The sequence below is a fragment of the Triticum dicoccoides genome, chromosome 6A (genome assembly GCF_002162155.2).
Source record: "Triticum dicoccoides isolate Atlit2015 ecotype Zavitan chromosome 6A, WEW_v2.0, whole genome shotgun sequence".
In the NCBI taxonomy this organism is placed as follows: Eukaryota; Viridiplantae; Streptophyta; class Magnoliopsida; order Poales; family Poaceae; genus Triticum; species Triticum dicoccoides.
Window position 1 is genome coordinate 382,418,606 of NC_041390.1, and position 72,089 is coordinate 382,490,694.

Consider the following 72,089-nt stretch of genomic DNA (forward strand, 5'->3'; position numbering starts at 1 on the left):
AAGGATCAATGTTATTCGCAACCTCTTCAACCACTTCAAGATAAATGACAATGAGAATGTTCAGCTGACGTTTGATCGCCTCACTGACATCACAAATGAGCTTCATGCACTCAGCACCAGTGAGATCACGAAGCATGAAATCGTCAAGACACTCTTGAGATCACTTGACAGCTCATTTGACACCCTGGCCCTGATGATTCAAGAACGCCCTGACTTTAAGACTCTAGATCCGTCTGACATACTTGAGTGGCTCAACACACATGAGTTCCAGTTATCTGAGAAAAGAGATATCTATGGTCCCAACTATGGCCGAACTCGTGCTTTGAAGGCAAAGGTTGTTTCCTCATCTAAAGAAGAATCTGTCTGAAGTTTTGATGATCCTGAAGACATTGGAAAGGAACTTGCCATGCTAGTAAAGAAGTTCTAGAGGTTCACCAAGAAGAAAGGCTTCAGACAGTCTTCGATATCCAGCTCAAGAAATGATGAAGCCTCCTCCCGTGACTACAAGAAGAGAACGTGCCACAAGTGCAAGAAACCTGGTCACTACATCTCTAAATGTCCTCAATGGGACAATGAGAAGAAGAAGAAGTAGAAGAATAAGAAGAGCAAGGAATATGATTCCGATGACAAGAAAAAGAAGAAATCCTCAAAGTCTTCTTCCATGTCTTCGTCGAAGTACTCATCACACAAGAAGAGCTCATCCAGCAAGGCTCGTGCGTTTGTTGGCAAGGAGATGGATTCAGAGGAGGAGTCTGCATCTGAGGAGGCGGAGGTGGAGTCTGAAGGGGAATCTGATTCAGGCATGTAAAGCCTGGCTCTAGCTTCAGCATATCTTGCCAAGTCCATCTTCAACGCTGAAGACAATGGCCACGACACCAACGTCGATGCTAATGATGAGGATGACTCTACTCCCACCTACTGGTTCATGGCACGTGGTGCCAAGGTAAACTCACGTGATGCTTACTTTCAAACATCAAGTGAAGATGACTCTGAATGTGAATCTAAACCTGGCTACAGAACACTTGCTAAAATTGCAACTGAGCAACAGAATGCTATGGAACATATTCAAAAGTTGTTAGACAAAAGCGATGACCTACTGGACGCAGAAATGACTCAAACTCAGTCCTTAGTTGAAGACATTAAAAGTCTTCATGTTATGTATGAGGAACTTGAAAGTCGTCATGAAACGCTCTCAACTACTCATGAAAAGCTCTCTTGTGATTATCTTCAAAGGAAGCAAGAGCTTGAGAACTTGAGATCGGCTCATGAAGATCTTCAAAAGGAGAAGGAGTCACTCCACGCTCAACAGACCAATTACGCTCTGGAAGGATTTGTACCACCATGTCTAAAATGTCTTGAGCGTGATAATGCTACTTATGTTGCTGGATGTTCTACTGCTACTACTGTTGCAATATCTTCAACTGCTGATGTGGTAACTAATCCCTCTGCTGAGGATACCACTACTATTGCTGATGAGAATGCCAGGTTGAAGACATTGCTTGAGACAGGAATGTACAAAAGTATCAAAGGGCATCAGACACTATGTGATGTCCTCAAGAAAAAGATTCTGAACTGAAAACCTAGGAAAGAGGGTGTAGGGTTTGAGAGGAAAATGAATGTTGATGGTTCTTACTCGAAGCCTGAGCAGTACCCAAAACCACATGGGTTACTGCAAAGGGGCCATCAGAAGGGCGAAGTGTTTGCTAGGTACATTGGTACTAACTGCAGGAATGGACCCCCTTTCAAGAAGATCTAGGTACCCAAAAGTTGTCTTGAAAATCTTCAGGTCAATGTCATCATGACACCAGCTGGGAACAAGACAAACCCTAGACCAAAGGCTTCATATGGTCCAAAGGCTTCATACAGACAAATGACTCACCAGAGTCACCCTAACACCAATGTTTAGTAGGGAAACCATACTCAGGCCTATGAATATGAGTGTGTTTCATCAAACCACGATGTTCATAAGACCAAGAACTACTCTACTTATTCTTATGAGTGTTATTCACCTCCTGCAAGGCTATTTGCCAGGGCTCCAAAGCCGAAGTTCTCAGATGCATCACTTAGACTCATTGCTTTGAAGCCACCCCTTAAAATGTGGGTGGCTAAGAAAAATTAACTCTCTTTTGTAGGGAAAGGTCTCCAGCCTAAAATCAAAGGCATCTGATGCTTATGCTGGGGACCTTAAACGTCTTGTAGAGCGCAAGATAAAATGCCCAAATGGTCTTACTATGTATTTAGTTCTTGGTTTTCTTGACATACATCCTACTTATCCTAACCATGATCTGAACTTTGATAATATGCTCGTTCGACAAATGTTTATGCTTCACACTTCCCTTGGTGAAGCCTATCCCCCTAACTGCACTGTGGGGTACAATACCAAAGGCTTCTGAATGGATTATGGACAGTGGATGCATTAACCACATGACTAGTGATCGAAGTCTTCTCATGGACTCAACCCTATGACCATCTGACAAGAGTCACATCACATTTTCTGACACTAGTAAGAGCAAGGTATTGGATCTAGGTAGAGTTGCAATCCCAAAGGATCAGCACATGGATAAAGTGATGCTTGTTGAATCCCTTGGTTTCAACTTAATGTCTGTCTCAATGCTTTGTGATTTGAATATGGTAGTGATATTTGGCAAATATCGTTGCCTTGTGCTTATGGAGTCTGACAAATCTCTAGTCTTTGAAGGATATCGAAAGGACGATTTGTACATGGTAGATTTCTTAGTAGGACCACAGTTGGTCGTATATCTTCTAGCAAAGGCGTCAGAATACCAATAACCCAGTTCAGCATTCGAAGACAAAGCACATTCAGATCCGTCATCACTTTCTTAGAGATCATGCCATGAAGGAAGACATTGATATCATTCACGTCAACATTGAAGAGCAATTGGCAGATATCTTCACAAAGCCCTTGGATGAGAAAAGGTTTTGCAAGTTGCGGTGTGTGATAAATATCCTAGAATCCTCAAATGTCCTGTAAATGGACACACTTCCTAATGCTTATGCATGTTGATGACTTAGATGTGCAACACACAAAGTATTGTATATCTTCAATCACTGAAGACATACATTCTAAGTGTGAATACATTAACGTGGAATTTGACTTCAGAGTGCCACAATAATTGTACGTCATGTCTGGGTCTAATACTTCCTATACGGTGGGTAGCGCCACCACGAAATTCTTGTTTGGTGTGTTTCAATGGCGTCCGCATTGCATAGTCTTAGCATTTGGTTTGTCTTCAACACTAATTTGGTTTCATGTTTATCTTCACAAGGTTGAGTTGGTCTAATATTCACTTATAGCTATGTCTTCAATTTTGCATTTTCTTGATCTAAGTGAATGTGATCAGACCCTAACCTCTTCTGTGCTTGAAAGTGCTAGTTATCGACTAGAGGGGGGTGAATAGGCGATTTTTATGAAAGTCTTCAAAACAGGGTAGTTTCGAAGACAAACGATAGAAATGAACCTATAACCATGCAGCGGAAGGTAGACTACACTAGACAAGCCATAGACAAGTATCCAATGAAGAGAGAGCATGAAGACTAATAGCAGCTAGGCAGTACGGATCATGATGGAAGATAGTATGAAACCAATCTGAACAAACAGTCACAAGTGAAGACAAATGGACAATGCAAACAGGCAATGACTTCACAAGGACCATCTATAAATAAAGAGATGGGAAGGATAGAACCAGTGGCCTGTTGAAGACAATGATTTGTTGGACCAGTTCCAGTTGCTGTGACAACTATACGTCTGGTTAGGGAGGCTGAGATTTAACTCAGAGGACCGTGTCTTCACCTTATTCCCCTTGAGCTAAGGAGACCCAGTCCTCGCCCAATCACTCTAGTAAGTCTTCAAGGTAGACTTCCAAACCTTCACAGACCTCATTCACCGGCGATCCACAATGAATCTTGGATGCTCAGAACGCGACACCTAACCGGTTGGAGGATTCACAGTCAACTACCTGATGAAGAAGTCTTGAGCATTGAAGCTGATGCCATTAAAGATATAGAAAACCAAAGTCTTCATTGCTCCTTCAAGCTTCGCTGCAGATGAATGTCCTTTGACAGGCCATAGAGTTTTCCTGATGATATGGTAAATGGTGCGGGGTAGATACTCTAGGTCTTCGACAAAGAACTCCATTGGGTATTCAGCGTCGCGTGGCAGAGGCTTCATCATGCTCAGCATTTGGCTCATTTTAGGCTCTGGCTTCTGGAAAATGCTCTCCAAAGCATTCTGGTGTTGCTGAAAACCTGGTTCATAATATTCGCCAGGAGTGGGCAGGGCTGTAAGCTCAATGATGTCTTGGGCTTTAGCTTCATGATGGACATCGCCCGTCATCCACTCAAGGATCCAAGTCTTCGGATTCTGTTGTATCCACGAATGTGGAGGGTAACATAGAATTGAAGCAGAAGTTCTTCATTCCAGTGTTCCTTGGCAGTCACAAAGTTGAGCATACCTGCATCATGGAAGCATTCAAGAGCTTCTTCAAGGCAAGGCAATCCAGCAATGGCTTCGCAGTCTAGACGCATGTGAGGGAAAATGCGCCCCTAATTGTATAAGATGCAAGAATAGTAGCTGCGTTGCTATAACTCTAGAATCAATCCGAGGAGATTCTTGTGTGAAGGGGTTCTTGTCACTGTTAAAGAATGTGTTGTGTGCCTTGAATGCATTCAGATTAAACGATCGTGGTGACATTGTAGTACCTGGAAACCGTGGTAGCCTTGGCTTTGGCTTCTGGACCTGAGGCATGTGCTCCACATGATAGTCAAATTGAGGTCCGGGAGCAGGCGGAGGAACCAGAATTGGCCAGCGGGTGGTAACAAGTTGTCCATGATCATATGCTTGCTTGATGGTGTGTGGCCTGGGAGGTGGTCCAGGAGCAGAGACATTGACTTCAAGCTGCAGATTTGCATCAGGTGCAACATTAGCTTCAGGTGCAGTGACATCTGGCACCACATTAGCTTCAGGCGCCACATTAGCTTCAGCCATGACAACGTCATTGGCTTCAGTGTTGGTGGCAGCCTCAGTATTGGTAACCTCCACTTCAGGAGCTAGAGGGTCAAACACGTTCTCCTTGAGAACAACTTCAGGATTGGACGGGGGTGTAGCAACTCTTTCTTCATCTCTTGGTTCTTCTTCTTGGTCATCGACTGATGCAGCCGGAATATCTTCAGCCGTTTTGGCTTCAGATTCAGGGATGTTCGCAGTAGGAGAGGCTTCAGGAAAGACTTCACATGAAACGGATTGGCGCTCTTCTCCTTCTGGAACACTTGACAATGTGACATGTTGCCTTGGTCCTTTGTGAAGCCTGTGAAACGCTGGCAACGCCTATGGAGATGGAGTTGGTTGGGCCTCAAGGTCTTCACTGTCAATCACTGGAGTGGTGACCTAGGTTGGGGGAGTAACTGGTGTTTGTTTGTCACGAGGGGATTCTTGAGGGTGATCAGCCCATGAGTCATGCTGAGAAATTGGCATCAATGGACGACAAATGCTGATGAGTTCACTGTTCGTGAGAATAGGCGATGATACCAAATTGTGCTCGATCTGAGGAAGGACTTCATCATCTTCAACAATGTCGTGATGACCAATGTCTTCAGCTGTGGTGGGGTCAATAGCTGGAATCTTTTCAGCTTCAGGAGCCTCTGTGGAAGTAGGCTAATGAACTACCAAACGTCATTCTTGGTGTGCAGAGGGAGGACGAGCAACAGAAATTGGTTCGACGAAAAGGGGCTCTGTGGAAGCAGCCCGGTCTCTCTTCTTTGTCTTTCTTTTCTTGGTTGGTGGAGGGTCGTCAGTGGTGTGCTTGGTCTTGCGCTTGCGAGCTTCGGCTTCAGCTGCCCTCGTTTTCTTGAGTTCCGAAGCCACTGTGGGGACCTTAGGCTTCAAGCCTGTCATACTGGCCGGGAAGACAATGCGAGGTTCTTCCTGCCTTGATGCTTCTGGTTGGGCCACAGCTGGCTTCTTCTTCTTCATCTTCGTAGCCATTCTGGGGTCGATGCCTAGTCGCCCCAAGGCCTTGCACTTTTCGGCTTCATTGTAGCCTTGAACACATTTGGCAGCAAGATTCTTCATGCGCTCACGAGAACCTTTTGCTTCTTCGCGTTTCTTGTGGAACGCCTCCTTAAGCTCATGCATCACGACCTTGATGTTTTGAATGTCTTCAACATTGAGCTTGTCCATGTGCTTCTTGAACTGAGCCTTTTCATAATCAATCTTGTGCTTCAGCTCAACAATCTTCTGAGCAAGAGCTAGCTCAGGAGCAATGGGTCGGTGGAAGGAGACGCTGAGGCCAATTGGGAGCTGAAGATCATCAAAACTGAGATCTGGGCTGTCAAACCACTCATGAATAAACTTTTACAGAATCTCCACATCAAAGAGGGGAAGATCATAGAAGATTCCCGCCTCTTTCTTGCTCTTTATCAATTGCTCAAGAGCATCATCACTCACTCTGTGCATTTAAAAACCAAACTGAAAAACCATACCGAGAATAAACCGAACTGAACCAATTTTATGGTTTTTATGGTTTCTGGTTTCGGTATGGTATGAACTTTTCATACCGATTTGAACTTGGTTTTTATGGTATATACCGAAAAACTGAACGGTTAACCGAATAAACCAAAGTAAAAAATAAATTTATATTTCTTGAGATGAACAACCATACAAGTTGTCATTTTTCTTGTACATGAGTCAAATGCACTACTAAGCACGTAATTTTTTTCTTGTAACATAGTCATTTTTCTATTTTTAAAATGCTAAGCACGTCCATAACCATCAACAGATGAATCAATGCATGCATATATACTTATATATATAGTCAAATACTATTTGTGTAGAATAGTATGTGTTTTGAGTCATAAATTTGCTAATTATTATTACGTCATTTCCAAATTCGCGTCAACTTTGGTTTTTATGGTATATACCGAAACCATACCGAAATAATTTGGTATATACCGAAACCGAACCGTATTTTAATTTCATACCATATTTACCGAATTATTAATACCATACAAACTGAAAAACCGTATAAATCAAACCATGTAAACCGAATAAACCAAATACACAGGGTGAATCATCACCAAGATTGTCGTCGCTAGACAGATCAATGGCGTCATTCTCGTTTCTCAAAACAGCAGCAGGGGTCAATGTTTGACTAGTTGGTTGCATGGGCTATTTCAACTTGTCTGACTTGGAGATGCGAGAGAGATCTTCTTTAGACTGCACACTGGTTTCAGGAGGTGCAGTGGCCAGAGGCTTTGCCCATGAGAGCTTTGGTGCAGAGGAGGGCTTTGAAGCCTTTGGTTACTTTTGCTTCACAGGCTTCGGTGGTGCAGGTGCTTCGTCAGAATCAGCGTCATCTGCAGAATGATCCATGGCTACCCCTTGAACTTGAATGTGAGTGATGAGTCCTTCTAAGTTGTAGAAGGGCCCTACAAGATTGGGTTCAGCATCGCGTGTGCCGTCGGCACGAGGAGCAGAGGGACCGGGGTTGAAGTCCAACCCTAGTGACTTCTTGTTCTCTTTGGCAGAAGTTTTGGCAAACTGGAAGTTGTGCTTAAAGAGAGTATATTCACGACACCATAGCAGAGAGGATGGGTCGGCATTAGTAGGCTAAGGTCCATGAATCATGCAGGGGTAGAAGCCTTGAGCAATAGCTTTGGACTTTGACTTGGGCTGAAGACCTTTGTATATAATATCTCCCCAGAGGCCCTTGATGGCATTCTTTTCAGCATATTCGTCGGTGACAAATCTGTACTTGAACCATTCCTCTGCCCCATGTCTTCGAATCAATTGGATTTGGTTCTTGCGTTCTCCATAGGTCTCTTCTGGATCTGACTTGTATAACTCATAGAGATCCGGTGGCAGGTCCTTAGCAGTGTTTTCACAGCCGGTCTGCCGCCCTTCCTGACTAATTTTTCTGTTGCCATGAAGTTTAGACTGAAAGGCTTCAACACTGTAAAAGTCTTTCGTCTATTGGTCAGACAGGAACTGGCTTCAGGAGAATTTATGTGATGCTGTAAGAACTCTGCAAATGAATGCAGACTATGAGAACCAAGGGATTCTCCCACGGACATGTAGCCGTGACAGCATTATAGATGCGAGGGAAGGGGAAGATGTCATATGCATTCTTAGAAGATTTTGAATATAAATCACTTTAGAAGACATTGACCTCATAGTACGAAGACATTCACTCATATGTAGAGAGTTGGTTCCAGATTTGTACGAATCCACGAATAAGTACAAGTGAGGAATCTAACTACTTTGTGAAGCATAAGTGAACATACTAGGCATGCTCTGAGATGCAGAACAAGATAGATCCAACTTTGTAGCAATAGAAACCACTTGTGGTTGAAAAGGATGAATCTATCGGATCAAAAAGACTGGAAAAAGAGTTTCTATTTACCACTCGAGGAACTGCTAGATAGAGTAGGAGATGAGTCCGAGCAGTTTGATCTTCCGTGCCCTAACTTGGCGACGGAGGACACCTACGGCGACGGCGGAAAAGACGATGTCCGCGGCCGGCGTGATGACGGTGTCGGTGAGGTCGCGGCATCTAAGCGCTTCGTCGCCGGCATCGTCGAGAGCTAGCGGTGGCGCTAGGGGTTGTGCGAGGAAGAGAAGTGGAAGAAGAGATAATGACTGTGGTGTGGTGAGTATTTATAAGGACAGGGACGGTGCAGCGTTATTACGCAGGTGCCCCTGGCGGTTCACATCTGAAGGACATGTGGCAATCATGCAACTTATTGGAGGTTGTTCCACGTTCCCACGTACGCCTGGATTGTCGGGTGGTCGTTCCCGCTTCTCCGGGTTTCAAGCAAAAAGGATTGAGCATTTAAAATAGATTTAATGATTGTCTCTGTATCTTCTGCTGACAAGGACACAGCAAAGACATTCAACAGTTTCAATAGAATGCATATCATTTGGATAGATAGATTTGAGATGGGAGCATAGAAAGGTTAGGGTCCGATCACATTCACTTAGTTCAAAAGATTCAACGAGAAGACATAGCTATAAGTGAATGATGTAGAGGACAGAACGCAATCATATGAATATATGCGAATAGGGCCAAATCAATATATTGAAGATAAACATGAAACCGTGTTAATATTGAAAACAAACCAAATGCAAAGAATTTGCAAATGTAACGCCAACAGAAAATACTCGAAACAAAAGTTTGGTGGTGGCGTTACCCACCGTATAGGAAGTATTCGACCCAGACACGGCGCACAATTATCATGGCGCTCCGAAGTCAAATTCCGCATTAATGTATTCACACATAGAGTGTAAGTCTTCATTAGTTGAAGATATACGTTACTTCATGTGTTGCACATCTAAGACATCAACATGCATAAGTGTTTGGATCTGTGCATGATCACAGGACATTTGAGGATTCCAAGATATTTAGCTCACACCGCAACTTGGAAAACCTTTTCTCATCCAAGGGCTTTGTGAAGATATCTGCCAGTTTCTCTTCATTGTTGACGTGAATGATATCAATGTCTTCCTTCATGACATGATCTCTGAGAAAGTGATGATGGATCTGAATGTGCTTTGTCTTCGAGTGCTGAACTGGGTTGTTGGCAATCTTGATGGCGCTTTCATTGTCGGAGTAGAGTGGCACTTGCTTCAGATGAATGCCATAGTGTTTGAGTGTTTGCTTCATCCATAGAAGCTAAGCGTAGCAAGATCCAGCAGCAATGTATTCAGATTCAGCAGTGGAGAGAGATACACAGTTCTGCTTCTTTGAAGACCAACATACAAGTGATCGTCCCAGAAATTGACATGTGCATGATGTAGACTTGCGATCCACCTTGTCACCAGCATAATCAGCATCCGAGAATCCAACTAGATCAAACTTTGAGCCCTTTGGATACCATAATCCTAGTGTTGGGGTGTAAGCCAAATATCGAAGAATTCGCTTCACAGCTAAGTGATGCGATTCCTTTGGTGCCGCTTGGAATCGGGCACACATGCAAACACTAAGCATGATATCCGGCCTAGATGCACATAAATAAAGCAAAGAACCAATGATGGAGCGGTATACCTTTGGTGCAGCCGAAGATAATGTCATCCACATATATTTGACACACAAACAGTTCACCATCATATGTCTTCGTGAAGAGTGTGGGATCCAGGGAACCAGGTTTGAAGCCTTTGCTCTTCAGGAAGTTTTTGAGTGTGTCATACCAAGCACGTGGGGCTTGTTTGAGGCCATACAGTTCCTTGTTGAGCTTATAAACCATGTCAGGATGTTTTGGATCTTCAAAGCCAGGCGGTTGTGCTACATACACTTCTTCTTCAATCTTGCCATTGAGAAAGGCGCTCTTCACATCCATTTGATACAGAAGGATGTTATGATGATTTGCATAGGCTAGCAGTATGCGTATAGCTTCAAGCCTAGCCACAGGAGCAAATGTTTCATCAAAGGCAATTCCTTCAATTTGAGTGTATCCTTGAGCAATGAGACGAGCCTTGTTTCTGACAACTTGACCATGCTCATCTTGCTTGTTGCGATATATCCATTTAGTGCCTATGATATTGTGTTTATGAGGATCAGGACGCTTGACCAGTTCCCATACATTATTCAGCTCTTATTTCATAGCTTGAATCCACTCTGGTTCCATGAAGGCTTCATCAACTTTCTTGGGTTCAGATATTGAGACGAATGCAAAGTGCCCACAGAAATTTGCTAGTTGTGTTGCCCTTGAATGAGTGAGTGGACCAAGTGCATTGATGCTATCAATTATATTCTCAATATGTACTTCATTTGCAACACGAGGATGAACTGGACGAATATTTTGCTCTTGCTGATCATTTTCATCGTTTGAAGGATTGTCTTCAGGCTGAGCATTGTCTTCAGGTTGATTAGGTGCAGAGATGATAAGTTCCTCTTTAGGCTGTACTTCAGACGGAATGATTTCTCCAGTTCCCGTAAGCTTGATGGATCCACTGGGTGGAATTTCATCTAGCACATTTGGCAGGTGCTCTCTTTGCGAGCCGTTAGTCTCATCGAACCGCACATCCACAGTTTCAACCACTTTATAGTGAAATAGGTTGAAGACTCTATAGGAGTGCGAATCCTTTTCGTAACCAAGCATAAAACCTTCATGTGCTTTCGGTGCAAATTTTGAAGTGTGATGTGGATCCTTGATCCAGCACCTAGCACCAAATACTCTAAAGTAACTGACATTTGGCTTCTTACTAGTGAGGAGTTCATAGGATGTTTTCTTCATAAGCTTGTGAAGATAAACACGGTTGATGACATGGCATGCAATATCAACAGCTTCAGGCCAGAACTTTCTTGGTGTCTTGTATTCATCGAGCATCGTACGAGCCGTCTCAATGAGTGTTCTGTTCTTGTGTTCCACGATGCCATTCTATTGCGGCATGTACGGAGCTGAGAACTCATGAGTTATGCCCAATGTATCGAGATAAGTGTCGATGCCGGTGTTCTTGAATTTAGTGCCATTGTCTCTTATGATGTGCTTGATCTCGACGCCATAGTTATTCATGGCTCGATTTGCGAAGCGTCTGAAGTCATCCTGCACATCAGTCTTGTAGAGGATTATATGCACCCATGTATATCTTGAATAATCATCAACAATGATGAAGCCATAGAGACAAGCAGTAGTAGTAAGAGTAGAGTAGTGAGTAGGGCCGAAGAGGTCCATGTGTAGCAGTTTGAGGGGTTGAGTCGTTGTCATGATTGTCTTCGAGGGATGCTTGGCCCTCGTCATCTTTCCAACTTCGCAGGCACCGCATAAGTGATCCTTCTTGAACTTGACGCATTCGATGCCTATGACGTGCTTCTTCTTTGCAAGAGTATGCAAGTTCCTCATGCCAGCATGCCCTAGCCTCCGATGCCAGAGCCAGCACTCTAAAGCTTTTGCAAGAAGACATACAGCAAGCTGTGGTCCTGCTGAAAAATCTACCATGTACAAATCATCTTTCCAATACCCTTCCATGACTAGAGACTTGTCAGATTCCATTAGAACAAAGCAACGATATTTTCCAAATATCACAATCCTGTTCAAATCGCAAAGCATTGAGACAGACATTAAGTTGAAACCAAGGGATTCAACAAGAAGCACTTTATCCATGTGCTGATCCTTTGAGATTGCAACTCTACCTAGACCCAATATCTTGTTTTTACTAGTATCAGCAAATGTGATGTGACTTTTGTTAGATGGACGTAAGGTTGAGTCCATGAGAAGACTTCATTCGCTAGTCATGTGACTAGTACATCCACTATCAATAATCCATTCTGAAGCAGCTGGTGTCATACCCTACAGTGCAGTTAGGGGGATAGGCTTCACGAAGAGTATTGTGAAGCATAAACATTTGACGAGCAAGTGGATTATGAAAGCTTAGATCGAGGTTAGGACTGATAGGACAAATAGCAAGCGACTTAGGAACAAAATACATAATAAGACCATTTGGGCATTTAATCGTGCGCCCTACAAGATGTTTTAGGTCCCTAGCAATAGCTTCAGACGCATTCGATTTTCAGCTGGAGACCTTTCCCTGCAAAAGAGAGTTAAGCTTTCTTAGCCACCCACATCTTCAAGGGTGGCTTCGCAGCAATGAGTCTAAGTGCAGCATCTGAGAACTTTGGCTTTGGAGCCCTAGCAAATAGTCTTGCAGGTAGAGAATAGTACTCATAAGATTAAGCAGAGTAGTTCTGGGTCTTATGAACATGGCGGTTTGATGAAACACGCTCATATTCATAGGCCTGAGTATAGTTTCCCTGCAAAACATTTGTGTTAGTGCGACTCAGGTGAGTGTTCTGTCTGTATGAAGCATTTGGACCATATGAAGCATGTGGTCTAGGGTTTGTCTTCTTCCCTTGTGCTGCCATGACAACATTCACAGGAAGATTCTCCCGACACTTTTTGGGCACCAAGACTTTCTTCTTAAGTGGCCCATTCCTGCAGTTAGTACCAATATACCTGGCAAACACTTCACCATTCTGATTCTTAAACAATTTATAGTTTGCATCAAAGGATTCATAAATGACAATAGGATTAACACAAGTGAAGCCAGATAGAGTAGATGGATCCACCGAAGGTTCCTTTGCAGCAACCCATGTGGTTTTGGAGTACTGTTCAGGCTTCCAGTAAGAGCCATCAGCATTCATTTTCCTTTCGAAACCAACACCCTTTTTCCTAGGGTATCGGTTCAGAATCTGCCTTTTGAGGACATCACATAGTGTCTGATGCCCTTTGAGACTTTTGTACATCCCTGTTTCAAGCAATGTCTTCAACCTAGCATTTTCATTAGCAATAGTAGTTGCATCCTCAGCAGAGGGGTTAGTTACCACATCAACAGTTGAAGATATTGCAAAAGTAGCAACAGTAGAACATCCAGCAACAGAAGTAGTGTTATCGCGCTCAAGGCATTTAAGACATGGTGGTTCAAATCCTTCCTAAGCGGGACTGATCTGTTCGGCGCGAAGTGACTTGTTTTCCTTTTGAAGATCTTCATGAGCCGCTCTCAATTTCTCAAGTTCTTGCTTCCTTTGAAGATAATCATAGGAAAGCTTTTCATGAGTTGTTGAGAGCGTTTCATGACGACTTTCAAGTTCCTCATACTTAACATGAAGATTTTTTATGTCTTCAATTAAGGACTGAGATCAAGTCATTTCAGCGTCCAACAGGTCATCGCTTTTGTCTAACAGTTTTTGAATATGTTCCATAGCTTTCTGTTGTTCAGTTCCAATTTTAGCAAGCGTTTTGTAGCTGGGTTTGGAATTACAATCAGCTTCATCTTCACTAGATGTTTGATAGTGAGTATTGCGTGAGTTTACCTTGGCACCGCGTGCCATGAAGCAATAGGTGGGACCGGAGTTGTCCTTGTCATTAGCATTGGCGTCGGTGACGAAGTCATTGTCTTCAGTGTTGAAGATGGACTTGGCAACGTAGGCTGTAGCCAGACTTGCAACGCCAGAATCGGACTCCTCCTCAGACTCCACCTCTGCCTCCTCAAAAGCAGACTCGTCCTCTGATTCCATTTCCTTGCCAACAAATGCACGAGCCTTGCTAGAAGATCTCTTCTTGTGTGACGAAGACTTTGAGGAAGACTTGGAAGAAGACTTTGAGTACTTCTTCTTCTTCTTGTCATTAGAATCATATTCCTTGCTCTTCTTCTTGTTGTTCTAATTGTCCCACTACAGACACTCAGAAGCTTCATCATTCTTTGAGCTGGATCGTGAAGACTTTCTGAAGCCTTTCTTCCTGGTGAATTTTTGGAACTTCTTCACAAGCATAGCAAGCTCTCTTCCAATGTCTTCAGGATCATCAGAACTGCAGTCAGATTCTTCTTCAGATGAGGAAACAACTTTTGCCTTCAAGGCACAAGTTCGGCCATAGTTGGGACCGTAGATATCTCTTTTCTCAAAAAGCTGAAACTCATGTGTGTTGAGCCTTTCAAGTATGTCAGACGGATCGAGTCTCTTGAAGTCAGGGCGTTCTTGAATCATCAGGGCTAGGGTGTCAAATGAGCTGTCAAGTGATCTCATGAGTGTCTTGACGATTTCATGCTTGGTGATCTCACTAGCGCCGAGAGCTTGGAGCTCATTTGTGATGTCAGTAAGGCGATCAAACGTGAGCTGAACATTCTCATTGTCGTTTCTCTTGAAGCAGTTGAAGAGGTTGCGAAGGCCACTGGTCCTTTGATCTCTCTCGGTTGAGACACCCTCGTTGACCTTGGAGAGCCAGTCCCAGACTAGCTTAGATGTTTCCAGAGCACTCACACGACCATACTGCCCTTTGGTCAGATGAGCATAGATGATGTTCTTGGCAGTGGAGTCCAATTGAATGAACTTCTTGACATCAGCAGCGGTGACACCTTCGCCAGCCTTGGGGACGCCACTCTTGACGACATACCAGAGGTCGACATCAATGGCTTCAAGATGCATGCGCATCTTATTCTTCCAGTAGGGATATTCAGTTCCATCGAAGATGGGGCACGCAGTGGAGACTTTGATTATCCCTGCAGTCGACATAGCTAAAATTCCAGGTGGTTAAACTGAATCACTCATAACAAGGGAGTACCTTGCTCTTATACCAATTGAAAGTGCTAGTTATCGACTAAGGGGGGTGAATAGGCGATTTTTATGAAAGTCTTCAAAACATGGTAGTTTCGAAGACAAACGATAGAAATGAACCTATAACCATGCAGCAGAAGGTAGACTACACTAGACAAGCCATAGTCAAGTATTGAATGAAGTGAGAGCATGAAGACTAATAGCAGCTAGGCAGTACGGATCAGGATGGAAGATAGTATGAAACCGATCTGAACAAACAGTCACACAGTGAAGACAAATGGACAATGCAAACAGGCAATGACTTCACAAGGACCAACTGTAAATAAAGAGATGGGAAGGATAGAACCAGTGGCCTGTTGAAGACAATGATTTGTTGGACCAGTTCTAGTTGCTGTGACAATTGTACGTCTGATTAGGGAGGCTGAGATTTAACTCAGAAGACCGTGTCTTCACCTTTTTCCCCTTGAGCTAAGGACACCCAGTCCTCGCCCAATCACTCTGGTAAGTCTTCAAGGTAGACTTCCAAACCATCACAGACTTTGTTCACCGGCGATCCACAATGACTCTTGGATGCTCAGAACATGACGCCTAACCGGCTGGAGGATTCACAGTCCTCAAGTGTAACAAGTCTTCAGATCACACAGACAGGAAGACTTCAGTGATGCCTAACACTCTATAGGTCTGGGTGTTTAGGGCTTTGTCTTCGCAAGGATTTCTCTCTCAAAGCCTTCGAGGTGGGTTGCTCTCAAACGACAAAAGTCGTGCACTAACTCTGAGCAGCCAACCAATTTATGGTGCAGGGGGTGGGCTATTTATAGCCACTTGGCCACCCGACCTGATTTGTCCGAAATGACCCTAGGTCACTAAGGAACTGACACGTGTTCCAACAGTCAGATTTCAAACACATGCGACAACTTTACTTGGGCTACAAGTAAAGCTGACTCATCCATCTCTGGATAAGATTTGCTCTCATTGTCTTCGCTCGAAGACATAGGATTTTGGTTAAGCATCACATCAGTCACTCTGACTTTGTTCACTGGGACCCCACTTAATAGTACGGTGGTTCCTATGAATCTACAAAGAAGAAAAGGAAACAATGAAACAACTAAGTCTTCGTGCTCCATAGTCTTCACTCAATGTCTTCTCTTGTCATAGTCTTGAATATGAATATCTTCACATACCACCTTTGTCTTCAATGTCTTCATACATTTTTAGGGGTCATCTCCCGTAGGAAAACCGAATCAATGAGGGAAAACTACCTGTGTTATCCTGCAATTCTCACAAACACATTAGTCCCTCATCCAGGTTTGCCGTCAATACTCCAAAACCAACTAGGGGTGGCACTAGATGCACTTACAGTGCTTCTACCTCAACTTCTATCTATCCAAATCATATGCATTCTATTGAAACTGTCGATTGTCTTCTCTAAGTCCTTATCAGCAGAAGACATAGAGATAAAAGTTAAATTTGTTTTAATGCTATATCCTTATTGCTTGAAAACCGGAGAAGCCGGAACGACCACCCGACGATCCAGGCATGCGTGGGAACTTGGAACACCTTTCAATGAGTTGCATGCATGCCACGTGTCCTTTAGATGTGAACCGCCAGGGGCACCTGCGTAATAATGTTGTGCCGTCCCTGTCCTTATAAATACACACCTCACTGCGGTCATTATCTCTTCTTCCACCTCTTCTCCTCGCACCAAAACCCTAGCGCCTCCGCTAGCTCGCGTCGACGCCGGAGACGAAGCGCTTAGCTGCCGCGACATCTTTGACGCCGTCCTCACGCCGGCCGCGGACCTCGTCCTCTCCGCTGCCGCCACAGGTGTCTTCCATCGCCAAGTTAGGCACGAGAGATTGAACTGCTCGGCCTCCCTCTTCGCCTTGTCTAGCAGCTCGTCAAGCGATAATTAAAACTTACTTTTCACTGCCTTTTTGATCTGTCAGGTCCAACCACTTCAACCAAAAGTGGTTTCTAAACTTCCAAATCTGGATCTATCTTGTTCTGTATCTCATATCATGCCAAGTATATTCACTTATGCTTCATAAATAGTTAGATTCCTCACTTGTACTTATTCATGGATTCGTACAAATCAGGAATCGACTCTCTTCAAGTAAGTGAATGTCTTCGCACTATGAGGTCAATGTCTCAAACTAAATTATCTTCAGACTCTTCTAAGAATGCATATGACCTCTTCCCCTTCCCTTGCACCTTAATGCTGTCACAGGTACTTGTCCGTGGGAGAACTTGGTTCTCATAGTCTGCATTCACTTGCAGAGTTCTTGCAGCGTCACATCCACTCTCTTGAAGCCAGTTCATGTCTGACCAGCAAGAGGAAGCCATCCACAATCTTGAAGCCGTTCAGTATGAATCCAATGGCCACTGACAAGTCTGTAAGGAAGGGCGGCATGCAGCACAGTGGGGATACAGCTAAGTATCTACCTCTAGATCTATTTGAAATGTACAAGACATATCGTGAAGAAACCTATGGCGAGCGCAAGACCCGAATCCAATGGATTCGAACATATTGGGTAGAACAGTGGTTCAAGTATAACTTTGTCACTGCCGAATATGCTGAATAGAATGCCATAAAGCGTCCGTGGGGAGACATTCTGTACAAGAACCTGCAACCCAAGTCAAAGCCTGAAGCCATAGCTCAAGGTTTCTATCCATGCATGGTCCGAGGGCCACAACCCAAAAATGGCGACCCATCATCCTTGTTATGGTGTCGTGATGACAATCTCTTCAAGCACAACTATCAGTTTGCAAAAGAGTCAGCTAAGAAGAACAAGAAGGACATTGTACTCAATTTCAACCCTAGTCCGTCTGCTCCAAGGGTTGATGGCACCTGCGATGCCAATCCCAGTGAAATCGGCCCTTTTTACAACCTCGAAGGCCTCATCACTCACATAGCTGTATAGGGGCTACGGTGGATCACCCAGCTGACGACGCAGATTCTGATGAAGCGCCAGCTCCACCTAAGTTGCAGAAGCAAAAGACATCAAAGGCTTCAAAGCCCTCTACCACACCGAAAGTTTCACGTGCGAAGCCATTGGCCACTGCACCTCCTGAACCCAGTGTGCAATCTAAGGATCTATGCCGTGTCTCCAAGAAGGTCGAAAAAACAAGAAAGCGAAGAAGCCCATGAAGATTTCTAGGCATGAACTTACTCCAACTGCCGTTCTACGGAATGGATACAAAACCATTGATTTGTTAAGCGATGAAGATCTTGGTGATGATGCCCTTGAGCTGCTGATCAAGAGCAAGCAAGAGGCGGAGATGTTCAATGATCTGCCCCTCTTTGATGTGCATATTCTGAACAACTTCATCGATGAATGGTTTGATGACCAGAGCATCAGCATTGATGATCTTCAACTGCCAGTGGACATTAGCGTCACGTTTCATGGAGCCATTGTAAATGAACTGGCCATGGCTCAAAAAATCGTTGAGTTGAAGAACAAGATTGGTTTTGAGAAGGTGCAGTTCAAGAAGAACATGGCAAAGCACAGTGTGGCAGAAGTTCAAAGCTTCAAGGTGATGATGAATGAGCTCAAGGAATAGTTTAACAAGAAGCGTGAAGAAGCTAAAGGCTCAAGAGAGCACATGAAGTAATTTGCGCACAAATGCGTTCAAGCTCATAATGAGGCTGAGAAGCGCAAGGCTCTGGGGCGTCCTGGTATCGACCCCAGAATGGCTGGCAAATAGAAGAAGAAGTTTGTTGTGGCCTGAACTAAAGCACCAAGGCAGGAAGAAGCTCATATTGTCTTCCCTGCCAACATGATAGGCTCGAAGCCTAAGCTACCCTCGACAGCCTTAGAGCTAAAGAAGACAAGGGCAGCTGAAGCCGAAGCCAAGAAGCTCAAGCACAAGGATGCTTCTGATGATGCCCCATCCAAGAAGAAGAAGACTAAGTCCTCAAAGAAAGAGCGTACTGCTGCTGCCTCTGAGCCTCTTGTTGTCGAGCCTATTTTTGTTGCTCGTCCTGCCTCCACCAACCAAAAGCGTTGTCTAGTGATTCACGAGCCTGCTGCCATAGAGGATCCTAAAGATGAAGAAGTACCAGTTGTTGACCCCACCAGAGCTGAAGACATTGATCATGAAGACAATGTTGAAGATGATGAAGTCCTTCCTCAAATTGAGCACCACATGGTATCATCGCCTATTCTTACGAACAACGAACTCATCAGTATTGGTCGTCCATTGACGCCAATCACTCAGGATGATTCGCGGGCTGATCTCCCCCAACAAGACACCCCCATTCATGATGAAACTCCTAGAACTCCAACACCTCAAGTCACCACTCCGGTGTTTAACGACGACTACATGGTGTAGACCACTCCATCACCACAGGCGTCGCCCGCATTCTGCAGGCTTTGCAAAGGTCCTAGGCCACAGGTCACCATGTCGAGCATTCTACAAGGAGAAGTGCAACAGAGCTCTGTAGCATGCGAAGTGTTTCTTAATGCCACTCCCACTGCGAAGTCTTCGAGTCTGATGCTAAAGCTGCTGAAGACATTCCGGCTGCATCAGCCTAAGAAAATCAAGAACCACGACAAGAAGAAGAAAGAGTTGCCACACCCCCTGCCACTGAAGAAGTCATTCTCGAGGAGAATGTGTCTGTGTCGACCCTCCTGTAATTGAAGACACGGAGGTTGCAAACATTGAGGTTGCCACCAACAATGATACTGAAGCCAATGACGTTGTCATGGATGAAGATAATGTGGAGCCTGAAGCTAGTGCTGTGCCTAGAGCTCATGTGCACCCTGAAGCCCGTGTGAATGCCGATGCCACTGCTCCAGCCCCAAGGCCTCACACGATTGAACATGCCTTTGATCATGGACAGCTGGTCATGTTGAAATGGCCCGTCATGGTGCCTCCCACTGCTCCTGGACCTCAATATGATTATCATGTGGAGCAAAGGCCACAAGATCAGAAGCCAAAGCCTAGGCTGCCAAGGTTTCCAGGTGTTGTAACCTCCCTAGGACCGTTCAATGTGAACAGCTTCAGAGCCCACAACACCTTCTTTGACAGTGCCAAGAATCCATATTCGAAACCCAAGATCTCTTCTGATCGCTTCTGGAGCCATCAGTAGCACAACAACTACTCTTGCATCCTATATAATCAAGAGCGAATCTTGCAACACATGCGTCTTGATTGTGAAGCTATTGTTGGGCTACCCTTTCTGGAAGAAGCTCTTGACTGCTTCAGGGAGGTTGGTCTTCTACAGTACGTCACTGACAAAGAACTCTGGAATGAAGAGCTCCTGTGGCGGTTCTATGCCACAGTTCACATTCGTGGCTACAACAGGGATCCGAAGACATTGGTACTTGAGTGGATGTCAGGAGATGTGCACTGAGGGGAGTCCTGGATTAGGGGGTCTCCGGACAGCCAGATTATATCCTTTGGCCAGACTGTTAGACTATGAAGATACAAGATTGAAGACTTCGTCTCGTGTCCGGATATGACTCTACTTGGCGTGGAAGGAAAGCTAGGCAATACGGATATGGATATCTCCTCCTTTGTAACCGACCTTGTGTAACCCTAACCCTCTTCGGTGTCTATATAAACCGGAAGGTTTTAGTCCGTAGGACAACATACAATCATACCATAGGCTAGCTTCTAGGGTTTAGCCTCTCTGATCTCGTGGTAGATCTAGTATTGTACTACCCATATCATCAATATTAATCAAGAAGGACGTAGGGTTTTACCTCCATCAAGAGGCCCCGAACCCGGGTAAAACATTGTGTCCCCTGCCTCCTGTTACCATCCGACCTAGACGCACAGTTTGGGACCCCCTACCCGAGATCCGCCGGTTTTGACACCGACATTGGTGCTTTCATTGAGAGTTCCTCTGTGTCGCCACCGTTAGGCTTGATGGCTCCTACTATCATCGATAGCGATGCGGTCCAGGGTGAGACTTTTCTCCCCGGACAGATCTTCGTGTTCGGTGGCTTTGCACTGCGGGCCAATTCGCTTGGCCATCTGAAGCAGATGGAAAGTTACGCCCCTGGCCACCAGGTCAGGTTTTGAAGCTTAAATTACACGGCCGATATCCGTGGAGATTTGATCTTCGACGGATTCGAGCCTCTGCCTTTTACGCCACACGGTCACGATGAGCATGACTTAGCTCTCCCATCGGACAGTGTTAAGGAGATCGCATCGGCAGCCGCTCCGACCCTCAATTCGGAGCCAGTTGCACCTTCCGCGGATGGGTGGATGGACCCCTCCACGGAGGCCTTACCCTCAGCGGCGATCGAGACGAACATTGACCTTGCCTTGCACGAGAGCCGTGTTGTTAAACTGCCGGATCCTTCTCCGGCCACGGACTTCGAACCGCCTGCGCCCGTTCCTATCGAATCCGATTGGGCTCCGATCAAGGAGTTTACCTCCGCGGATATTTTTCAGCACTCGCCCTTTGGCGACATACTGAACTCATTAAGGTCTCTCTCCTTGTCAGGAGAATCCCGGCTGAACTATGTCCGGCATGACTGGGATGCGGACGACAAAGAAATTCGAGGACCACCCACCACCCACTTGGTAGCCACTGTCGATGACTCAACTGACATGCTCGACTTCAACTCCGAAGACATCAATGGTATGGACGACGATGCGGGAGGCGAAGTGGAACCACCGCCCACAGGGCGCTGGATGTCCACCTCATCATATGATGTATACATGGTGGACACACCAAAAGAAGACGACGACGAGGAACGGAAGGACGCAAAGAAGGCTTGTCCCCTCGAGAAGCAGTCAAAGCGGCAGCGTAAGCGCCACCCCAAATCCCACCTCGGCAGAAATAACGATCATACAGACCCAGCGTTGGAGCAGGGCGAACCACTCTCGGACCACGACAATACGGAGAATCAAACCGAACAAACCAATTCTGTCAAAGATAATAGTCCGGATGACATAATGCCGGACAGTCACCCAGAGCAGCAGAATGCCTGTCAAAGGCTTGTTGCCACCGCGAGGAGTCTGAAAAAGCAGAAGCAAAGGCTCAAGGCAGCGCAGGACACACTCCAAATCAGATGGAGTAAAGTACTCAACACAGCAGCGGAGTATGGTGGTAATCGCCCCACCAAGAGCTACCCGAAGCGGAAGTTGCTACCCGAATTCGATGAGGAGGCCCTAGATCCCCCACAACCAAAAATCAAAATGGCCACCTGGCCGGATAGACGACCTCACGACCAACATGGAGTGGGAAACAACACCACTCACAAGCCAATACGCGATCCACACGAGGGCTCGCACCAAAAGGACGGCGCAACCAGATCCATCTATGGACCACGCAAGCGCGCCCCAGCATATGATGTAACAAAACAAACATCAGAACAACGCGGTACACCCAGATACAGGGGTGCCACACACCCCCTATGTTTCACCGATGAGGTACTGGACCATGAATTTCTAGAGGGATTCAAACTCGTAAACATAGAGGCATACGACGGAACAACAGGCCCTGGGGTCTGGATTGAGGACTATATCCTCCATATCCATATGGCTCGAGGAGATGATCTCCACGCCATCAAGTACTTATCCCTCAAGCTCAAAGTGCCAGCTCGGCACTGGCTTAAAAGCCTCCCCGAAAACTCCATTGGAAGCTGGGAAGAGCTCGAAGACGCTTTTCGGGCAAATTTTCAAGGGACTTATGTCCGACCCCCAGATGCGGACAATTTGAGTCATATAACTCAACAGCCCGGAGAGTCAGCCCAAAAGCTTTGGAACAGGTTTCTTACTAAGAAGAACCAAATAGTTGACTGCCCGGACGCCGAAGCCTTGGCAGCTTTTAAGCATAGTGTCCGCGATGAATGGCTTGCCAGCCACCTCGGCCAAGAAAAGTCGAGAACAATGGCAACATTAACAAGCCTCATGACCCGCTTTTGCGCATGTGAGGACAGCTGGCTAGCCAGATGCAGCACCAGTGACCCAAGCACATCCGAAGTTAGAGATGAAAATGGGAAATCACGACGTAGCAAAAATAATAAGCGTCGGAATAAAGAAGACAGCCCGAAGAGTGAAAGTGCGTTATATCGACTAGAGGGGGGGTGAATAGGCGATTTTTATGAAAGTCTTCAAAACGTGGAAGTTTCGAAGACAAACGATAGAAATAAACCTATTACCATGCAGCGGAAGGTAGACTACACTAGGCAAACCATAGTCAATTATTCAATGGAGTGAGAGCACAATGACTAATAGCAGCAATGTAGTAAGGATCAGGTAGGAAGATGTTTTGAAGCCAAACAAAACACGCAGTCACTCAGTGAAGACAAAAGATAGTGCAAACATACAATGACTTCACAAGGAGTAACAGTAAGTAAAGGGAAGGGAAGGATGAAACCAGTGACTCGTTGAAGACGATGATTGGTTGAACCAGTTCCAGTTGCTGTGACAACTGTACGTCTGGTTAGGGCGGCTAGGTATTTAAACCTGAGGACACACAGTCCCGGACACGCAGTCCTGAACACGCAGCTTAGGACACCCAGTCCTCACCGTATTCCCCTTGAGCTAAGGTCACACAGACCTCGCCCAACCACTCTGGTAAGTCTTCAAGGTAGACTCCCAAACCTTCACAGACTTCGTTCACCGGCGATCCACAATGTCTCTTGGATGCTCAGAATGCGACGCCTAACCGGCTGGAGGATTCACAGTCCTCAAGTGTAATAAGTCTTCAGATCACACAAACAAGAAGAATTAAGTGATGCCTAATTCTCTTTGGCTCTGGGTGGTTAGGGCTTTATCCTCGCAAGGAATTCTCTCTCAAAGGCTTCGAGGTGGGTTGCTCTCAAACGACAAAAGCCTTACTCTAACTCTAAGCAGCAAACCGTTTATGGTTGTAGGAGGTGGGCTATTTATAGCCACTAGGCAACCTGACCTGATTTGTCCGAAATGACCCTGGGTCACTAAGGAACTGACACCTGTTCCAACGGTCAGATTTCAAACTCACACGGCAACTTTACTTGGGCTACAAGCAAAGCTGACTTGTCCGACTCTGGACAAGATTCGCTCTCATAGTCCTCACTCGAAGACATATGTTTTGGTTAAGCATCACTTAAGTCATTCTGACTGGTTCTCTTGGACCCCACTTCACAATACGGTGGTTCCTACGACTCAACAAAGAAGAAAAAGAACTACGAAAGATCTAAGTCTTCGAGCTCCATAGGCTTCATGCGATGTCTTCTCTTGTCATAGTCTTCAATGTTAATATCTTCATATACCACCTTTGACATCAATTTCTTCATACATTTTTAGGGGTCATCTCTGGTAGGAAAACCGAATCAATGAGGGACTTCTACCTGTGTTATCCTGCAATTCTCACAAACACATTAGTCCCTCAACTAGGTTTGTCGTCAATTCTCCAAAACCAACTAGGGGTGGCACTAGATGCACTTACAGTCTCCCCCTTTTTGGTGATTGATGACAAACTAGTTGAAGTTTTCAACGGGGAATATAATATGTGAAATTGTAAAGGATAAGGAATTGTCTTCATAAGTTGCAAGGGCTCCCCCTGAAGATGTGCATATAAGTAATTTGCTTTTGGAATGCAAATGCACATGGCAGGTTGTGCTTGTGGAGATCCTCTTCAACTTATGATGACAATCCACTATGCATGTGATGGTATGTGAAGATAATGACATGCATAATGGAAAATGGACGTCTGCAAAATGATCTAAGTGCGGAATTTATCGTCGCACATGCGGAATTTATCATCGCATCACGAGGTGGCAAATAAGTAGCAGACGACCATCGAGTTTAAGTGTTATAACTCAAAGAACCAACTGTATCAAAGAAAACGAGAGTTTTAAACACAAAGCAAAAAGTATAAAGCACCTGCCCTTATGGACCTGCTTGAAGACTATCAAACTCATATGCTTCTCCCCCTTTTGTCAGTAAGGACCAAAAAGGTTTGAAGACATAGAGCATCTACTCGTTCCCATGAAGAATAGGTGAAGCAGCAGGGTCGTCGGTGGTGTTCGGCGGTGCAGAAGAACTTGGAGCTGTGTCAAAGCGTGCTGAAGGAGGTGGCGGTGAAGTAGCATCGTCTTCATCCTCGATCACTCTGGCATTCACAGTTGTAGCAGAGGAAGAAAATTCAGAGTCTTCAAGAGATGGAGTTCATCGCAGCACTGCCCTTCGAGGAGGTGTGGAGTCAAACTTGAAGCGTTCAGAGAAGCCATCCTCTTGAAGATCATCTTCAGAACACATCAGCGTTAGCCCTTTCCATGTGCGTCGAGAGGTTTCATGGGCAACAAAGGCATTCTTGGTGGCAAGATTGCGAATGTGATTAACATCCACCAAGAGGCTTTGCATTTGATGCTTCAGTCAGTCATGATGCCTATCCTATTTCTGATGAAGAGCCATAAGAAGCTCTCGGTCATTGAGAACACGAGTGCGCTTCTTGGGTTGTTGGGCAATTGTTCTATTAGTGGCTTTAGTGAGAGCAGGATGCGGTGCATGTGTAGTGCCAGCCAAAGGATACACACGAGTGACTGCTTCATCTCCTTCAATGTTCTGAGAAAAACTTTGATGCTCTGCATTCTGAAGACTTAGAGGTTCCTTGGCAGGCTCAGGATAGATGGCTTCAATAGACATATCCACATCAGGCAGAAAGATCCGATGATTGCGAGCAGATGGCTGATATGAGATAGCGGAGTGAAGTTTGATCAGCCGCATTACCCATGGGGCGTAGAACTTCAAGCCAAAAAGATCAGAGCTTGATGCAGCAAGTTGGCGAATGAAGAAGTCCTGTGCATTGAAGCATTTGCCGTGAAGAATATAGAAGACCAAAGTCTTCATTGCACCTTCCAGCTTGGCATGTGGAGAGTGTCCTTTGATGGGCCAGAGAGTTCGCCTTATGATGTGATAAATAGTCCTTGGCAGATACTCAAGGTCTTCAACAAAGAACTCTTTGGGATATGCAGCATCTTGGGGCAATGGCTTCATCATACTGAGCATCTGACTCATGTTAGGTTCAGGCTTCTGAAAGATGCTATCCACAGCTTCACTATGAAATTGACAGCCAGATTCGTAGAGATCGCCAGGAGTGGGTAGACCAGTGAGCTCAATGATGTCAAAGGCTTTGGCTTCGTGATGAACATTTCCTGGCATCCACTCCAGGACCCAAGTCTTCGGATCTCTGTTATACCCGCGGATGTTAAGTGTGGCATAGAATTGGAGCAGCAACTCTTCATTCCAATGCTCTTGATCGGTGACGAATGGCAACAATCCAACCTCTTTGAAGCAATCCAGAGCTTCTTCCAGATAGGGCAGACCAGCTATTGCTTCAATGTCAAGACGCTTGTGTGGGAAGATGCGACCTTGATTGTAAAGAATGCAGGAGTAATAGCTTCGCTGCGGATAACTCCAGAACCGATCAGATGATATTCTTTCCCTTGAGTAGGGGTTCCTGGAGCTATTGAAGAAAGTGTTGTCTGCTTTGAAGCCATTGATATTGAAGGATCTAGGTGCTGATGCAGGACCTAGGAACCTGGGCAATCTTGGGATTGGCTTCTGTACCTGAGGCCTGTGCTCAACATGATAGTCGAACTAAGGACCGGCAGCAGGTGCAGGAACAGAAGCAGTGGGATCAGTGGCTTCGCTGACTTCTGGTGCTTTTGTTGGTGAAGGCTCCACATTAGCCTCAGCCATGACAACGTCAGTGGCTTAATTGGTGTTGGTGGTGGCAGCCTCAAGATTTTCAACCTCCACTTGACGAGGTGGAGGGTCGGTCACAGTCACGTTCTCCCCGAGAACTGCTTCTTGGTGGGACAGGGGAGTAGCAGCTTGTGGGGCTTCTTCTTCATTGGCTGATGCAGCCGGAATGTCTTCAACAGCTTTAGCTTCAGACGCAGAGACTGGAGGCCTTGGTCCTTTGCGAAGCCTGCGCAACGCTGGCGACGCCTGTGGAGTTGGTGTTGGCTGGGCCTCAAAGTCTTCTTCCTCTTGTGGGCGATCAGCCCATGAAGCATCCTGAGCAATTGGCGTCAGAGGACGACCAATGCTGATGAGTTTGCTGTGCGTTAGCACAGGCGATGATACCTGTTGGTGCTCGAGCTGAGGAAGGACTGCATCATCTTCAACATGGTCATGGTGACCAATGTCTTCAGCAGCGATGGGATCAGCTGCTGGAAAGTCTTCAGCTTCATGAGCCTCTGTGAAAGCAGGCTCATGGATAGTCAGTTGACGTTCTTGTGGTTCAGCGTCAGGGTGAACCATGGAGATGGGTTCAACAATCAAGGGCTTTGTGGGAGCAGCCCGTTCCTTCTTGGTCTTCCTCTTCTTCTTGGAGGGGGCAGTAGGAGAGGCTTCAGGATGTTTTCTCTTCCTGGCTTCAGCCTCAGCAGTCCTCGTCTTCTTCAGCTCTGAAGCGGTTGACCGGGCCTTTGGCTTCGAGCCAGTCATGCTAGTTTGGAAGACAATGGGATCTGCTTCCTGCCTTGGTGCGAGAGGTTCGGCCACAATGGCCTTCTTCTTCTGCTTAGCAGCCATCCTGGGATCAATGCCCGAACGCCCAAGGGCCTTGCGCTTCTCAGCTTCGTTGTAGCCTTGCACACACTTGTCAGCCAGGCTCTTCATGCGCTCCCGAGAACCCTGAGCTTCTGCGCGTTTCTTGAGAAAGGCTTCTTTGAGCTCGTGCAACATAATCTTGAAGTTTTTCACCTCTTGCACGCTGAGCTTGGCCATATGCTTCTTGAACTGAGCCTTTTCATAGTCAATCTTTTGCTTCAGTTCGACGATGCGCTGAGCAAGAGCTAGCTCTGAAGCAATGGCGCCATGGAAGGCGACACTGAGGCCAATGGGTAGTTGCAGATCTTCGAAGCTGATGTTTGGCGTGTCAAACCACTCATCAATGAAGTTGTGGATGATTGTCACGTCAAAGAGAGGCATATCATTGAAGATTTCTGCTTCTTCTTTGCTCTTGATGAGTTGCTCAAGAGCGTCATCTGCAAGATCTTCATCACTGGACAGATCAATGGCATCATTGCGCAGAATGGCAGCAGCTGTCAGCTCTTGGCCGGTGTGTGGCAGAGGCATCTTGACCTTCTGGGGCTTGGAGATGCGTGTCAAATCTTCAGACTGCACACTGTCTTCAGGAGGTGCAGTTGCCAATGGCTTCGCTCGTGAGATTTTTGGTGCAGAGGCAGGCTTGGAAGCTTTTGGCAGCTTCAGTTTCTTTGAATTCGGCGCTGTAGGCGCTTCATCTGAGTCAGCGTCATCTGCAGGCTCATTTACGGCAGTCCCTTGAATCACTATGTGGGTGATGAGACCTTCAAGGTTGTAGAAGGGCCCAAGAAGATTGGGTTCAGCTTCGCGAGTTCCATCGGCACGGGGAGTAGAGGGACCAGGGTTGAAATCTAATCCCAAAGACTTCTTGTTCTGCTTCGCTGAGTTCTGGGCAAACTGGAAGTTGCGCTTAAACAGATTGTCGTCACGACACCATAGCAGTGACGATGGGTCAGCATCTGCAGGCTGTGGTCCATGGACCATGCAGGGATAGAAGCCTTATTCAATGGCTTCATCTCTAGTCCTGGGTTGAAGATTTTTGTAGAGGATGTCTCCCCATGGTCGCTTGATGGCATTCTTTTCAGCATATTCCTTTGTCACCAATCTGTACTTGAACCACTATTCTGCCCAATAGCGTCGAATCCATTGGATTCGTGTCTTGGGCTGATTGTAATCGTCTTCAGGATCTGTCTTGTACAGCTCTGAGAGGTCATCGGGCAGATCTCTTGATGTTTCTCCTCGACGCTTTCTGCCACCCTTCCTTGCTGATTTCTCTGAAGCCATGAACTTTAAACTGAAAGGCTTCAATACGTTCAAAGGCTTCAAAGGCTTTCGCTTGCTGGACAGACAGGAACTGGCTTCGGGAGAATCTATGTGATACTATAAGAATTCTGCAAATGAATGCAGACTATGAGAACCAAGGGATTCTCCCACGGACATGTACCTGTGACAGCATTAAGGTGCGAGGGAAGGGGAAAAGGTCATATGCATTCTCAGAAGATTTTGAAGATAAATCAGTTTAGAAGACATTGACCTCATCGTGCGAAGACATTCACTCATAGATAAGGAGTTGGTTCCAGATTTGTACGAATCCACGGATCAGTACAAGTGAGGAATCTAACTACTTTGTGAAGCATAAGTGAATATACTAGGCATTTTATGAGATGCAGTATGAAAGAGATCCAACTTGTGTGAATAGAAACTGCTTGTGGTAGAAAGTGATAAAGCTATAGGATCAAAGAGGCTGTAAAAAGGAAGTTTTATTTACCACACGAAGAACTGCTAGACGGAGTGGAAGAGGAGGCCGAGCAGTTCGATCGTCCGTGCCCTAACTTGGCAACGAAGGACACCTACGGCGACGGCGGAGAAGACGATGTCCGTGGTCGGCGTGAAGACGGCGTCAGAGAGGTTGCGGCAGCGAAGCGCTTCGTTGCCGGCGTCGTTGAGGGCTAGCAGTGGCGCTAGGGTTCGTGCGAGAGTGGAAGAAGAGATAATGACTGATGTGAGGTGTGTATTTATAGGTACAGGGGCCGCACTGCGTTATTACACAAGTGCCCCTGGCGATTCACATCTGAGGAACACGTGGCCATCATGCAGCATATCGGGGGTTGTTCCACGTCCCACGCACGCCTGGATTGTCGGGTGGTCGTTCCCACTTCTCCGTGTTTCAGGTGAAGGAATGAGCATTGAAAACAGACTTAATGTTTGTCTCTATATCTTCTGCTGACAAGGACGCAGAGAAGACATTCGACAGTTTCAATAGAATGCATATGATTTGGAGAGATAGAGTTTGAGATAGAAAGCATAGAGAGGTTAGGGTCTGATCACATTCACTTAGTTCAAAAGATTCAACAAGAATACATAGCTATAAGTGAATGTTGTAGAGGACAGAACACTACTATATATATATATAATCAACATAGTGAAGATAATCATGAAGACATGTTGAGATTGAAGCCAAACCAAATGTGAAGACATAGCAAATGTAACGCCATGAGTGAAACACTTCAAACAGAACATTTGGTGGTGGCTTTACCCACCGTATAGGAAGTATTAGACCCAGACACGGCGCACAATTATCGTGGCACTCCGAAGTCAAATTCCACATTAATGTATTCACACTTAGAATGTATGTCTTCATTGATTGAAGATATACTTTACTTCGTGTTTTGCACATCTAAGTCATCAATATGCATAAGTGTTAGGATGTGTGCCTAATCACAGGACATTTGAGGATTCCAAGATATTTAGCTCACACCGTAACTTGCAAAATCTCTTTTCATCCAAGTGCTTGGTGAAGATATCTTCCAATTGCTCTTTAGTGTTGACGTGTATGATATCAATATCTTCCTTCACAACATTATCTCTGAGAAAGTGATGACGAATTTCAATGTGTTTTGTCTTCGCGTGCTGAACTGGGTTGTTGGCAATATTGATGGCGCTTTTGTTGTCACAGTAGAGTGGCACTTGCTTCAGATGAATGCCATAGTCCTTGAGTGTTTGCTTCATCCACAGAAGCTGAGCGCAGCAAGATCCAACAGCAATGTATTCAGATTCAGTAGTGGAGAGAGATACACAGTTCTGCTTCTTTGAAGACCAACATACAAGTGATCGTCCCAGAAAATGACATGTGCCTGATGTAGACTTGCGATCCACTTTGTCACCAGCATAATCAGCATCCGAGAATCCAACCAGATCAAACTCTGAGCCCTTTGGATACCATAATCATAGAGTTGGGGTGTGAGCCAAATATCGAAGAATTCGCTTCACAGCTAAGTGATGCGACTCCTTTGGTGCCGCTTGAAATCGAGCACACATGCAAACACTAAGCATAATATCTGGCCTAGATGCACATAGATAAAGCAAAGAACCAATCATGGAGCGGTATACCTTTTCGTCGAACTCTTTACCATTGTCGTCAGGACCCAGATGATGCTTGGCTGGCATTGGCGTCGTGAAGCCTTTGCAGTCTTGCATACCGAACTTCTTCAGGCAATCTTTGAGATACTTCTCTTGAGATATGAAGATGCCGTTGTGTTGCTGTCGTATTTGAAGACCGAGGAAGAACTTCAGCCCTCCCATCATGGACATCTGACATCATATATCCAAACTCTTCACTGTACTTCTGATTGGTGTAGCCGAAGATAATGTCATCCACATATATTTGGCACACAAATAGTTCAACATCATATGTCTTCGTGAAGAGAGTGGGGTCGAGGGAACTAGGTATGAAGCCTTTGCTCTTCAGGAAGTATTTGAGTGTGTCATACCAGGCCCGAGTGGCTTGTTTGAGGCCATACAGTGCCTTGTTGAGCTTGTATACCATGTCAGGATGTTTTGGATCTTCAAAGCCAGGCGGTTGTGCAACATACACTTCTTCTTCAATCTTGCCATTGAGAAAGGCGCTCTTCACATCCATTTGATATAGAAGTATGTTATGATGATTTGCATAGGCCAGCAGTATGCGTATGGCTTCAAGTCTAGCCACAGGAGCAAATGTTTCATCGAAGTCAATGCCTTCCACTTCAGTATATCCTTGAGTAACGAGACGAGATTTGTTTCTGACAACTTGACCATGCTCATCTTGCTTGTTGCGGTATATCCATTTGGTGCCTATTATGTTATTCAGCTCAAACTGTTGAAGCTCTTCTTGCATAGCTTGAATCCATTCAGGTTCCATGAAGGCTTCTTCAACTTTCTTGGGTTCTGTTATTGAGACGAATGCAAAGTGCCCACAGAAATTTGCTAGCTGAGTTGCCCTTGAACGAGTGAGCGGACCGGGTGCATTGATGCTATAAATTATTCTCTCAATCTGCACTTCATTGGCAACACGAGGATGTACAGGGCGAAGGTTTTGCTCTTGCTGATCATTGTCATTGTTAGTGGGATTGTCTTCAGGCTGAGCATTGTCTTCAGGTTGATCAGGTGCGGAGATGATAAGTTCCTCTTCAGGTTGAGCTTCAGAGGGTATGATTTCTCCGGTTCCCATAAGCTTGATTGATTCGCTGGATGGAACTTCATCTAGCACATTTGGGAGCTGCTCTCTTTGTGAACCGTTAGTCTCATCAAACCGCACATCCACTGTTTCAACCACTTTATAATGAAAGAGATTGAAGACTCTGTAGGAGTGCGAATCCTTTCCATATCCAAGCATAAAACCCTCATGTGCTTTTGGTGCAAATTTTAAAGTGTGATGTGGATCCTTGATCCAGCACCTGGCACCAAATACTCTGAAGTAACTGACATTTGGCTTCTTGCCAGTAAGGAGCTCATAAGATGTCTTGTTCAGAAGATTGTGAAGATAAACATGATTGATTGTATGGCATGTAGTATCAATGGCTTCAGACCAGAATTTTCTTGGAGTCTTGTATTCATCAAGCATCGTTTGGGCCATCTCAATGAGTGGTCTGTTCTTGCGTTCAACGACGCCATTCTGCTCTGGCGTGTACGGGGCTGAGAATTCATGTGTGATGCCCAAGGTATCAAGATATGTATCAAGGCTGGTGTTCTTGAATTCAGTGCCATTGTCACTTCTGATGTGCTTTATCTTGGCGCCATAGTTGTTCGTTGCTCGATTGGCGAAGCGTCTGAAGACATCCTGCACTTCAGTCTTGTAGAGGATTATGTGCACCCAAGTATATCTAGAATAATCATCAATAATGACAAAGCCATAGAGATAAGCAGTAGTAGTAAGAGTTGAGTAATGAGTGGGACCGAAATGATCCATGTGGAGCAGTTCGAAGGGTCGAGTAGTTGTCATGATTGTCTTCGAGGGATGTTTGGCCCTCGTCATCTTTCCTGCTTCACAGGCACTGCATAAGTGATCTTTCTTGAACTTGACGCCGTCGATGCCTATGACATGCTTCTTCCTTGCAAGGGTGTGGAGGTTCCTCATGCCAACATGCCCTAGCCTCCGATGCTAGAGCCAGCATTCTGAAGCTTTTGCTATAAGACATACGGCAAGCTGTGGTCCTGCTGAGAAATCTACCACGTACAAATCATCTTTCCGATAACCTTCAAACACTAGAGACTTGTCAGATTCCACTAGAACAAGGCAGCGATATTTTCCAAACATTACGATCATGTTCAAATCGCAAAGCATTAAGACAGACATTAAGTTGAAGCCAAGGGATTCAACAAGCATGACTTTATCCATGTGTTGATCCTTTGAGATTGCAACTCTACCTAGACCCAATACCTTACTTTTACCAGTGTCAGCAAATGTGATGTGACTCTTGTCGGATGGACGTAAGGTTGAGTCCATAAGAAGGCTTCTTTTGCCAGTCATGTGATTGGTACACCCACTATCAATAATCCATTCTGAAGACGCTGGTGTCATACCCTACAGTGCAGTTAGGGGGATAGTCTTCACGAATAGAATTGTGAAGCAAAAACATTTGACGAACCAGTGGGTTATAAAACCTTAGATCCAGATTAGGACTAATAGGGAGAGTAGCAAGCGATTCAGGAACGAAGTACCTAGTAAGACCATTTGGGCATTTGATCTTGCGCCCTACAAGATGTTTAAGGTCCCCAGCAATAGCGTCAGACGATTTTGGTTTTCTGCTGGAGACCTTTCCCTGCAAAAGAGAGTTAAGCTTTCTTAGCCACCCACATCTTCAAGGGTGGCTTAGAAGCAATAAGTCTAAGTGCAGCATCTGAGAACTTTGGCTTTGGAGCCCTAGCAAACAGTCTTGTAGGCGGACAATAGTACTCATAAGAATAAGTAGAATAGTTCTTGGTCTTATGAACATGGCGGTTTGATGAACCGCGCTCATATTCATAGGCCTGAGTATGGTTTCCCTGCAAAACATTTGCATTAGTGCGACTCAGGTGAGTCCTCTGTCTGTATGAAGCCTTTGGAACGTATGAAGCCTATGGTTTGGGGTTTGTCTTCTTCACGTGTGGTGTCATGATGACATTCACAGGAAGATTCTCCAGACACCTTATCGGAACCTAGATCTTCTTCATAGGTGGTCCATTCCTGCAGTTAGTACCAATGTACCTAGCAAACACTTCACCATTCTGATTCTTAAACAGTTGATAGTTTGCATCAAAGGATTCATCAATGACAATGGGGTTTGCACAAGTGAAGCCAGATAGAGTGGATGGATCTGCTGAAGATTCCTTTGCAGCAACCCTTGTGGTTTTGGGGTACTGCTCAGGTTTCCAGTAAGGGCCATCAGCATTCATTTTCCTTACGAACCCAACACCCTCTTTCCTCGGGTTTCGGTTCAAGATCTACTTTTTGAGGACATCACATAGTGTCTGATGCCCTTTAAGACTTTTGTACATCCCTGTTTCAAGCAATGTCTTCAACCTAGCATTCTCATCAGCAATAGCAGTGGTATCCTCAGCAGAGGGGTTAGTTTCCACATCAATAGTTGAAGATACTGCAACAGTAGCAGCAGTGGAACATTCAGCAACAGAAGTAGCATTATCACGCTCAATGCATTTAAGACATGGTGGTTCAAATCCTTCCTGAGCGGAACTGATCTGTTTGGCGCGAAGTGACTCATTGTCTTTTTGAAGATCTTCATGAGCTGCTCTCAATTTCTCAAGATCTTGCTTCCTTTGAAGATAATCATAGGAAAGCTTTTCATGAGTAGTTGAGAGCGTTTCATGACAACTTTCAAGTTCCTCATACTTAACGTGAAGATTTTTTATGTCTTCAATTAAGGACTCAGATCGAGTCATTTCAGCGCCTAACAGATCATCGCTTTTGTCTAACAGTTTTTGAATATGTTCCATGGCTTTCTGTTGTTCAGTTGCAATTTTAGCAAGTGTTTTCTAGCTGGGTTTTGAACCACAATCAGAGTCATCGTCACTAGATGTTTGATAGTGAGTAGTGCGTGTGTTTACTTTGGCACCGTGTGCCACGAAGCAGTAGGTAGGAGCGGAGTAGTCCTTGGCATTTGCATCGGTGTCGGTGAGGAAGTCATTACCTTCAGTGTTGAAGATGGACTTGGCAATGTATGATGTAGCCAGACTTGCGACGCCAGAATCGGACTCCTCCTAAGACTCCACCTCTGCCTCCTCAGAAGCGGACTCTTCCTCTGAATCCATTTCCTTGCCAACAAACGCATGTGCCTTGCCAGATGAGCTCTTCTTGTGTGATGAAGACTTTGAGGAAGACTTGGAAGAAGACTTTGAGTATTTCTTCTTCTTCTTGTCATCAGAGTCATATTCCTTGCTCTTCTTCTTCTTTCTGTTCTCATTGCCCCACTGCGGACACTCAGAGATGAAGTGGCCAGTTTTCTTGCACTTGTGGCATGTTTTCTTCTTGTAGTCATGAGCAGAAGCTTCATCATTCCTTGAGCTTGATCGTGAAGACTTTCTGAAGCCTTTCTTCTTGGTGAATTATTGGAACTTGTTCACAAGCATAGCAAGTTCCTTTCCAATGTCTTCAGGATCATCAGAACTGCTGTCAGATTCTTCTTCAGATGAGGAGACATCTTTTGCCTTCAAGGCACGAGTTCGCCCATAGTTTGGACCATAGATATCTCTTTTCTCAGAAAGCTGAAACTCATGTGTGTTGAGCCTCTCAAGTATGTCAGACGGATCGAGTGTCTTGAAATCAGGACGTTCTTGAATCATCAGGGCTAGGGTGTGAAACAAACTGTCAAGTGATCTTAGTAGTGTCTTGACGACTTCATGCTTGGTGATCTCAGTAGCGCCAAGGGCTTGAAGCTCATTCGTGATGTCAGTTAGTCTATCAAATGTGAGCTGGACATTCTCATTGTCATTTCTCTTGAAGCGGTTGAAGAGGTTGCGAAGGACGCTGATTCTTTGATCTCTCTGGGTTGAGACGCCTTCGTTTAACTTGGAGAGCCAGTCCCAGACTAGCTTCGATGTTTCCAAAGCACTCACGCGGCCATACTGTCCTTTGGTCAGATGACCACAGATGATATTCTTGGCAGTAGAGTCCAGTTGAACGAACTTCTTGACATCAGCAGCAGTGACACCTTCTCCAGCCTTGGGAATGCCGTTCTTGACGACATACCATAGGTCGACGTCAATGGCTTCAAGATGCATGCACATCTTATTCTTCCAGTAGGGATATTCAGTTCCATCGAAGACGGGGCACGCAGCGGAGACTTTAATTATCCCTGCAGTCGACATAGCTAAAACTCCAGGTGGTTAAACCGAATCACATAGAACAAGGGAGTACCTTGCTCTGATACCAATTGAAAGTGCGTTATATCGACTAGAGGGGGGGTGAATAGGCGATTTTTATGAAAGTCTTCAAAACGTGGAAGTTTCGAAGACAAACGATAGAAATAAACCTATTACCATGCAGCGGAAGGTAGACTACACTAGGCAAACCATAGTCAAGTATTCAATGGAGTGAGAGCACAATGACTAATAGCAGCAATGTAGTAAGGATCGGGTAGGAAGATGTTTTGAAGCCAAACAGAACACGCAGTCGCTCAGTGAAGACAAAAGATAGTGCAAACATACAATGACTTCACAAGGAGTAACAGTAAGTAAAGGGAAGGGAAGGATGAAACCAGTGACTCGTTGAAGACGATGATTTGTTGGACCAGTTCCAGTTGCTGTGACAACTGTACGTCTGGTTAGGGCGGCTAGGTATTTAAACCTGAGGACACATAGTCCCGGACACCCAGTCCTGAACTCGCAGCTCAGGACACCCAGTCCTCACCGTATTCCCCTTGAGCTAAGGTCACACAGACCTCGCCCAATCACTCTGGTAAGTCTTCAAGGTAGACTCCCAAACCTTCACAGACTTTGTTCACCAGCGATCCACAATGTCTCTTGGATGCTCAAAACGCGACGCCTAACTGGCTGGAGGATTCACAGTCCTCAAGTGTAATAAGTCTTCAGATCACGCAGACAAGAAGACTTAAGTGATGCCTAATTCTCTTTGGCTCTGGGTGGTTAGGGCTTTATCCTCGCAAGGAATTCTCTCTCAAAGGCTTCAAGGTGGGTTGTTCTCAAACGACAAAAGTCGTACTCTAACTCTGAGCAGCCAACCGTTTATGGTTGTAGGGGGTGGGCTATTTATAGCCACTAGGCAACCCGACCTGATTTGTCCGAAATGACCCTGGGTCACTAAGGAACTGACACGTGTTCCAATGGTCAGATTTCAAACTCACACGACAACTTTACTTGGGCTACAAGCAAAGCTGACTTGTCCGACTCTGGACAAGATTCACTCTCATAGTCTTCACTCAAAGACATAGGTTTTGGTTAAGCATCACTTCAGTCATTCTGACTGGTTCTCTTGGACCTCACTTAACAGTACGGTGGTTCCTATGACTCAACAAAGAAGAAAAAGAACTATGAAAGATCTAAGTCTTCGACCTCCATAGGCTTCATGCGATGTCTTCTCTTGTCATAGTCTTCAATGTGAATATCTTCATATACCACCTTTGACATCAATTTCTTCATACATTTTTAGGGGTCATCTCTGGTAGGAAAACCGAATCAATGAGGGACTTCTACCTGTGTTATCCTGCAATTCTCACAAACACATTAGTCCCTCAACTAGGTTTGTCGTCAATTCTCCAAAACCAACTAGGGGTGGCACTAGATGCACTTACAAAGAGCATGGCGGTAAACGCCGGATTCCGAAGCCCTCGGCCAGGTCAACAAAAGCCGCCCTCTAAAGGCGCCAGAGATGAACTGTCCAGCCTAAACAAAATTCTGGACCAGGTATGTCAGATCCATAGCACCCCTGGTAAACCCGCTAATCATACCCACAGAGAATGTTGGGTCTTCAAGCAGTCCGGCAAGCTCAACACCGTACACAAGGGGGAGGATACACCAAGCGAAGATGATGATGAGCCTCTCAAGCAAGACACTGGGGAACAAAAGAATTTTCCATCAGAAGTCAAAACAATCAATGTATTACACGTGATCAAGGGAAGCAAAGCGGCCCTCCGAGATAAATATGCCCAAGGGCCTATCACCATGAAACCCTGCCACTGGTCGTCTCAACCGGTTACTTTCGACCATCGTGATTACTCAGCAAGTATCCGGCGGGCAGGATGGGCTTCCCTGGTATTAGACCCAATAATTGACGGATACCACTTTGCACGAGTCCTAATGGACGGTGGCAGCAGTTTAAACCTGATATACCAGGATACAATCCGCGAAATGGGGATAGACCCAACAAAAATTTGCCATAGAAACACTACCTTTAAAGGAGTAACGCCAGGCCCAGGGGCTCACTGCTACTAAAGGTTATATTCGGCCACATTGCTCCGTTCCAATGCGGTTATCAAGCACTACTTGGACGCGAAGCTTTTGCTCGCTTTAATGCAATACCGCATTACGCTTCCCTCACGCTCAAGATGCCCGGTCCACATGGCATCATTACAGTAAACGGAAGTATTAAGAGATCTTTGCGCGCCGAAGAGAATGCGACTGCCTTGGCAGCCGCACACTAAAAACGGCCTCACCAACTAAAGCATTTGATAGGTCGTCAAGACCATGGACGCGGTTAGACGAGTCCGGCACTGCTATATGTAATTTGTATCGGATTGATGGCCACACCCCTATTACAAATACAAGGGGCTCAACGCGCGCAGACAAGTGGCAATTTCAACTCATTTCTAGTTATACATGGTTTCTTCAAAAACTATCTTTTTGCACGACAACTTTTTTCACCTAAGTTCCTCTCTCTTACAGATGATCATCGTGCTACACCCGCCCAGGATACAACACAATGGAGACACAGGCACAGACGTGCAGCATGGACCCGCTCCAAGGATTCTTTTTAGATTAAGACCCTGCGTAAACCTTTTTTATTGTCTCTTGTTGATACACATCCCTCGAATTCTCAGTACAATTGAGAAGGATGCTGACGTCTTTGCATGTGGCCAGGTCAGAGTAATGCACGTACCTAGACACAAGGGGCTTCTTACAAAGGGCACTATTAGGCCCGGTCTATACCATAAAGACCAAATACCTTAGGGAGTGTTCGGCGTCGCGAGTTTGGCCTTATATGCATCAACTCCGAATCATTGTCTTTGGTCAAATGTTGGGTTTGCCCGGCTCCTGTGTTTTGGTGCCTTACGTTCCGCTCTATCAGCTAAGGCAGCACCAGGAGAACTACTGCGATTGTGCCCTGGTTCATCCGGACGAGCACCTCATTAGAGAAAGCTGAAAACTGACTGTCATGATATAGCGTGAGACTGGTCAACCACTCGATGACCTATCAGAATGTTAGAATTCCTCCGCCTTAACGAAGGGCCATTTTCCGGCCAGGCATGTACGCACCCCGAGATCGGGAGAGTACGGTGCCACCAGGGGCTATCTAGTGGCCCCACTGTCAAACTCCTATGGCTAAGTGAAAGTGTTAAAGCATTATAGTCCGGTTGCCTCATTCGCTGCGCTATCACCTCCTTAATAGGACCAAGACGTTGGGTTAAGTGTGAGCACGCGTTTTTTGCAAGCACCTCCGCATTATATGCGTGGGGGTTGAAGCCAACGACTGCAATCTTTCAGGTTATATACATATATACATAAACGACCGCACAGGAGGCATCACATTACTTTCCGGCAAAAGTGTAAATACAGCCTTACTATATTTCGTAAAAACATTGTGTTTGCAATGGGAATACATGTCATTCAAACATAATATTCTTCGAGCACTGGGACTCTATCAAATGAGCACCCTCAAGAACCTCTTCAAAATAGTGCTCGGCAGCTACTTAGCCAATGCCCGAACCTTGCGTCGCAATAGTGGTAGCATCCATCTCTGCCCAGTATGCCTTAACACGGGCAAAGGCCATCCGCGAGCCTTCTATGCACGCCGACCTCTTCATCGCGTTGATGCGCGACACTGCGCCAAGGAACTGTTGCACTAAGCTGAAATAGTTGTTCGGCTTCGGCTTCTCCGGCCACAACTGATCTACAACAGACCTCATGGCGAGTCCGGACAACCTATTAAGTTCGGCCCATTCGGCTAGCTGATCAGTCAAGGGAAGCGAATGCTCTGGAACGTTGAATTGCGACCAGAATAGCTTGTCCACTTCACGACCTGATTGATTGTAACGCCCTCGATGCGGCTATATCTCCCACGTGTCGAAGCACGACTTAGAAGCATAACCACATTGAAAGCAATGTCGCAAGTGAGGTAATCTTCACACAACCCATGTAATACATAAGGGAAAGAGATACATAGTTGGCTTACAATCGCCACTTCACACAATACATAAATAAAGCATTACATCATCCAGATACAATCAAGGTCCGACTACGGAACCAAAATAAAAGAAGACTACCCCAAATGCTACACAGATCCCCGATCGTCCCGACTGGGCTCCACTACTGATCAACTAGAACGAAACAACACAAAGGACAAGATCTTCATCGAGCTCCTCCTTGAGCTTGGTTGCGTCACCTTCTCGGGAACATCAGCACCTGCAAACTGGTTTTGGAAGTATCTGTGAGTCACGAGGACTCAGCAATCTCACACCCTCGCGATCAAGACTATTTAAGCTTATAGGAAGGGTAAAAGGTATGAGGTGGAGCTGCAGCAAGCGACTAGCATATATGGTGGCTAACATACGCAAATGAGAGCGAGAAGAGAAGGCAAAGCACGATCGAGAAACTATGACCAAGAAGTGATCCTAGAACAACCTACGTCAAGCATAACTCCAACACCGTGTTCACTTCCCGGACTCCGCCGGAAAGAGACCATCATGATTACACACGCGGTTGATGTATTTTAATTAAGGTCAACTTCAGGTTTTCTACAACCGGACATTAACAAATTCCCATTTGCCCATAACCGTGGGCACGGCATTCGAAAGTTCAAAACCCTGCAGGGGTGTCCCAACTTAGCCCATTACAAGCTCTCTTGGTCAACGAAGGATATTCCTTCTAGCGGGAAGACCTGATCAGACTTGGAATCCCGGTTACAAGACATTTCGACAATGGTAAAACAAGTCCAGCAACACCGCCCGAATGTGCCGACAAATCCCGATAGGAGCTGCACATATCTCGTTCCCAGGGCACACTCAGATGAGACATCCTACGAGTAAAACCAACCCTCAAGTTGCCCCGAGGTGGCCCCGCAGTCTACTCGGTCGGACCAACACTCAAAGGAGCACTGGCCCGAGGGGGTTAAAATAATGATGACCCTCAGGAGTGTGACTCCCAAGGGAAAAGAAAAGGCTAGGTGGCGAATGGTAAAACCAATGTTGGGCATTGCTGGAGGAGTTTTATTCAAGGCGAACTGTCAAGGGGTTCCCATTATAACCCAACAGTGTAAGGAACGCAAAATCTGGGAACATAACACCGATATGACGGAAACTACGGCGGCAAGAGTGGAACAAAACACCAGGCATAAGGCCAATCCTTCCACCCTTTACCAAGTATATAGATGCATTAATTAAATAAGAGATATTGTGATATCCCAACAAAATATCCATGTTCCAAACATGGAACAAGCTCCAATCTTCACCTGCAACTAACAACGCTATATGAGGGGCTAAGCAAAGTGGTAACATAGCCAAACAACGGTTTGCTAGGACGAGGTGGGTTAGAGGCTTGGTTTAATAACATGGGAGGCATGATAAGCAAGTGGTAGGCATCATAGCATAGGCATAGCAAAAGAGCGAGCAACTAGCAAGCAAAGATAGAAGTCATTTCGAGGGTATGATCATCTTGGCTGAAATACCGCAGGGAAGAAGAACGAGTCCATGAAGATGACAAACGGGCGTAGTCGAACGGGTCCTCACAAACGCGACATTATCGGAACCAACCCGAAGAAGCAACACCAGAAAGAAGCAAACAACATAGTAAACAACCACCACATAGACATGGCATGATGCACGACCAATCATGATGCATGTCTGGTTTAATGAGGCATGGCATGGCAACATGCACAAACAATACTACAAGTTAAATGGAGCTCAATATGCATCGGGATGCATATTGACAAAACACCATTTGCACAAACAATACTACTATTTAGTTCTCTCTCGTTTATGTACCCAACAAGGTTAAATGTTGTTAGCATGGCAGAAGGTGAAGCATGATGAAACTATCTAATCTAGGCAAGTTTAAATGAGGCCGGAACAACAAAACAACAAGTCTGGAAACTCCTCATATGCATATATTAGGTTTGGTACTGTTCTGCCCTAAACCATATTTTTTAGTTTTTAAACATGCAAAGCAATATCACCATGTTAAACTAGGCATTTTTCCACCCCATTTACATATAAAGTTTATTAAATTTGGAGCTATGGTTGAATAGTTATGAATTAAATCATTTTACATGCCAATATGGGAAAATATATGCAAACATCATTTTAAACATTTTAAAAATAGATGAAAGTTGCAAAAAATGAAACTACACAAAATTCTAAGCATGTTACATATATAACATGTTTTATTTAGACGCATGGACATTTAGTTATTAACAAAACAAAATAGTGGCATTCCTGTAATTATCCATGCACTGGAATAAAAGAAAAAAAAACGTCAGCATGGAAAGGAAAAAAATGTAGCCGGGCCGGATCTGGTCTACCGGGCTACACAGGGCAGAGGGCGCTAGGTGTCCTCACCTAGTGGGCTGAGGCCCACTCGATGGAAGAGGCAGGCGGGGGCGCTGGCATGGGGGCTGCTGGGCCTTGGAGCCCAGATGGCAGCCACTCGCGGGCGAGGCGCAGTCAACGCGGGCATCGACCGCGTCTTCCTCCTCTCGATCAGAGGCGCAACGGGACCTAGAGGCGGCAAAGTGTAGGCGGGGGCGGTCTCCAGGGCACGGGGAGGCGACGTGGGGAAATGACGGGGACCAAGGCGAAGCAGGGGGAGGTCCGGCAGGGCGCGGGTGTCCGGGACGGCGGATATTCTCATTCCAGGGGAAGCATATGGCAGTGGCAGGGATTTGGCGAAGGCGCAGCAGCAGGAACTTGGCGCGGTTCTTGGGGCTCCGGCGAGCTGAGGAGGTCCGGCAACGACAAGGATGGCCGGGACCCAATAGATACGAGGCCAGGGCGGCTTCGGATGGGGACGAGACGGGAAGCGCTTGAAGCTTCGGCCATGGCTCCTGTGAAGGATTCAGAGAGAGGGAGAGAACTGCGTGAGGGAGAAAAGCAGATGGAGGGAGGAGAAATAAGGGGAGGTGTGGTCTGGCCTGGCGGAGGTGGTCGGAGGCTGAGGTTTATGGCGGTCACCGCGCAGGAGCGGGACGAGGCGCGACCCTTGTCTCCTGGACAAAGCAGAGGAGGAGGCGCAGACGTGACGATGCTAGTCGAGGCGGAGGAGGCTTTCGGAAGGCGCGGGGCAACGAGGAGGAGGCCGCAGGTGAGGGAGGCGCTCAGCAGGAGGCAAGGAAAGCAGCGGCGACGGGGACGGCCATGGATGCTCCTGCGTGCTTCCTAGAAAAGACATGGAGCAAGTGAGAGAGGGAAACAGAGGGAACGGGAGAAAAGGAAGCAAAGGAGAAGCAGAAGCGGGGAGGAACCGTGATCTGAGTTGGATACGACGTGAAGCAGCGGTGGTCTCTGGCGAGGTGGGTCGAAGGTGGAGGACTCAGGGCAGGAGCTCGGGCGGAGCGGTGGATCGAGGAGGGGATGGATTTGGTTGGCTGGTGCGTGAAATCGAGGAGGGGATGGATCCTGAAAAGGATTTGGTGGAGTGGCGGCGGCGATGGGACAACCCCCCTAGAAATTACGGTTGGCTTGATTTGGTAGGGGTTGTACTATATATATGGAAATAGGATTGTGGTTGGACCCTCCGATCGTAATCGGACGATCACGAATAAAATAGCTAGGGAGTATAAATAAGAAAACGGTGATGTTTTGTAGATTTTGGAGATGTTCCGGACACAACGGTGATGACTGCCCGGATCGGGTCTGGGACAGCTTTCGAACGCCCGCGCGAGGAGGGACGCGGTGTGACGAGAGAGGTTAGGTTGGACCTGGCTGTAGGTAGTGGGCCGTGCAGAAAGCCTTGGGCTGAGAGAAGAGAAGAGAGAGACCCGGCGACTGTTTCCGGAGACCGAAAACGTCCGACGTTTTGACCGACTATATTGTCGCTATAGTTAATGGTTGGGCTATCAAACGGACTCTGAACGAGATGAAATTTGACTAGCGGTCTTCCTACACTAAAATAAGACCGCACGCCAACTTTCAACCCATTCCGAGAACATCTTCCGGCCACTTATAAAATACTATTTCGGACATGCCGCGGGCGCGTGCAATTGTGGTTGGGCTCAGAACGGACAACGGAGAGAACTCGGAGAACCCAAACAAATGCAAGTTTTAAAACATGATGATGCAATGCACATGATGACATGATAAGATGCAACACGCAAGCAAATGACAAGGCAACAACAGCGAATAACTGGCGGACACCTGACACATCAGTCTCGGGGCGTTACATTGATCTTGGAAGTATTCGACCGCATCGACAGCGCTCGCCGCCAAGTCCATATATGCGTCTACCGAACTCCACAACCGATCTAGAGGGGCATAACGCGGATCTCCGAACTTCCTCCGCAGCAGAAAGGGCTTCCCAGCCGCAATATACCCGTCTTCACGCAGCTCCTCCTTCGCCCTCATAGCAGAGCGACTGTCTTTAGTCGCCATAGTGGCCTTCTCCAGGTCCGCTGCCTTCACTCGGTTCTCCTCTTCAAGGAACTGGCAACGGTCGACAGTGCCTTTTAATTCTACGACCATCTTGGCCATCTTTTCTTTTCTTTCGCAATGGGTGGCCTTCTCGGCTCTTAACTCCTCGGCCGCCTTCAAAGCAGCTGCAATACTAACCCTCGCTTGTTCCTTGGCTCGGGCAAGCTCCGCCCGAAGGGTCTCCACGGTGGCAGCTCCGTCTGCAGTCCCAACATATTAAAGATACTGGCATCATGCTGCTCTTATTGTGTGACATTCACCAAAAAACGTTACTTACCCTGTGATTCGTCAAGCTGCTTGTTAACAAGCTGGATGTCGACGTCTGCCGCATCCAGTTGCCGTTTTAATCCGGCTAACTCACTAGTCCGACTAGCCACCGGAGCTTCCACCACTTGCACATACAGGCAGTCTAGTTATTGCTTGGGACTATGATCCTCTGTTCGCCGCCGTTCTTGACGACAACCAGAGTCTCAAGGGCTACTATCTACACAGGGCACACCTAACATGTGCGGTACTATCACATATTATCTCACGTACCTCAAAGCATGTCAGTAGACTCATAAAGGCTTCATGTAATCCGCTTTCGGCGGACGAAATTACCTCCATCACCGTACCCATCAGCGTACGGTGTTATTCTGAGATGGCCGCTCGCCACACCAGCTCCCTCGGAACTTCCGACCGCGTACCAGACGGTGCTGGACTCTTTTCTTTGCTCTCTTCGAGAGCCGGACGCTGGGGACTTCGGGGGTCTATGGGATTATCTTCTGGCCTCACCGGATCCGGAGAGGCCCTCCGTGACGACACTTTGGGGTCACCCGCTTCTTGAGCGGAGGAGTCCGGGGGAGGCGTTTCGCTCTCCATCATCTCTAGAAGAAGATCCCCCGAAGACGAGCTCAGCTGAGAGGGGCTAAGACCCGAACTACAAGATATATGCAGCGGTTATTTTCTCAGAAGAAAGATGGTATACCTTCACTATTAAAGTATTTTTTGGATCACTTACAACTCATTGGAGGGCTGATCCCCCCAAGGACTTTGTGCGGCAAGAGCACCCCCTGAGGCAGGACCCTCTGTTGGAGACTTCTTCTCCTGTTTGGAGGCCTCGGCTTCAGGATCCTCGGAAGGAGTCCTCTTCCTCCCCCGGTTATCCTGCTTTATGGAGGCGCTCATTCCCTCGGTTGGAACTGGCAGTGATGGGGGCCCGCTTCCGCCGATATTATTCCCCCCTGTATCTTCCTTCGAGGGCTCCGGGCAAGGTGCGAGCTCGAGCATCTTTTCCAAAACCGGATTTTCCAAACCCTTAGGGAGGGGGGCCGAACACCGAATCATCTTCGCCTTTGTTAGCCAGTCTTGGTCAAAGAGCGATCTCTCAGAAATAACTTCATGAATAAAAGACGGTGTGTTCAGCTAGAGGATTTCTTACTTGTTTGGCGGCGCGGTTACTGCTCAGGCCCACGTCCTCGGTAGTATCCGGACACTCTATTTGAGGTCCGAAGAATGACTTGTACATCTCCTCGTGCGTCAGGCCGAGGAAAATTTGAATGGCACGCGGTCCTTCTGGGTTGAACTCCCACAAGCGAAGGGGCCGGCGTTTGCAAGGCTGGACTCGACGAACCAGCATAACTTGCATTACCACAACCAAATTAAAATCTCCCTCGAAGAGATCTTGAATGAGGCTTTGCAGTATAGGCACGTCCTTGGCTGGACCCCAGCTCAGACCTCTGCTAATCCATGACATCAGTTGTGTTGGGGGGCCCGAGCGGAAAGCGGGGGCAGCCGCCCACTTGGCACTTCTGGGAGCCGTGACGTAAAACCACTCCCGTTGCCATAATTCGGACACCTCTGGAAAGGAACCTTTCGGCCACGGAGCTCCTGCCATCTTGCCTATTGACGCGCCTCCGCATGCTGCATGTTGCCCCTCGATCATCTTCGGCTTCACTTCAAAGGTCTTGAGCCACAGGCCAAAGTGAGGGGTAATGCGGAGGAAGGCCTAACATACGACAATAATTGTCGAGATGTGGAGAAAGGAGTCCGGAGCTAGATCGTGGAAATCTAGCCCATAATAGAACATCAAACCCCTGACGAACGGATCCAGAGTGAGGCCTAGGCCTCGGAGGAAGTGGGATACGAACACGATGTTCTCGTCGGGTTCGGGAGTGGGGACAACCTGCCCTCGAGCAGGCAGCCGATGCGAAACCTCGGCGGTCAGGTATCTGGCCTCCCTCAACTTCTTGATATCCTCTTCCGTGACGGAGGAGGGCATCCACCGGCCTTGAAGGCTGGATCCGGAAATGATTGAAAATCAGGAGCACCTGACATGGGCTTTGGGTGTTAGAACTCGAGGCGGGGGAGGGGTTCGATTGAGCACGAGAGGGAAAAAGCGAAAACCTAGTCCATTTATAAAGAGGGTGAATATCAAGCGTCCTCTCCGTAGCCGTTTGGGACTTACCTATAATCTAGGAGTCCTATACACGGTTGGGTTACCCACGACCGTATTAATGAGAATCCCGTAATTGGGGGAACACGATCTCTGCTTCGACAAGATGAGTGAAGAAACCGCCTCGCGTTATGTGTGGAGCTGGTTGAAGAAAAACGGTTCGAATAATCACCGGGCCATGACATAACGTCGTGCTGCCAAAACAAGTCAGCAAATTAGATTTGCGAAAATATTATTCTCTCTACAGAAGTATGTGGAACTTATGTTGCAGGGTCGGACACTATCCTCATATTCAAATTCTTCTGTGATGTATTCGGAGGTGGAACCCGCCTTGCAATGCTGAAGACAATACTGCGCACCGGACTCATTGTCATTGAAGCCTGGTTCAGGGGCTACTGAGGGAGTCCTGGATTAGGGGGTCTCCGGACAGCCGGATTATATCCTTTGGCGGGACTGTTAGACTATGAAGATACAAGATTGAAGACCTCGTCTCGTGTCCGGATAGGACTCTACTTGGCGTGGAAGGCAAGCTAGGCAATACGGATATGGATATCTCCTCCTTTGTAACTAACCTTGTGTAACCCTAACCCTCTCCGGTGTCTATATAAACCAGAGGGTTTTAGTCCATAGGACAACATACAATCATACCATAGGCTAGCTTCTAGGGTTTAGCCTCTCTGATCTCGTGGTAGATCTACTCCTGTACTACCCATATCATCAATATTAATCAAGCAGGACGTAGGGTTTTACCTCCATTAAGAGGGACCGAACCTGGGTAAAACATTGTGTCCCCTGCCTCCTGTTACCATCCGGCCTAGACGCACAGTTCGGGACCCCCTACCCGAGATCCGCCGGTTTTGACACCGACATGCACCATGAAGCCAAAGCTCAAGACATTATTGAGCTTACTTCCCTGCCCACTCCAGGTGAACTCTATGAGCCTGGTTGTCAGCTACACCAAAATGAACTGCAGAGTATCTTCCAGCAGCCTGAACCAAATATGAGTCAGATGCTCAGCATGATTAAGCCATTGCCTCAAGATGCTGATTATCCCAAGGAACTCTTCATCAAGGACCTTGAGTACCTACCCCGCACAGTCTATCATATTCTGAGGCATACTCTCTGGCCCATCAAGGGACACTCAGCTGAAGCCAAACTTGAAGGAGCCATGAAGACTTTGGTATTCTATATTGTCAATGGCATCAGATTCAATTCCCAGGATTTCTTCATCAGACAGCTTGCTGCATCTGGAATTGATCTGTTTGGCTTGAAGTTTTATGCTCCATGGGTGATGCGCCCGATCAAGCTCCACTCCTCTATTGACTATCAGCCCTCAGCGTGCAACCATCTTGTATTTCTGCATGAGGTTGATCTGTCTGTTGAAGCTGTCGGATTTCGGGTTCCAGCAAAACCCTTGAGGTTCGAACTCTGGGGTGCGCACGAAGATCTTTCCCCCCTAGCTCACGCTCTCACCGCAATCTCAAAGCTCAGCAAGTCGAACTCGCAGAACAAAGGACACAGGGTTTATACTGGTTCGGGCCACCATTGTGGTGTAATACCCTACTCCAGTGCAGTGTGGTGGATTGCCCCTTGGGCTGAGGATGAACAAGTACAAGGGATGAACTGCCCCCTGAGGAGAGGTGTTCTTGAGCTCGATGAGCTTGTGTGGTGGCCTTGGTGGGATGGGTCTAGTTCAAGATCAGATGCCCCCTACAGTGGTGACTAGTCCTATTTATAGAGGCCCTGGTCCTCTTCCCAAATGTAGGCGGGAAGGGATCCAATAATAGCCAAATTTGAAAGGGAGACAACTAGTACAAGTTATCCTGACAAAAGGTAGTCGTCGCCTGCCAAAGGCTCGGGTGGTGATGCCGTCCTGGGCTCCATGGTGACCTCCGTCCTGCTGGTCTTGATCTTGTTGTACCGATATGGAAACCTTTGCCTGATGCCTCGGGACTCCTCGCCTGCGCTTGCCTCTTTACAACCAAAGAGGAAACGAGTACACTGCACGCGCTGGCACCTGCATGGCCTTGGTTGTCATGGCTTACGTCACAGGGACCTCGCGAGGTGCCCATTGCCTTGATCTCTCCACCCCTCACGAGCCAGCCTGGTGAGGCCGCCCCCGAGGAGGTCTTGCGTCGTCCGCCTCATGAGGTTTGGCGGGTCTTGAGTGTTCACTGGTGAAGATGGGCCATACGGGGCCGCTGGTGGAGCCACGCCGCGGGCCGTAGGCAGGCAAGTCTGGGGACCCCTGTTCCCAGGACGCCGACAGAAGCCATCTACCTAGAGCCTGCTAAGGAGCCGCTATATCTTCACAATGTTGATCATCAAAGCTTCACGCAGCCAATAGGAGGCACTCATGTCCCCAATGCTGCAACTCCTGCTTATTCTTTGGCTGGCAATATACATGTGCCTCATTGTGAAAACACCGAAGCCACTGATAGCACGATTGCCCAAAGGCCATAGAAGTGTTCTCGTGTTCTCAATGACCGAGAGCTTCTTGTTGCCTTACATCAGAAATAGGATAGGCATCAGGACTGGCTAAAGCATCAGATGCAGAGTATCTTGGTGGACGTCAATCACATCAGAAATTGGCCACCAAGAACTCATTCGTAGGTCATGAAGCCTGTCGACAGTCTTGGAAGAGTCTTGCACTACTATTCCCTAAATACGATCTTTGCGAAGATGGCTTCACAGACGGCTTGAAATTTGATTCCAAGCCTCCCTAGAATGCAAGCTGCCGTCGAACTCCCTCCATTGAAGACTCTGAGTATTCATCTTCGGCTGCAACTGTTGTTGTGAGAGTCGTCGATGAAGAAGACGATGCCACTTCTCCAACCATGGCTTCACTACATCTCGACACTACACCAGGCCCATCTGCACCACCGAACTCCAGCGTCGACCCTGCACCTTCATCAACTCCTGATGGGAACGAGTAGATACTCTATGTCTTCAAACCTTTTTGGTCATTCCTGACAAAAGGGGGAGAAGTATATGATTTGATAGTATTCAAGCGGGTCCTTTATGGGTGGTTGCTATATTTTGCCATGTGATTACAACTCCCGTTCTTTTTATACATTTGGTTCTTTTGGTTGTAACACTTAAACTTGATGGTCGTCTGCTACTTTGTGATGCGATGATAAATTCCGCATGAATTCATTCCGCAGATGTCCATTTTTCATTATGCATGTCATTATCTTCATTATATCTTTATATGCATGATGAGTTGTCTTCATAAGTTGAAGAGGATCTCCACAAAGTAAAACCTGCCATGTGCATTTGCATTCAAAAGCAAACAACTTATATGCACATCCTCAGGGGGAGCCTTTTGCCACTTATGAAGACAATGCTTTAATCCTTAAACTTTCACATATTTTTATCCCCGTTAAAAACTTCAACCAATTTGTCATCAATCACCAAAAAGGGGGAGATTGTAAGTGCATCTAGTGCCACCCCTAGTTGGTTTTGGAGTATTGACGACAAACCTGGTTGAGGGACTAATGTGTTTGTGAGAACCGCATGATAGCACAGGTAGTAGTCCCTCATTGATTTAGTTTACCTACCAGAGATAACCCTAAAAATGTGTGAAGACATTGAAGAGAATGGTGGTCTGTGAAGAGATTCACATTGAAGACTATGACATGAGAAGACATCGTATGAATACTATGGAGTACGAAGACATAGTTGTTTCGTAGTTTCCTTTTCTTCTTTGTTGAGTCATAGGAACCACCATACTGTTAAGTGGGGTCCAAGTGAACAAGGTCAGATGACTAAAGTGTTGCTCAACCAAATCCTATGTCTTTTAGCGAAGACAATGAGAGTAAATCTTATCCAGAGCTGGATGAGTCAACTTTACTTGTAGCCCAAGTCAAGCTGCCACGTGTGTTTGAAATCTGACCGTTGGACGCGTGTCAGTTCTTTAGTGACCCAGTGTCATTTCGGACAAATCAGGTCGGGTTGCCTCCTGGCTATAAATAGCCCACCCCCTACACCATAAATTGCTGGCTGCTCAGAGTTAGTGCACGGCTTTTGTCGTTTGAGATCAACCCACCTCCGAAGCATTTGAGAGAGAAATCCTTGCGAGGACAAAGCCCTAAACAGCCAAAGCCAAAGAGTGTTAGGCATCACTGAAGTCTTTCTTTCTGCGTGATCTGAAGACTTGTTAAACTTGAGGACTGTGAATCCTCCAGCCAGTTAGGCGTCGCGTTCCGAGCATCCAAGAGTCATTGTGGATTGCCGGTGAACAAAGTTTGTGAAGGTTTGGAAGTCTACCTTGAAGACTTACCTGAGTGATTGGGCGAGGACTGTGTGTCCTTAGCTCAAGGGGAATAAGGTGAAGACGCGGTCTTCTGAGTTGAATCTCAGCCTCCCTAACCAGACGTACAGTTGTCATAGCAACTGGGACTGGTCCAGCAAATCCTTGTCCTCACCAAGCAACTGGTTCTATCCTTTACCTCTCTTTACTTACGGTTTGTCCTCGTGAAGTCATTGCCTGCTTGCATGATCTTATTGACTTCATTGTGTGAAGACTTTTGCTGTTTGGCTTCATTCTATCTTCCATCCTGATCCATGCTACCTAGCTGCTGATAGTCTTCGTGTTTTCACTTCATTGCTTACTTGACTATGGCTTGTCTAGTGTAGTCTACCTTCCGCTGCATATCAATAGGTTCATTTCTACTGTTTGTCTTCAAAGCCCCCGTGTTTTGAAGACTTCCATAAAAATCGCCTAATCACCCCCCTCTAGTCGATAACTAGCACTTTCATGGCAGAGATTTCAAGGGGATGCGTGGTAATAGTCAACCACAAACGCGTCATTTACTGGGTTATCAACTATAGAAAAATGAAATATGTGCTTGAAAACCACAAAGCTGAGAAGGTTTGATTTATGTTGTCATGCACGCCCTTCATAAATCGAACTATTACCAAGGAAGTTCCATGCTTTTGAGAGGGAAATCACCATGATTGAAGGGGAATCCAAATTTTCGTCCTAGTTTGTCAATCAATTTTTTTCCAGCGATCAACACAACGCCTCCAATGCAACATGTTCAAATTTGACATTTTTCCGAGCTCATTTACCATATTTAGGGGATTATGTGCATTTTATAGGAATTAATGCACATAATTCAAATTTGAACAATTGGTGCATGAAAAGGTGCACAAGAACGGTCTGGAAAACCATGCTCGTGCTATTTAGTAAATTGTCATGCCTTTTACAAGGAATATGCAGATATTTCAAGGAAATGTGTCGTAATAGTCAACCACAAACGCGTCAATTACTGGGTAAACAACTATACAAAAATGAAATACATGCTTGGAAAACATGATGCCTAGCGTGGTGCCATGGTATGGCCTCACCGTGGCCTGGTAAAATTTTGAGAATGTTTGCCTTATGTCGTCATGCATGCCTTTCATAAATCGAGCCATCACCAAGGAAGTTTCATTGTTTCGAGGGGGAAATACTAAGATTGAAGGGGGATCCAAATTTCCTTTGTCCTTTGCCCATGAATTTTTTCTACGGTGAACATACACCCTACAAATCACCGTGTTTAAATTTGGCACTTTTCCTGGTTCATTTACCATATTTAGGGGATTATGTACTTTTTGTAGGCATTAATGCTCATAATTCAAGTTCAAAAAATCGGTGCATGAAAGGGTGCACAAGAACGGCCTGGAAAACCATGCTCGTGGCATTTAGTAAATTCTTATGCCTTTTACAAGGAATGGGTAGATATTTCAATGAAATGTGTGGCAATAGTCAACCAAAAACGTTTGTTTATTGGGTTTTCAACTATATAAAAAATGAAATAAATGCTAGAAAAACATGACGTCGGGCATGGTGCCATGGTATGGCCTCACCATGCCCTGGTAAAAATTTCGGAAGGTTTGACTTATGTCATCATGCACGTCCTTCATAAATCGAACCATCACCGAGGAAGTTCCATGCTTTCAGAGGGAAATCGCCAAGATTGAACAGGAATCCAAACATTCTTCATTCTTTTCCCAGGAGTTTTTTCTATGACGAACATACACCCTGCAAATCACTGTGTTCAAATTTGGCATTTTCTCGAGCTCATTTACCATATTTAGGGGATTATGTGCATTTTCTAGACATTTAGCGCATATAAATCCAACTCAGCTACAACTACACGGGTGTGATGTCAGGGACGTGGATTGTCGTTCGATCGTGGCGCATCCTGATACATCTCCATCGTATCTATAATTTTTGATTATTTCATGCCAATATTATATCACTTTTACATACTTTTGGCAACTTTTTATATGATTTATTGGACTAACCTATTGATCCAGTGCCCAGTGCCAGTTTGTCGGGGTTCAAGAACGACACCTATGGGATCACAAGGAATCCCTACTACAGTTGCCGAGGCGCGCTCATGTGGAAAGAGCGGGATTAGAAGATCAACGCGAGGGAATTTTATCCAGGTTCGGGCCGCAAACGATGCGTAATACCCTAATCCTACTTTGGTCTGTTTATCTGGTGTTCTTGGACCAGCTACAAGGTGTGCAAGGTCCAAAAAGTCTGAATCCTCTCTTAGTACGCCTCGGGCCTCCCATTATATGTCAAAGGGGTCGCCACAGCTGCACACAGGAGGTGGAAAGTGTCTACAGTGTACAAGTCTATCCCCGACATCGTGGGACAAAACGCATTTAATGCACTGCCGACATGACCTCTTGCTTTATCGGGGACGACAGGGAAGCTCGTCCCATCTGTCACCGCCTCGCCTCACTTCAACGCGCGTCCAAGCTGACGAGGCATGCAGCGCCATGCTGGCTGGCTGGTTGCTGCGTTGGTGCGGTGGCAGGGACTTAACGAAGATTTTCATGCCACCACGCAGGTGCTTGCCTGGTTGGCCTAGAAGCTGCATGCTGCCACTTAGGTGCGCACCTAGTTGGCAGGCTGGCTGCCGCGTCAGAATGGCCATGGGGTAGCGGGGCCTTGGTAGGCGTGGGCCTGGCTATGGCCCTGCAGATATCCCTGGCAAGCATCTTGCCGGGGTCCCGGCAAGGGTCACGCCGGGTTTCCATGGTCGTCCCCGGCAAGGATCTTGCCGGGGGCCTTCGTCTTCTGGTTCTTACCCAGTCTTGCAGGCCTGTGTTCATCACAAAGATCTGCATGCCACCACACAGGTGCTTCCCGAGCCTTGGTCCCAATGTTGTTGATGGTGTCGGAACTCCTAGGCTCAAGGGCGATGACCTTGCTGGCGTTGGGCAAGTTGCCCCAGCAAGGCTCTTGCCGTGGCCACGTAGGCCGTCCCGACAAGGCTCTTGCCGGGGGAAGCCGGTCTTGTCCCTTTGCTCCTTGCGCCTCTGGCTTGGGCGCTTCCCTGGTAGTTGAGGGAGTCCTGGATTAGGGGGTCTCCGGACAACCGGACTATCTCCATTGGCCGGACTGTTAGACTATGAAGATACATGATTGAAGACTTTGTCTCGTGTCCGGATGGGACTCTACTTGGCGTGGAAGGCAAGCTAGGAAATACGTATATGGATATCTCCTCCTTTGTAACCGACCTTGTGTAACCCTAACCCTCTCCGGTGTCTATATAAATCGAAGGGTTTTTAGTCCGTAGGCCAACAATCAAAACATACAATCATACCATAGGCTAGCTTCTAGGGTTTAGCCTCTCTGATCTCGTGGTAGATCTACTCTTGTACTACTCATATCATCAGTATTAATCAAGCAGGACGTAGGGTTTTACCTCCATCAAGAGGGGCTGAACCTGGGTAAAACATCGTGTCCCCTGCCTACTGTTACCATCCGGCCTAGACGCACAGTTCGGGATCCCCTACCCAAGATCCGCCGGTTTTGACACCGACATTGGTGCTTTCCTTGAGAGTTCCGTTGTGCCGTCGCCACCAGGAAGGATGTCTCATCCCTTCTTTAAAGACGGCACTATCGCTGAGGCAGCTTTGGCTATCGGCCAAACTCTCCGGCTAGGTGGTTTTCTTATCACCGCCTGTTCGGCCGCTGCGCCGATGATGACTTCTCGGTCATCGAAAGCAATCTTCACGTCAACTCGGAACTCGCCAAGCAGTTAGATTCAATGGAGCTCTCTTCCCTGAACGAGCTCTTGGATCGCATCGCCGCCCTGGGAGTCGCTACAGACTACGATCAGATTGGGCCTAAACCCGATCTTAGAGAGATCAACTCTCCCCAGGTCACCCATCACGTTGCAGTGGTGGAGGAACAACACGGCAACCCTTCATCTATCTTAAGGACTAGCTATGTCCGGATTCCCGATCCCTCCAAGCCAGATACCCGCGGAGGGAAGGACGTCACTCAAGGCCTGAACCTAGAATCAGGCAGCAGGCTAGATTTATCGGAAAACATCCAAGAATCCAAACTTCCGAGTTCGGAAACTCCTTTGCCCCTGAGTCTTAGATTGGGTGAGGATTCGGATTCAATTCCACCCACCCACCCAAACATACACGATCTATCCCAAATTAGGCAAGAGCCCGAAGAAACAGTACACCATTACTGGGCCAGATTCCTCCTGGTCATGAACAGTATAAATGACTGCCGCGAGGAAGATGCAATTTCATTCTTCTGCAGTAATTGCACGGACAAGGGAATCCTCAACGCCATAAGTCGTCGCGAAATTAGACGCTTTGTCGACTTGGTGTCCATAGTACGAAAGTACTGTGCGATAGAAAGCGCCTGGAAAACCAAAATAAAATTTTGGGATAATCCGGCCCTGAATACAAACCCACTCCAAAGTAAATGGGTGCATTATCACAATACACCTGGGTTAACTACCAAAAAGCAAAAGCCCTCTACAGGGCAAGGAACCGTACTGGAGGGATGGCTCAACGGACCCTGCAAAATTTATAGTACAGCGGATGCAATACCAACGCACAGCCTTAGAGCATGTTGGATACTCCGGCAGGTGGCCAAAAGTGGTGAGGATCTACTCCTCCCAAAGACCACAGAGCACCATCCCGTGGACAACAATACGGTGTTAACGGTCTTTGAGACCTTCGCATCAAATAATAGACGCAAGCTAACACTTCGCAGGATGGCCGAAATCTGCCACATAGCAGAAATAAATCCTTGGAGGGACACGACTATTACCTTCAATGCCAGTGACGAACCTAATATCCGAACAGCCCGAGCACCAGCCGCACTGGTCCTCAGTCCAATCGTGGATGGCTTTCGACTCACCAAGGTACTCATGGACGGTGGCAGCGGATTAAACCTCATCTATGAGGAAACTCTTCAAAAGATGGAAATAGACTGGAGCCGCATTGAGCAAAGTAGCACAACCTTTAGACAACTGCACTGGCCCTCGAGGCACTATCCGAAGCCCTAGCGGCCGAGGAACTAACTGCTCTACGCTCCATGGTAAACAGGGATGACGTGATACTCGATAAAAGATCCAAGTCCACCTCCTTTAAACTGGCGGACGAAATAGTCAAATTCCATGTCCATCAAATGGACCCTACAAAAACAGCTTCCATCGGGGCACAATTAAACCCTGATGTCGACGCCGCATTGCGAGAGTTCCTATGCGAGAACTGGGACATTTTTGCCTGGCACCCTTTAGACATGCCAGGAATCCCATGCAGGATGGTTGAGCACCGCCTAAATATCCTAAAAGGATTCAAGCCAGTCAAGCAGGCTCTTCGACGTTTGTCCGAGCCTAAAAGACAAGCCATTGGAGAGGAACTAGCCAAGCTATTGGAGGCTGGATTCATCAGACATAAAACATTCAGACTGGCTAGCAAACCTGGTGATGGTACCAAAGAAGGACAAATCCTGGCGCTTGTGCGTCGATTTTAAGGACCTTAACAAGGCCTGCCCAAAGGATCCGTTCCCCCTCCCCCGCATCGATCAAATCATCGATGCTACCGCAGGACACGATTCATTGTGTTTCCTCGACGCATACTCCGGCTACCATCAAATTAAAATGGCGGAGCCAGACCAAGCCGCAACGGCATTCATGACACCATACGACCCATTATGCTTCAACACAATGCCCTTCGGGCTCAAAAACGCCGACGCAACATATCAGCGCATGATTCAGACATGTCTGGCAAACCAAATCGGCAAAAAAGTGGAGGCATACGTGGATGACGTGGTCGCTAAACCAAGCATGTCGAAACTCTAGTAGACGACTTGAGGCTCACATTCGACAACCTCCGAACATATGACATCAAGGTCAATCCGGAAAAATGCGTTTTCGGTGTACCAGCCGGAAAGCTCTTGGGATTCATTGTCTCCAGTAGAGTATTGAAGCCAATCCGTCCAAAATCCAAGCATTGTCACAGTTGGCTACCCCAACAGACCTCAAACAAATACAAAAATTGACCGGATGCGTGGCGGCTCTAAGCCGCTTTATCTCCCGCTTGGGAGAAAAGGCATTACCCCTTTATCGCCTCCTCCGGCGCACCGAACACTTCGAGTGGATGGATGCCGCCTCGGCCGGGCTCAATGAAATAAACCCAGTCCTGGTCGTGCAAAACACTGGCGAACCAATGCTATTATACATTGCGGCAACTCATCAAGTAGTAAGCGCAGTGCTCGTCGTCGAGCGAGAAGTGGACGGACAGAAATTCCCCCTTCAAAAGCCAGTTTACTATGTGTCCACTGTCCTTACTCCATGCAAATCATGGTACCCGCATTATCAAAAGATAGCGTACGCGGTATCTATGGCATCCCGGAAGCTGCGACACTACTTTCAAGAGTGTTCGATAACGGTAGCCCCGGAAGTACCACTTAACGATATTATAAACAACCACGATGCGACGAGCCCGATTGCCAAATGGGCCATTGAGCTCCTCCCGTTCGACATAACTTACAAGCCACGGCGAGCTATTAAGTCGCAAGTTTTGGCTGACTTCGTCGCTGAGTGGACGGAAGCCGGACTCCCTAAAGAGTACGGCACATATTCAAACTGGATCATGCACTTCGACGGCTCCAAAATATTGGCTGGTCTGGGGGCTGGCGTCGTTTTGACGTCCCCAACAGGAGATACCGTTCAATACGTACTACAGATAATGTATACGAACTCCAACAACGCAGCCGAATATGAGGCCCTTCTACATGGTCTCCAGATGGCAGTATCCATGGGCATTCAATACCTAGAGGTGCGCGGGGATTGGAACCTCGCGATATCCCAGATAAATGGAGACTTCGATGCCAAGGATCCGAAAATGGCAGCTTATCGCAATGCCGTCCTAAAAATGTCAGCTCGGTTCGAGGGGCTCGAATTTCACCATGTGGCTCGGGAAAACAATCAAGCGGCGGATATCCTCGCCCGCACCGACGCAAAACGCGACGTGGTCCCTCCCAACATATTTCTGGAACGGCTCTTGAAGCCATCCGTAGCATGCGAAGGGGACACCGGTAACAACAGTCCGGACCCGGCCAAAATACCCGATACCGAACTCTCTGACACAATCGGAGGCTCTGCCACCGAAATAACACATTCAGCCCACGAAATAATGGCCATTATTGCCCCGTGGACAGAACCATTCTTGGCCTACGTAACTAGACAGGAACTTCCGGAGGACCAAAATGAGTCACGCTGCATAGTGCGGTGATCCAAGGCCTACAGGGTCCATGAGGGAGAATTGTACAAAAAAGCGCTACCGGAGTCCTTCAAAGGTGCATCTCCGAAGAGGAAGGGCGGAACCTTTTGGTAGAAATTCACGCCGGACTCGGCGGTCATCACTCCGCAGCCCGAGATCTTGTAAGCAAGGCCTTCCGTACAGGATTCTATTGGCCAACGGGCCGGGCAGATGCACAGGACTTGGTCCAACGTTGCGCCGGTTGCCAGCTCTTTGCAAATCAAAGCCACATGCCACCCACCGCCCTCCAAACAATCCCCATTACATGGCCCTTCGCTGTATGGGGGCTTGACATGGTTGGACCCCTTAAAGGGGGAACCACAAGAAAAAAATACTTATTGGTCATGGTTTATAAATTCACCAAATGGATAGAGGCTAAACCGGTTAAAACAGCCGAATCCGGACCGGTGATAGATTTCATATCCGGGGTTGTACACCATTACGACGTCCCCCACAGCATCATCACTAATAACGGCACGAACTTCACGACCGACGAGGTAAAACTCTGGTGCAGCAAAATGGTCATCAAGCTCGATTATGCTTCAGTCTATCACCCACAAACAAACGGTCAAGTCGAACAAGCAAATGGTCTTATAATGAGCGGCATTAAACCCAGATTAGTGCGCTCCTTAACGGAGTCTGACATGCACTGGGTAGAGGAGCTCGACTCCGTACTCTGGGGGCTGCGGACCATGCTGAATCGTAGTACCGGATATACACCGTTTTTTATGGTGTACGGCGCAGAGGCAGTCCTGCCCTGTGACATAATTCATGACTCACCTCAAGTGCGCATGTACAAAGAAAGAGAAGCCGAGCTCGATCGGAAGGACAGTCTGGACACCTTGGAGGAAGAGCGCGACGTAGCCAAAGCCCGTTCCGCATTTTACCAGCAACAGGCTCGCAAATACCAAAGAAGAGAAGTACGGGCCAAAACTTATAACGTTGGCGAACTAGTTCTACGGCTGCCGGATAAGAAAAAGAACAAGCTCGAGCCCAAATGGGAAGGTCCCTTCATTATCGACCAAGTTCTGACCGGTGGAGCGTACCGACTGCGGGATGCATCGACTAGTTGACTCGAGCCGAACCCATGGAACGCAGCCAGGCTTCGAATATTCTACGGACTCTATGTTAGTTCCCTCCCTTTGTCCATTTTCTGCATAGGCATCATCTGTCTTGTTTCCCTTTCTTTCTTTTATTTCTCTAGGCCTTCAAGGGTCACCTTGTGCCTCCCTCGTACATTACAGATGCGCTAGCCGCACTCTTCATACCTGGGGGCTTCTTTCACGGAAGCTTAAGTTATCTTCCTGGGCCTCACGCCCAACACATGTGTTATACTTCCGCATGTACCTTTTTTCACCATTACATGCATCGATATGACTTAAGTTTTGCCAAGCTTGGTTGCCTGGCTCTTGTATTTATGCCCTACGTCCCCGTTAATTCGGCTTGGGCATAAGGGGAGCACCTCTACGATTGTTACCGCCGGGTGAGCCGGACGTGTACCTCAGACTGGGTGAAGCCGAAAGCTAGCGTTCTTAAGGGAATATTCGGTCGGTGAACAAAAGATGACTTTTATTATTCATATCCGCCCCCAGATGATTTTTCTGCGTGTCTTATTACAGTCCGGACATGCACTTTAGGGCATGCTTACCCAGGGAAAGGAACCCTTAACAGAGCTATTCTCCCTGGAAGATGTTTCTTACTACCCATGTAATATATCATAACTAGTTGGGCACTTGTCTGATAAAGCACTAATGACCCCTACGCCTGGTCTCCACGCATGCCCCGCTTCTTACATAACCGAGAGGGTATTCGGATACACTCCGGACCATCGGGTCCCGAGGTTGAAGCGAAAAGGTCGCCACGACAAACGATCTACAATCCGGCTAGAAGGCATTATACATGTCACTTTAAAATTACATAGTCAATTTGACTGGTTAAATTCCTCTTCAATACCATCCAATAGGCTGTCTAGTCTACAGTCCTGTTGGGAATACTTTGCGGCCAATTCTACTTGGCCGTACACTAAGCTCACAGGGATCTCCTTCCCATCAGGCCCCACAGGTCCGACTTCGGCCATGTGGTTCGGGTCAGCCTTCGTGTACCGTGTCTTCACCATTGCCCAGGCTTCCCTGGCGCCCTGACGGCAGGCTGATATCTTCCATAATCGGAAGCGCCGCAGTGCTCCCTTCAGCTTTTCTGCAAGCTCTCCAAGGACTTCGGGTATGGAGACGGATGGCCACAAGGCCTGGGCGATGCCTTGCATCACCTGCCGAACTCGTTCGTGTAGCTGTGACAGCTCGGGAAGAAGGTCACCCGTTGAACCGGGCATTTCCTCAGCAGGATGACCTGTTAGCATACCTACAGACATAACTCTGTCAGCCAGCTTCCTCGCTGAACTCTTTTTCAAAGTTCGGTCAAGCACTTACTAAATATGCCGCGTCAAAGCCGGCGATTTTCCTTAATAGAGTCCGACAGTTGGGCACGAACATCTTGTAGTTCCATACCTAGCTTGGTGTTGGCATCCTGGAGATCATTTTTCTCCTGCCTCACCCTCGTAAGCATATTCTCACCGGCCTTCAGCTGGCGTTGGAGCTACTGCTTATCCGGATTTACTCCAGTGTCATATGCAATTTTATCGTCAGATCTGCATACACGCCGCATTCTATATGATACTTATCATTTGAAGGATATGTTACCAGAGGGGGTCTCTTTGGGCTCCCCTGCTGCGGCCAGTGCGTCCTGAAGTTGGGCTTTGCACTCTTCCAGCTCCTGGGATAGTTGAGTATTCTTTTCTGTAAGAACCTGCATAACAAATGATCCTTAAATCAGTTATCCTAACTGTTTCAAGTCTCAGGGGCTACTGATATATATAAACACCAAATTTTCTCACCTGTATGTCTTTTCCATACTGCTCCGTGGCTCTGGCTAGACCATTTTTAGCGGCACGGAGGTGCGCATCTCCCGAGTTAAAGGCATCCAATGCCTCTTGGGAGAAACAAGCATCACAAAGAACAGTCCGGCGACACCTGTGGTTCATGGCACTTTCCTCCTCAGAATTGGTGGCGGATAGTTTATCCGCATCCTCTGTCGGAGGAGCACCCGGCGCACGCCTTGTAATCATTCCCGCCTCCGAATCCGGCCTTGGAGCCTGGCTTGTGGAGGCGCGATTGGTAGCCTCTCCAGGTATAGTCCGGCGAGTGCTCTTTTTCCTAAAAAGAAGGCATGGGCGTTAATATGCCTCTGAGAATAATGTCTTGCAATAGGGACGGCGCACCATACCGCTGCGCCGGTGTCTCAATCCGGACTATGGGTCTTTTCAGCCTGTCTGGCTTCGCGGCCCCTTGTTGGCCAGTCGCCGCAGGCTTGGCCTTCGGCCTCGAGGACCTCCCTTGCAAAACACGGCTGTTATACGGCGATCAAAAACACGCAAGGACGGATCCCTTTGTGAACTCCTGGGACTTTGGTCTCAGTCACCTGTGGGGCTGGAACTAGCCCAGGGTAATCGACCGTAATGGCCACAAAAGCATTGTCATTACTCGCTTGGTAAAATACCGCATCGATCAGCTCCACAGATATGTCCGGATCCTCCTTGGAGGCCAGGTCAAGGGACCGTCCAGGGTCGTCAGGTTGTGGAGGAGGGCTGTTTATCTCCTTTACAGCCTGGCACAGCTCCTGCGATGAAATCGCTAGAATGAATACTTAACTATGGGAATACGACATGGATGGGCGATAAAAAGTCTCCGCTTACCCAGCTCGGAGGATTGTACATAGAAAATCCGCCCTGCGGGTTGATACGAAGGAATTCGTCCTCTTCTCCCTTGCACAAAGTGGATACGATCTTTATTAGATCAGTAGCCGATCCCGGCCCTTTGCAGCCGTGGCGGGTAGCGTCATCCTCCCCGTTGAAATCCCACATGGGGTGGCCTCTATACTGAAGCGGCTGCACCCCCCGCATGATGCATGTGGCCATGACCTCGATCATGGTCAATCCGGATCGAGCTAAAAAACTTATCCGGCTCATCAGGTAAAGAATGTCCCTGTCATATTCCTCCAGGGAGCTCCGTGGACGCCAGCTCTGGCGCTTCTTCAAAGGGGCGTTGTCGAACTCAGGAAGGCCGATCCGAATAGGATCTGGGAGGGGGACATCTTCGATATAAAACCATTATGAAGGCCAGTCTTTGGACGTCTTCTTTCGGGTCCCGGACAGGTATCCGGTCCCGGCAATACACCACACTTCGGCTCCGCCCACTTGATATATTGACCCCTTCTGAGAACGGGGCACAAGGCAGAACAGCTTCTTCCATAGAGCGAAATGAGCCTCACAGCCCAAAAACAACTCGCAAAGGGCTACGAATCCCGCGATATGCAGCAGGGAGGCAGGCATAAGATTGTGCAACTAGAGGCCGTAGAACTCCAGGAGCCCCCAGAGAAACGGATGAATTGGAAATCCGAGCCCTCTTACTAAATAAGAGACAAGGCATACCCGCTCTCCTTTGGAGGGATTGGGAAGGCTCTCCGCTTGCTCTCCGCCATTATAGGTGGCGAGCCCGGCTCGAACTAGGACCATGCACGCTGGGGGAAGAAATCACTTGGACCGAAGCATCACTAATTTGTTGTGCAGGATGGAACATCTCTCCCAATCTCCAGGCTTGGAGCTAGGGGTGCGAGAGGAGGAGCTCCATTGACCGGCCATGATGGAATGGATCTCTGTCGGGCGTGATCCGATGAAGGCTCGCCAAGGAAGGATGGTGTGATTTGGATCTGAATCCTCGTCGTTTTAAATAGGCGGCTCATTCACACAGCTAGGGGGGTAAATGTGAAAACACCCTAGCTCTTCACATTCACTCGACACGTGGAAAGTGGCCATTATTAGGCGTGGAAGCCAAGGAGTCCAACATTCACAAGAGACCGGACACTATTTCGACAGGTACACAGAATCTGGAGAGGAACCCGCCTTGCAATGCCGAAGACAATACTGCGCGCCGGACTCATTGTCATTGAAGCCTGGTTCGGGGGCTACTGAGGGAGTCCTGGATTAGGGGGTCTCCGGATAGCCGGACTATCTCCATTGGCCGGACTGTTAGACTATGAAGATACAAGATTGAAGACTTCGTCTCGTGTCCGGATGGGACTCTACTTGGTGTGGAAGGCAAGCTAGGCAATACGTATATGGATATCTCCTCCTTTGTAACCAACCTTGTGTAACCCTAAACCTCTCTGGGTGTCTATATAAACCAAAGGGTTTTTAGTCCGTAGGCCAACAATCATAACGTACAATCATACGATAGGCTAGCTTCTAGGGTTTAGCCTCTCTGATCTCGTGGTAGATCTACTCTTGTACTACTCATATAATCAATATTAACCAAGCAGGATGTAGGGTTTTACCTCCATCAAGAGGTCCCAAACCTGGGTAAAACATCGTGTCCCCTGCCTCCTGTTACTATCCGGCCTAGACGCACAGTTCGGGACCCCCAACCCGTGATCCGCCGGTTTTGACACCGATAGTAGCCTTGTGTCTTCGCTCCCTCTTCTGCCCTGCCAAGCGCGATCGCAGTTGTGGCTACGACTACCCGTGCACAAGTAAAGCGGTACAGAAGGCCCCTACTTTGTACACTGATAGGAGCCCGCGGGCCTGGGCCACATGTAAGCGCGGAGCGTTATCAAGCCAGGCCCAGAACAGTGCGCGGGCATGTGCAGCAGAGCTTTATCGCAGTAACTTCCTCGCCAGTTGCGCTTCCCCATGACCCGCGTTGAATGCGTGACGTGGGGGGCGCGCGTGGGATGACCACATCATGCTTGCGTCATCTCGCGGTGGATAGAAAAAGGCGGCTTGTGTCTTCCCTAAAAAAGAGGGAAAACTGTAGGGCCGTTGCTCATTTACTATCCCGGCCTTGGAACCGTCGTTCCATGTTTCCCACCACGCCCGTCCCTTTCGCCACGTATGCCGCATGCACGGCGTGGGGTAGGTGACAAGCGCGTGGGATATGGGAAGGCGCGCTATGGCCGATGCTCATGCGCCTTTGATTATGCTGGGAGGGCGGTTGATGGCCTCGCTCGTCGCCAACTTAATGAGCCAGATTTGAGCAGGTTTTTCAGAGGCATAGAGCCAGTCTTTAGCCTTCTCTGCTCGGTTATAAAAGAGGGGATCGGGAGGAGGAGCAGAGGCATCCTCTCGCGTCTCCGCTTCATCTCCATTCTTCACCCATCGTCATGGCAAGAGGGCGTGGTCGCGGCCGTCGTTCTGCGGAGGCGACCAGGTCCTCCTCCCGCCAGAGAGCCGCGACAGTCAAGGAAGAGCCAGATGCCCAAGGCAAAGGCCACACTCGAGGCGGAGGTGCTGGATGGGGCCGCGGTCGGTGAGGCTGTCGAGGCAGAGGCAGGTGCGGAAGGGGGACACTCGTGTCATCACCATCTCCTCCTGCTTCGTCGAGCGGTCATGTTGGGGACACGGCGCTTGAGTTCATCCTGTAGTTGCACGAGCCTCCGCGTAGCCACCTCTGCCTTCCCGAGGAGTTCACGAGGGTGTTGGAGATCGACCAGCCACTGAGGCAGAGGCTTCACATGAAGGGGTGTTGCAATGGCGACATGTGGGTGAACACAAGGTTCCCTGCTACTCAAGTAATGCTTCTTCGTCGGGGTTGGAAAACCTTCGCACGCACCCACTGGTTGATGAAGGGGCACGTTCTCCTCTTCAAGTTAGTGGAGAGCGACCTGCTCTCTGTCAAGGTCTTCGGGCGCTCGGTACACATGCTAGGGTGTTGCGCGGAGAGCTTGACCGACAACGAGAGCTCCTCCTTGAGCGACGACGATGGGGCGGGGACCAGCGGGGCTGACGATGTGGATGGGTCCGACTAGATGTTGGATGCCCCGTCCCTAGGCGGCGCCGGTAGCAGCACCATCTGCACCTGGCCTCCTCCTCGGCAGGATGATCTGCCGGGGCGGAGGGGTAGTTTTTGGCGGTGGCTCCTCGAGCCAGCTCCTTGAACATCTCGGGGTCATCGCTTCTGGTGGCTGGTGGTGGAGGGCCAGAGAAGACGAAGAAGGGGGGTGGTGGGTCGTCAAGTCGGAGTACGATGGCATCGACGCCTTCGTTGCGTATTGCCAGCCGACTGCCTCATCTTTCGGCTTCTTCCCCGCCACCGTCATCACCAGCCTTCTTCTGGGCGGCCACTGGGACGTTCTCTTGGTGCCTTTTGCTTGTCGTACCTCACCTAGGCGCTCCTTTTGCCCCCCTGCTATCCTCATCCGCTTCCTGAGGAGAGGGACAAGAAAGGGATTACGAGCATCTTATCTTTTTTTAGAGTTTAAGCCTTCGGGAACTTGTCAAATTTAAACTTTGTAACCCCTTGCTCATGTTCTCATTTTTATGAATTGTACTTGTTTAATCAACATATTAATGAAAATGGTTGTTTTCCAGGTTCTTTTGTGCGTGGGCGAAGCCCACACCAAGGAGCGGGTCCTTGTTATCTTAAATAAACAATGTCGCCCGGCGACAAACCTTGTCGTCCTCCTGCCTTATACCGCGACTAAACCCACGCCCTTAGCGGGGAGCAGGGGTAAAGTAGGTTCGGGCTCCTCGGTTGTTTCCTTTCGACCGCAACTACAACCAGATTCTAGCCCGAAGGGGGTTTGGGGCATAGGAAGGAGGGAGCATAGTGGCATAGGAACGAACGAAGTTTCGTACGTTCAAGTTTCATACGGAAGCGCATAGCGGGGGAGAGGAAACCTGTATGAATTTGCAGTCCCTGGCAACCTCGGCTAGCCGGGGTCGGGGGTGCCGATCCGCTCTCTTCCCTTCAAACAGCTCTGTAGAAACGCATGTGCCGCCTGCGAACCAAGAACGGACAGGAAGAGAAAGGAAGAGACGAACTTGACCTCTATGCTAGGGCTTAGCTGTCGTCAAGCACTATCAACCCTAACACAGGGAGAGAGACTCAACTTAACATGCATGCTAAATCTAGGGCACCAACACTTCATTTTTTATTTATTGCTCATGGTCAGCACCTAGCTTTGTACAAAGGGTTGCATGCCTTGCAGGCAAGGCTTGTACAAAAAGTGGTCTGCCGGGAGGCCCAGCAACCATGCCTTATGGGTAAAACTTGCAAAGATGTTCGATGTTCTAGGAGTTGCTCACTAGAATTCCATTTTTGGTCTCCAGGCGGACTGCGCCGGGCCTGGTGACTCGTATTACCCAATAAGGGCCTTCCCACTTTGGTGTCAACTTGTTGGAATTCTTGGCGGACTGAACTCGCCGAAGAACAAGGTCGCCTTCCTCTAGGCTTCGAGCATGAACCTTGCGGCTATGCTAGCATCACAAGGCTTGCTGGTAGCGAGCAGCTCGCACATCAGCCCGAAGATGATCTTCCTCAAGGAGCGTCGTATCATCTTGGCGCAACTGCTCTTGCTCAAGCTCATCATAAGCTAGCACTCGAGGTGACCCGTATATGAGTTCCGTGGGGAGAACTGCTTCTGCCCTGTTGTCGGTGTCAAAACAGGCGGATCTCGGGTAGGGGGTGCTGAACTGTGCATCTGAGATTGATGGTAACAGGAGACAGGGAACACAATGTTTACCCAGGTTCAGGCCCTCCCGATGGAGGTAAAACCCTACTTCCTGCTAGATTAATATTGATGAGTATGGGGGTTACAAGAGTTGATCTACCACGAGATCATAATGGCTAAAACCCTAGAAGTCTAGGCTACCTGATTATGATTGTCCCTACAGACTAAACCCTCCGGCTTATATAGACACCGAAGGGAACTAGGGTTGTACAAAGTTAGTTACATAGAAAGGAAATAGTACATCCAGCCACCTAACTTGCCATCTACGCAATGGAGAGTCCTATCCGGACACAGGAGAAAGTCTTCTATCTTGTATCTTCATGGCCCAATTGTCCGACCCATGTCCAACAGGCCAGCCACCCGAGGACACCTTAGTCCAGGACTCCCTCAGTAGCCCCCGAACCAGACTTCAATGACGAGGTGTCCGGCGCACAGATTGTCTTCAGCATTGCAAGGCGGGTCCCCCTACGATTACTGCAAAATCCCTGACTTAAAGAGCGGTATTCGAATTTTCCATTTAATGTCACGCCCATCGGCTTCCGCGCCTTCCTGACTTCATCTTCCACATGGCGAGCGAATACGAGAGGTGCCTATTTAAAGAGAATAGATCTCAGATCCATTCTACACCCTACGAAAAATCCTCAGAGCCACTCCATCATGGCTAGTGCTCTCAGCTCTTCCTCTCGTCCCCATGGCTCCGAAAGAGGTGATTGGGAGAGATGTTCCCTATCTCATGGTCAGCTGACGAAGCTGCAAAAACAGGGCTTCCTTCCTCCTGCAGATCTAGTCCCCGTTCGAGCAGGATTGACGTCCTTCAAAGGCGGGGTTCAGGCCGAGAATTTCCCCAATCCGTCCAGGGGGAATGAGTATGATTCGTTCCCTTCTTGCTAAGAGGCGTCGGATTTCCAATCCATCCCTTCCTTCGAGGAATTTTGGAGTATTATGGCCGCCAATTGCACAATTTCACTCCCGCCTCCATCCTGCACATCGTGGGTTACGTTGTTCTATGCGAGCTATTCCTGGGCTGTGAGGCCTATTTCAAATTATGGAGAAAAATGGTCTGCCTTGTCCCTCGCAATCAAGGGGGATCAATATCCGAAGAGGGAGGAGCCGAGGTATGGCACATCGCCGGGACCGGATACCTCTCTGGCACACCGAAGAAGGCTTCCGAAGAGTGGCCTTCCGAATGGTTCTATATTGACGACATTGCTCTTCTTGACCCAGTCCGAATGGGTCTCCCTAAATTTTCAAGTCCTCTATTGAAGAAACACCACAGCTGGCGCCCTCGGAGCCTCGAGGAGGAGGATAGCGCGAAAGTGAGTCAGTTGATGGGCAAGATTTAGACGCTCGCCCATTCCGGATTATCAATAATTGAGGTAATGGCGATCTCCATAGTGCGGGTGGTCCAACCATTCCAATACAGAGGGCTTCCCATGTGGCACTATAATGGGGAAGATGACGCCTCATGCTGCGGTCGGAAGGGTCCGAAAACCCCCGCCGCTTTGGCCAAAATATTGGCCAAACTGTACAAAGGGGAGAAGGAGGAGTTCACTCGTCTCCAATGTCGAGATGGATTTTCCATGTATAATCCTCCTAGCTGGGTGAGCTCCAATCCCATCATTTTACTCCTCTCCCTGAATCATTTTTTATGGATAGTAACCTATCCACTCACAATAGGAATGGTGGAAGGCTACCTAGGGGTTCCATAGCCCCGCCCCCAGCCAGAGGGTCACAACCGGGACCTTGACCCTGGATTCGAAGAATATCTGGACCTATTTTTGGAGCTCAAGAATGGAGTATTCTATCAGACGAGCTACGATGGTATGGAAGTACCTATCATCGCTGATTATCCCGGCCTCCTCCCTGCTTCGTATGTAAGTAACTTAAGAGACACCTTTTTCGAAAGAGTTTCCTTATTATGCCTCACCCACCGCACTATTTCGTGTTCCAAAGGGGAGGCGCTCGCCGTCACAACGTGTACCAGAACCATCTCCGAGAAGAACAGCGCCCACACCGAGCATGTCTTCGAAGAGAAATGCCAACGACAATACGGCAGAACCTTCATCAAAGAGGTAAGGCTTTCTTTTTGAAAATACATCTCCTGATTGCCACATCAAATCGTGATGCCATTCACGACATTCTATCAGGAAAAGTATCTGCCGGACTATGTTCGGGGATCCTGCCGGTCGTGCCTCCACTAGTTAGGTTCCAGACAATTCCCTAAGGATGGGGGCTGACATGGGAGTGGCGCCGAACTGTCCTTCCACAGAGGATTCAGATGATATGTCCGTCATGAACTCTGAAGTGGAGAGTGCCATGAATCATCATCGTCAGAGGGCCACTCTCTATGACCCCAGCTTTTTAAAGGAGGCATTCGATGCCTTCAGCTTGGCCGATGCATACACCCGAGCTGCTCGGGATGGGCTTGCCAGAGCCACGGACCAACATCTAAAAGATATGCAGGTAAGTGTAGATTTAATAATCATAAACCAGTAGCCCCCGAGACTTAAAGCAGGTGATACAACTGATTTAAGAATCATTGTATAATTAGGCACTTATGGAGAAGAATAGCATGTTGTCTCAAGAGCTAGAAAAATGTCAGACTCAACTTACTGTGGCTACCACCGAATTGGAAAAATCCAAGGAGGCATCACCTGGTAATGTTTCTCCCCAGCGGAAAGAAGTATAATCATATACCAGTTATATTAACACTGTTGTGTTTCTGCTTGACAGAAGCAGTAGAGCAACTGAGAGAGAAACTGCAGGATGCCCAGGCTGGTGAACAAGAGGCCAAAAGGCAACATGCGGCAGGCGAACGTGTGCTGACGCGGGTCAGGGATGAAAGGAACAAGCTGCACGATTCCCATACCCGACTGGGCGAAGAACTAAAAGATGTTTGAGCCCAACTAGCTGACGCTGTCAAGGAGAGTGGAGGCTACAAGGCGGCATATTCAATATGCTTTTAGAACATGCCTCCCTATAATTCGGCGAGGGCCGGAACTGACAGATTTATGTCTGCAGGTATGCTCGCTGGCCGTCCCAAGGAAGAAATGTCTGGATCTCAAGGCGACCCACTACAAGAGCTGTCCCAGATGCACGAGCGAGTTTGGCAGGCAATGCGTAGTGTTGCCAAGGCTTTATGTCCATCCGCCTCTCCTCCAGGAGGTATGGCGGAGCTTGTGGAGTTGTTCAAAGGGGCATGGCGGCGTATTAGATTATGGAAGATATCAGCCTGCCGGGAAGGTGCGCGAGATGCCTGGGCCATGGTAAAAACACGGTATACCAAGCTTGATCTGAATCATATGGCCCGGGTTGGACCGCTAGGGTCATATGGGAAAGAAATTCCCGTTAATTTGGTATATGACCAAGTAGAAGTAGCTGCCAATATTCCCAACATGATTGTAAGCTAGAAAACCTGTTGGACGGTATAGAGGAGGAAATTTTTGAGTCCAAGTGACTATGTACTTTCCTTAATATATTTGTTCCTGGCCGGATTGTAAAACGATTGTCATGGCCGACCTTTACGCTTCGACCTCTGGACCTGAAGGTGCGGAGTGTTTCCGAATACTCGAGCGGTAAAATAGACCGGGGTATGCGTGGAAACCAAGCGTAGGGGTCATAGTTGCTTGAACATACAAGTTTTATCCGGCTAGCTATGTTATATTACATTGTGATTGTAAGAAACATCTTCCAGAGAGAATAGTTCCGTTAAGGGTTCGTTTCCCTGGGTGTGCATGCGTTAATATGCATGTCCGAACTGTGATTGAAAACATCGCAGTATATGTAACATCTAGAGGTTCGTAGTGGAAGAAATGTAAAACATCTTTAGTCCGCGGACCGAATATTCCTTTAAGAACGCTAGCTTTCGGCTTCACCTAGTCTGAGGTACACATCCAGATGACCCGACAGTAACAATCGCAGAGGTTCTCCCTTTATGCCCTAGCCAAACTAACGGGAACATAGGGCATAAGCACACGAGCCAGGCAACCCAGCTTGGCCAAAACATGAGTCATATCAATGCATATAATGGCGAAGAAAAGGTACATATGAGGAAAAAAAGCATATGTGATGAGCTTGATGCTCGAAAAGAACAATAATAAGCTTCTGTGCAAGAAGCCCCCATGTATAATGGACGTACACATTTGAGAATGTGTACGTCATAGGTGTATGGTTTAGCCACATGAAAGCTTTAAGGCTAAAGAAAGAGGGCGAAAAGAGAGGATAAAAAATAATGTAAACAATAGGGAGGAGGAAGCAAATGAAGGATTTGGCGCTAGGCGTAGAATGTTCAGAGTCTGGCGGCATTCCAGGGGTTCAGTTATAGGCGGTTGTCTGATGCATCACGTAGGCGGTATGCTCCTCCAGTGAGAACTTCATCAATGATGAAGGGACCCTCCCACCTGGGCTTGATTTTGTCCTTTTTCTTCTCTGGCAAGCGTAGAACGAGTTCACCAACATTGTAATTCTTGGCCCATACTTCTCTGCTTTGATATCTGCGGGCATGCTGTTGATAAAATGTGGAACAGGATTTTCCAATGTCATGCTCCTCCTCTAGGGCATCTATGCTGTCCTGCCGATCAATCTTGGCCTCTCTCTCTTCGTACATGCGCACTCGAGGTGAGTCATGAATAATGTCGCAGGGTAACACAACCTCTGCGCCGCACACCATGAAGAAAAGTGCATATCCGGTACTGCGATTGGGTGTGGTCCGCAACCCCTAGAGTACGGAGTCGAACTCCTCAACCCAGTGCTTGTCTGATTCTTTCAAAGACCGCATTAGTCTGGGTTTGATGCCGCTCATAATAAGACCATTGGCTCGTTCGACTTGACCGTTTGTTTGCGGAT